We start from the raw sequence: 67021 nt of genomic DNA on the forward strand, positions 1-67021 counted from the left end.
CAATTGCTGAGCTTAGAATGACATGTTGCAAGTGATGGGAAACCTGGCAAGTATTAATGACTGCTACCCTCCATCAGACCACTTCAGGGACCACAGAGAAGGCTGAACTATTATTCTGGCCTAGTCATTAGCTTGCAGTGAATGAGAGCCACAATGATAGGTAAGGTTCTTATCCATTAATTTGTTAAATAAACTCCAACCCCTCCAGCTCTCTGTCTGTGACATGTTGCTACTATGGGGAGCTTACAACCTTGAATTCTTATTTGGTGGACCTGTGGAGGTCCCAAGGAAACACCTCATGCCTTTGGGCAAGAGTGAAGTTTTTCCTGAAGAGAAGGTCTTGGCTGTGCTCTGAGGAAGTCAGTGGAAATTTGTGAGTCTAATATTGAGTCATAATGGCATAAATGAAAAATACTCATGGATAAGGCAAATAGGGAACAAGAACACAAGTGGGAGAGCTGGTACCTGGACTCAGGCTCCATAGCTCATGTAGAGAGTCTCCCTATGCTAGCAAACTTCTTATTTTATTATGTGAGTTAGTATATTTCTTTGCAACCAATGATCAAAAATTATGTTGTAGATTAAATAAAATAAGAAAATGCTGTGGAAATTTTAAAATGCTATTCAAATATTCAATTAATATGAATATTTGGATCTCAGAAAAACATCTGGATCTCAGCAAAATTAACAGCACTACACAAAATCACACAATTTATTTTTCAATATTTCAGATAAATGAAAAATATAAAGGATAATAATAAAATCTGTGTAGTCAGCACCTAGTTTATAAATTTAGATTACCATATAAATTACCTTTCCTTAATTGAAAGTATACTTGCCAAGTATACTGGTGCTTATTATTCCTGTGCATTTTAAAAATATTTTGACTACATTTGTGTCCCTAGACAACAAAAGCTATTATGATGTATGTTTTCAAGTAGTATACTACATGTATTCTTCTATAATTTCCTTTTTTGCACAATATTGTGATTGAAAAATTCATTCATGTTTATCCATGATGCTATAGTTTGTTTTCATGGCTGTGTAGTATTCCACTATATGAATAAACCACAATGGTGGATATTTAAGTTGAGGGTTTGTCCCCTTTGCCTTGTTTTTCTATTTAAAAGAAGAATGAAATGTACATGTCTCCTTATGTACATATTCAGAGTTTCTCTAGGTCCTCTGCCTAAATGCAGAATTACAAGTTATCAGGTGGGGGCCTCACCAAGATTACCAGATATTATGAAATTGTTTTCCAAATGATTGAAGCAGTTCTCACTTCTGTTGCCTCATCTGCAAACAGCACCTGATATTGTCAGACTTCCATTTTTGCTAATCTGATGAATGTGAAAGGAAGTTTTAATTCACAATGCAATTTTATTTTGTATTTCTCTGATATTTTAATAATTTATTGGGCATTTGGATTCCCTGTCATCTCTGCAGCCCAATCTTAATTAAGTCATTTGTCTTTTCTCTTTTGATTTATAGGAGATCTATATATATTTATCTCTTATAATAATACAAGTATATACATTGTAAATATCTTCTCCCCATCTATGATGAATCTTTTTTACTCACTTCAAGGAATTTGTTAGTTAAACAAAAGGTGTTTTACTTCAATGCAGTGAAGCTTATAAATATTATCTTCTACAATTTGTCCTTTTCATGTCTTCACACAAGGTGCAAAACAGTAGAATATCATTTGTATGAAAGGTGGGCAAAGAAGAAGATATAAATGTATTTTGTATGCATACAAAAAACTTGGAAGGAGAAGGCAGACAGCAGAAGCAAGAAGAACTACAATCCTGCAGCCTGTGGAACAGAAACCACATTCACAGAAAGATAGACAAGATGAAAAGGAAGAGGGCTATGTACCGGATGAAGGAACAAGATGAAACCCCAGAAAAACAACTAAATGAAGTGTAGATAGGCAACCTTGCAGAAAAATAATTCAGAATACTGATAGTGAAGATGATCCAGGACCTCGGAAAAAGAATGGAGGAAAAGATCGAGAAGATGCAAGAAATGTTTAACAAAGACCTAGAAGAATTAAAGAAAAAACAAACAGAGATGAACAATACAATAACTGAAATGAAACCTACACTAGAAGGAATCAATCGCAGATTAACTGAGGCAAAAGAATGGATAAGTGACCTGGAATACAGAATGGTGGAATTCACTGCTGCAGACAGAATAAAGAATGAAAAGAAGTGAAGACAGCCTAAGAGACCTCTGGAACAACATTAAATGTACCAACATTCGCATTATAGGGGTCCCAGAGGAGAAGAGAGAGAGAAAGGACAAGAGAAAATATTTGAAGAGTTTATAGTCGAAAACTTCCCTAACATGGGAAAGGAAATAGCCACCCAAGTCCAGGAAGTGCAGCGAGTCCCAAACAGGATAAACCCAAGGAGAAACATGCTGAGACACATAGCAATCAAATTGGCAAAAATTAAAGACAAAGAAAAAATATTGAAAGCAGCAAGGGGAAAATGACAAATAACATACAAGGGAACTTCCATAAGGTTAACAGCTGATTTCTCAGCAGAAACTCTACAAGCCAGAAGGGAGTGGCATGACATACTTAAAGTGATGAAAGGGAAGAACCTACAACCAAGATTACTCTACCCAGCAAGCATCTCATTCAGATTCGATGGAGAAATCAAAAGCTTTACAGAGAAGCAAAAGCTAAGAGAATTCAGCACCACCAAACCAGTTCTACAACAATGCTAAAGGAACTTCTCTAAATGGGAAAAACAAGAGAAGAAAAGGACCTACAAAAACAAACCCAAAACAATTAAGAAAATGGTCATAGGAACATACATATCGATAATTACCTTAAACATGAATGGATTAAATGCTCCAACCAAAAGACACAGGCTTGCTGAATGGATACCAAAACAAGACCCATATATATGCTGTCTACAAGAGACCCACTTCAGACCTAGGGACACATACAGACTGAAAGTGAGGGGATGGAAAATGATATTTCATGCAAATGGAAATCAAAAGAAAACTAGAGTAGCAATACTCATATCAGAAAAAACAACTTTAAAATAAAGAATGTTACAAGAGACAAGGAAGGACATTACATAATGATCAAGGGATCAATCCAAGAAGAAGATATAACAATTATAAATATATAAGCACCCAACATAGGAGCACCTCAATACACAAGGCAACTGCTAACAGCTATAAAAGAGGAAATCGACAGTAACACAATAATAGCGGGGGATTTTAACACCTCACTTACACCAATGAACAGATCATCCAAAATGAAAATAAATAAGGAAACAGAAGCTTTAAATGACACAATAGACCAGATAGATTTAATTGATATTTATAGGACATTCCATCCAGAAACAGCAGAATACACTTTCTTCTCACGTGTGCATGGAACATTCTCCAGGATAGATCACATCTTGGGTCACAAATAAAGCCTCAGTAAACTTAAGAAAACTGAAATCACTTCAAACATCTTTTCTGATCATGACGCTATGAGATTAGAAATCAATTACAGGAAAAAAATGTAAAAAACACTAACTCATGGAGGCTAAACAATAAGTAACTAAATAAACAAGAGATCATGAAGAGATCAAAGAGGAAATCAAAAAATATCTAGAGACAAATTACAAGGAAAACACGATGATCCAAAACCCATGGGATGCAGCAAAAGCAGTTGTAAGAGGGAATTTTATAGCTATGCAAGCCTACCTCAAGAAACAAGAAAAATCTCAAATAAATAATCTAACTTTACACCTAAAGTAACCAGAGAAAGAAGAACAAACAAAACCGAAAGTTAGCAGAAGGAAAGAAATCATAAAGATCAGAGCAGAAATAAATGAAATAGAAACAAAGAAAACAATAGCAAAGATCAATAAAACTAAAATCTGGTCCTTTGAGAAGATAAACAAAACTGATAAACCATTAGCCAGACTCATCAAGAAAAAGAGGGAGAGGACTCAAATCAATAAAATTAGAAGTGAAAAAGGAAAAGTTACAACAGACACCGCAGAAATACAAAGCATCCTAAGAAACTACTACAAGCAACTCTATGCTAATAAAATGGACAGCCTGGAAGAAGTGGACAAATTCTTAGAAAGGTATAACCTTCCAATACTGAACCAGGAAGAAACAGAAAATATGAACAAACCAATCACAAGTAATGGAATTGAAACTGATTAAAAATCTTCCAACAAACAAAAGTCCAGGACCAGATGGCTTCACAGGTGAATTCTATTAAACATTTAGAGAAGAGCTAACACCCATCCTTCTCAAGCTATTCCAAAAATTTGCAGAGGAAAGAACACTCCCAACTCATTCTATGAGGCCACCATCACCCTGATATCAAAACCAGACAAAGATACTACAAAAACAGAAAATTACAGACCAACATCACTGATGAACATAGATGCAAAAATCCTCAACAAAAAACACACACACACACACACACACACACAAAAAATCCTCAACAAAATACTAGCAAACAGAATCCAACAACACATTAAAAGGATCATACACCATGATCAAGTGGGATTTATCCCAGGGACGCAAGGAATCTTCAATATACGCAAATCAATCAATGTGATACACCATATTAACAAATTGAAGAATAAAACCCATAAGATCATCTCAATAGATGCAGAAAAAGCTTTTGACAAAATTCAACACCCATTTATGATAAAAACTCAACACCCATTTATGATAAAAACTCTCCAGAAAGGAATCAGGCTCCCTGACTTCAGACTATACTACAAAGCTACAGTAATCAAGACAATATGGTACTGGCACAAAAACAGAAACATATATCAATGGAACAAGATAGAAAGCCCAGAGGTAAACCCATGCACCTATGGTCAACTAATCTATGACAAAGGAGGCAAGGATATACAATGGAGAAAAGACAGTCTCTTCAATAAGTGGTGCTGGGAAAATTGGACAGCTACATGGAAAAGAATGAAATTAGAACACTCCCTAACACCATACACAAAATTAAACTCAAAATGGATTAGAGACCTAAATGTAAGACCAGACACTACAAAACTCTTAGATGAAAACATAGGAAGAACACTCTTTGACATAAATCACAGCAAGATCTTTTTTGGTCCACCTCCTAGAGTAATGGAAATAAAAACAAAAATAAACAAATGGGACCTAATGAAACCTAAAAGCTTTTGCACAGCAAAGGAAACCACAAACAAGACGAAAAGACAACCCTCAGAACTGGGAGAAAATATTTGCAAATGAATCAACGGACAAAGGATTAATCTCCAAAATATATAAACAGCTCATGCAGCTCGATATTAAAAAAACAAACAACACAATCCACAAATGGGCAGAAGACCTAAATAGACATTTCTCCAAAAAAGACATACAGATGGCCAAGAAGCACATGAAAGGCTGCTCAACATCACTGATTATTACAGAAATGCAAATCAAAACTACACTGAGGTATCACCTCACACCAGTTAGCATGGGCTTCATCCGAAAATCTACAAACAACAAATGCTGGAGAGGGTGTGGAGAAAAGGGAACCCTCTTGCACTGTTGGTGGGAATGTAAACTGATACAGCCATTATGGAGAACAGTATGGAGGTTCCTTAAAAAACTAAAAATAGAATTACCATATGATCCAGCAATCCCACTACTGGGCATATACCCAGAGAAAACCACAATTCAAAAAGACACATGCACCCCAATGTTCATTGCAGCACTATTTATAATAGCCAGGTCATGGAAGCAACCTAAATGCCCATCAACAGACGAATGGATAAAGAAGATGTGGTACATGTATATAATGGAATATTACTCAGCCCTAAAAAGGAACGAAATTGGGTCATTTGTAGAGACGTGCATGGATCTAGAGACTGTCATACAGAGTGAAGTAAGTCAGAAAGAGAAAAACAAATATCATATATTAACGCATATATGTGGAACCTAGAAAAATGGTACAGATGAACCGGTTTTCAGGGCAGAAATTGAGACACAGATGTAGAGAACAAACATATGGGCACCAAGGAGGGAAAGCCGTGGGGAGGGTGACAGGGGGCTGCTGAATTGGGTGATTGGGATTGACATGTATACACTGATGTGTATAAAATTGATGACTAATAGGAACCTGTTGTATAAAAAAAAATGGAAGGGTACACAAGAAAATAATAACTTTTCAGTGGAGGGTAGTGGTACAGGGGTTGTTCAGGGGCAGAACTAGGTGCACAATCTAGTTAGGAACAAATAAATGAATCCAGTTACAATCTAGGTTACACTTTAGGAACAAATACGTGAGGTCAGATATGAGACTTGCTTTTCAACAGAAGTTGAAAACTCTCTACAAAGTTCAAGCAATGTCTTCGAAAATGTAACTTGATTTTAATCCATTGAGTCAGGGCTTATTGAACCTGTGAATGAATTGCCCTTAACACGTTAAAATAATTTAAGACAACATTATCCATCACATGGGTGTTTCACTAGTGTGTGGCCATGTGTGACCAGACAACTCATGGGCCTACCCATTGGTATTTCATTTGGAAAGAGTTCTGACCTTCTATCTGCTATAACATTCATGTTCATTAAAGTTATGGACAGAACGTCTGGCCGCTGTGGTTTGGATAAATAAACTGACACAACCTTAGGCCATTTTGGTTTTTTAAGTTCTATATTGATGTTTTATTGCCCTCTTTTCTTTCTGGAAGAAATAGGCAGTGAAATCATAGGATCTCAAGGAAATGAATCTTGAGGTTTTCAAATTTTATCACCTCTCCCACAAAATGTGTGCCCTGATGACTATCAATAGACAAAGGTATTGAAAACTGAGAGATAATGTCTTTAGAAATCATTTGCTGACCATCACTGGTCATAAGCACTTACTTATGAACATGGTATAAAGCTATAAAGGTACACATGGTCACTAAAGCATATGCAGGTGAAAAAATTTCACTTGTATAAAATCAACCCAAGTATTTACCAAAGCCCCAATGAGGGAGGATGAGCTGTCTTCTTTACCTTGAGGCCTGATGGTAGGATAACTTGTACAATACCATTGAGCAGCTCTGGACCCATGGAGCAAACCAGCCATGCCTAATAATTCCTAGAACACTTTTTGTTCATGTGTGCCGTGTGATAGGCCTCACAAGCTTGGTGCCACCTAGCAGCCATCTGAGAAGCCCTAAAGATGATCTGGGTATCAAAAGAAAAAGAACACAAAACACCATATTAGTGTCCAAGAATTCAGAAAGTGGGCTCTGACTTTGGAGAAGAGCAATATTTGACAGAACTGTCAGGGGAAGATAGTCAGCTGATAAAGGTAAGAACAAAGATACCTATGAATAGAAAATTACCACAGCCCTGACTGTGTTATTAACCAAACTAACCATTTTATAATAACTAAAACAGAAAGTCAGAAAAGAACTTGAGAAATGTTTATTTGTCCAGAAGTGAGAAACCCCTGTTTTTACAATTAATGAAGTACCCAAAAGCATAGCCAGAGTCAGTCTAAAAGTTAATTTTCAGAAGAGTACCCACTCTGGTGAGGCAATGTTTTGCCACCTGAGCAGAATATGCAGAAACAAACAAACGAAAAGACTGTAAACTACTTCACAATGAGCATAGACCACAAAATCAGAGGCAAATTTTCACTTGTCTCACCTATAAGTAGCCCTCTCACCTCAATTTTACAGTTTTTAAAAATACCTATTTATTTATTTTGGCTGCGCCGTGTCTTAGCTGCAGCACGTGGACTTCTTAGTTGCGGCATGCATATGGGATCTAGTTCCCCAACCAGGTATTGAGCTCAGGCCCATGCATTGGGAGCGTGGAGTCTTACTGGCTGGACTACCAGGGAAGCCCCTCAATTTTACACTTTTTAAAAATTCAACGTACTTTTATAAAGAAAAACACACTCTTGTGTCTTGTCTGTTTCTCTTTTACTCTCACACTGTTACACTCACAACACTTCACTTCTGACACCCAAAGTGTGGGTTTCCTACATGTCAAGCAATTCTCCATGACACCAGCTGGGTGTCCTGCAATCAATTCAGTTCTGACACTACCTACCTCGAGTTAGCGTTAGATCCCACAAATTAAGGGCTCAGTCCCATGAGACTACCCCCACTTTAGACGCCAATCACAAGTCTCAGGTTATCACCTGTACTTCTGAGCAATCAGCTATAAACCAGGGTTCCCATGACCCCTTCCTATGGTTCCAAAACTTGCTAATATGTCTCACAAAATTCAGGGAAACACTTACTTATGTTTATCAGTTTATTATATGATAAATGATATTATAAAATACACAGATGAACAGCCAGATGAAGAGATACATAAGGTGAAGTCTAGGAGGGTCCTGAGGATAGGAGTTTCTGTCTCCATGGAGTTGGGGTGGCCCCACTCTCCCAATTGGTGGATGTGTTCACCAACCCAGAAGCTCTCTGAACCCCATACTTTGGGGCAAGTGGTGGGCAAGAGCTGAGGAGTAAGGGTCCCCATATTCTACCTGTTAATGTGGCTGACAGGTGAGAGTTAAGATTGAGGCAAGCTGTCCAAGTGGTGTTGACTGTTCATTTTCTGCTGAGTGGGAGGAGGAAAAGATGTTATTGCGACAATGCAACAGCAAGCCCCACAAGTACCAGCCATAAGGTGATAAGGCGGTGTTCACTTAGTCAAGGCATCCCCAAAGTTAAAATTAATGCTGTCAGTAGTGAGGAAATAGAGCTTTGGGTAGACCAAAATCAGAAGTTTGGTTGCTCAAGCCTGGGCCCATCACGTGAAATGGAAAATAAATGCAAAGCCTCGCTTACTGACACAGAGCCACTCTCAAGAGTCTGGTTAAGTCATTGCCCTCTGCTCCACAGAGAAACACTATCTTTATCTTCCAAGCCTATTACAGGTTGAGCTGTTTATAGAAAACCTCTCTTGGAGGTGACATTAAGCTGACATTTAAGTGACAAGAGTCTGGCAAAAGAAGGTCAAGTGGTCAGCATTTCAGGCAGAGAATACCAAATAAAAGACCCTTCGTTGAAAATGAGCAAGATGTGTTCCAGGAACAGATAGAAGGACTGAATGTGGGGAATGAGAAAAAGAGAAGAATCAAGGGTAACTCCTATGTTTTTTAGCTTGAGCATGTAAGTGGATGGTGATGCTGTTTAATGAAACATGGTCATGAGGAAAGAAGCAGATTTGAGCAGGGAATCACTTCTAGAGTTCTGGGGAGAAATGAGGGCAAGAAATAGAGACTTGAGAGCACTTGGCATATAACTAACATTTATTAGGTGCTTACTGTGTCCCAGGCACTATCTAAGCAGTTCATGAATATTTTCTTAGTTATACTCTCAACATCCATATGGGGTTAGCACTGTATTATTATCTTCATTTTAAAGATGAAGAAACAGAGAAATTTTCCCCATGGTCACTTAGCTAATGGAGGTAAAGTCAGAAGAAAAACTCAGGCAGGCTAACTCCAGAGTCCAAGTGCATTACCACTATGCTATGTTATCTGGAATACAATGGTATTTAAAGCCATGGGACCAGATGACGTCACCCAGGTACAGTGTGTAGATAAAGAGAGAAGGGCATTGAAGTACTACAGCACTTAGTCATGTCCTTTCAGAATTTACAGTTTCCTCTGTCTGGTTCTGTACTTACCCTACAGGAGGCTAATTTACCCATTCGATCTGCCTCACCAAGAATATGCCTGTACAGATGACCAACCCAGCTCCCAAACTAGACTTACCAGCTGTTATAAATTAATAAAGTAGCATTCTTATTTATAATTGTATGTATGGCTGGTTTGATTCCATTATTTCCCCTTGATTAATTGATAAAAATAGAAAGTCTGAACAAGTAGTGAACTTCCAAAATGCTAAAACTCTGTGGGGTCCCACCTGAAGCACCCAGCAGGCTTTTGTGGGCATCTTTTTAGTCACAATATGTGTCATTCCAGGAATTCTGGAAAGTAGGTTTCCATGTGGCTTGTTAAAAATTCAAAGAAAATAAAATTCCAAACTAAAAATTCTTAACTCAGGATTTTCCTCAAACAGTACACACTTTCAGCAACTAGTTATAAGATTTGGCAAGGCAAAGATCCTGCTCTCAGGAAGAGCTATGGCAGCTGAGGACAGGCGAGTACGAGGTGTGGACTCTGTGGTCTAAACATGAGAGATTTCCGCAAAGTTCCTCTTTTCTTTAGTTTTGAGCAATTGGTATATACATATATATCAGCAGGGCACATTAGATTCTCTAATTCTCTCCCTCTCTTTTTAGATTTCCAAAGAGAGCTTTTGTTCTTTTGCTTTTTGGTTTTTAAAAAATTTTTGTTTTTATACAATTTTAAAGGTTACTTTCCATTATTACAAAATATTGGCTATATTTCTACCCCTATATTGCCCTACCCTCCTCCCCACTGGTAAACACTAGTTTGTGTTCTAAATCTGTGAACCCGATTCTCTTATGTTATATTCACTTAGTTTGTTATATTTATTAGGTTCTACATATAAGCAATATCATATAGTATTTATCTTTCTCTGTCTGACTTATTTCACTTAGCATAATGCCCTCCAAGTCCATCCATGTTGCTGCAAATGGCAAAAGTTCATTCTCTCTCTCTTTTTTAATTGAAGTATAGTTGCCTTACAATATTATATTAGTTTCAGGTGTACAACATAGTGATTCACAATATTAAAGGTTATATTTCATTTATAGTTATTATAAAATATTGGCTATATTCCCTGTATTGTACAATATATCCTTGTAGCTTATTTATTTCATACATAGTATTTTGTACCTCTTAATTCTCTACCCCTATTTTGCTCCTCCCTCTTCCTTCTCCCCACTAGTTACCACTAGTCTGTTCTCTATGTCTGTGAGTCTGTTTCTTTTTTGTTATATTTACTACTTGTTTTATTTTTTAGATTCCACTTATGTGATATCATACAGTATTTATCTTTCTCTGTCTGACTTATTTCATTTAGCATGATACCCTCCAAGTCCATCCATGTTGTTGCAAATGGCAAAATTTCATTCTTTTTATGGCTGAGTAGTATTCCATTTTGTGTGTGTGTGTGTGTGTGTGTGTGTGTGTGTGTGTGTGTGTGTATCTCACATCTTCTTTATCCATTCATCTGTTGATGGACACTTAGTTTGCTTCTGTATCTTGGAAATTATAAATAATGCTGCTATGAACATTGGGATGCATATATCTTTTCAAATTAGTGATTTCTTTTTTTTGGATATATTCCCAGGACTGGAATTGCTGGGTCATATAGTAGTTCTATTTTTTTGTTTTTTGAGGAAACTCCATACTGTTTTCTACAGTGGCTGGACCAATTTACATTCCCACCAACAGTGTACAAGTGTTCCCTTTTCTCCACACTCTTGCCAATATTTGTTATTTGTGCTCTTTTTGATGATAGCCATTCTGACCAGTGTGAGGTGTCTCACTGCAGTTTTAATTTGCATTTCTCTGATGATAAATGATGTTGAGCATCATTTCATTGCCTGTTGACCATCTGTATGTCTTTGGAAAAATGCCTATTCAGGTCCTCTGCCTGTTTTTTAATCAAGTTGTTTTTTTGATATTGAGTTATATTAGTTCTTTATATATTTTGGATATTAACCCTCTATTAAACATATCATTTGCAAATGGCTTCTCCCATTTTTTCATTTTGTTGATGGTTTCCTTTGCTGTGGAAAAGCTTTTAAGTTTGATTTTAAGTTGATTAAGTTTCCCATTTGTTTATTTTTGCTTTTGTTTCCCTTGCCTGAGGAGGCAGATCCAAAAAGATATTGCTAAGACCTATGTCAAAAAGCATACTGTCTATGTTTTCTTCTAGGAGTTTTATGGTTTCTGGTCTTATATTTAGGTCTTTAACCCTTCTTGAGTTTATTTTTGTACATGCTGTAAGTGTTCTAATTACATTCTTTTACATGTAGCTGTTCAGTATTACTAACACCACATATTGAAGAGATTGTCTTTTCCCCATTGTATATTCTTGCTTCCTTATCGTAGATTAATTGCCCATAAATGCATGGGTTTATTTCTGGGCTCTCTATTCTGTTTCCTTGATCTATGCGTCTGTTTTTATTACCATACCAGTACCATACTTTTTTGATCACTGTAGCTTTGTAGGCATAGTCTGAAGTCAGGGAGTGTTACCTCCGGCTTTGTTCTTTTTTTTTGGGAATGCTTTGACTATTCAAGGTATTTTGTAGTTCCATATAAAGTTTAGGATTATTTTTTCTAGTTCTGTGAAAAATGTGTTGGGTATTTTGATAGAGATTGCATTAAATCTGTAGATTACTTTGGGTTCTATGGACATTTTAACAGTTTTAATTCTTTCATTGTATGAACATGGGATAACTTTCCATTTATTTGTACTCTCTTCAATTTCCTTCATCAGTGATTTATGATTCTCAGAGTATACGTCTTTTACCTCCTTGGTTAAATTTATTCCTAGGTATTTTATTCTTTCCCTATCTCTTTTTATTTTATTCTTAAAACAAAAGATTTATTTAAAAAATAGTTTTTTATAACTTTTTTTTTTTTTTTTTTTGCGGTATGCGGGCCTCTCAGTGTTGTGGCCTCTCCTGTTGCGGAGCACAGGCTCCGGACGCGCAGGCTCAGCGGCCATGGCTCACGGGCCCAGCCGCTCCGCGGCATGTGGGATCTTCCCAGACCGGGGCACGAACCCGTGTCCCCTGCATCGGCAGGCAGACTCTCAACCGCTGTGCCACCAGGGAAGCCCTTTTTTTTATAACTTTTATTTCGGTTACCATCACTGACCTTAATAAAGTAACTCCCTCATTTCTCCAGGAAACCTATTGACAACATCCTAAAGTCCCATGATTTTGACACTCACTTTTTAGCAATTACTTGGACACAGTTTCCTCACTGAAGAGAAAGAGAGGCTCCTCCTGGTCAAAAAGTTCTTGTGCCCCACGTTTTCAAGCAGAAGTTTTTCCGTGGAGATGAAATGACATTTTTTCAAGGAAACCTTCCCAGTTGGCCCCTCTTGGTTAGGTTCCTATTATAAGGTCCCATTACTCCTTCATTACATTCATCACATTTGATATTATGTGATCAGTATCTATGAACAAAGACCACATCTGTATTATTCATTGCCATATCACCAATACCTAGCACAGTTCCTGGCACATAGAAGATGCTCAACAAATATTTGTTGAATGACTAAAATGAGTGGAAAACACTGGACACAGATAAGGCAGCAACATAATGAACATGATCATTATGATCTCAAAGACTGCATAGTAAACTCAATGACTTTCATGAAGAAACTTGAGAAGATATGTGTAAATTATTGGTATATTGTTACAGTTTATTTTCATTCTATACCCATAGCAATTAATATAAGTATTAAAATACATTAAAGAAGCTTATCTGAAACTCTCTAAACTTGGTAAAACTCTTGAATTTCCTCTGTTTTATTGATCATGTTGGCAAGAAATTTATGGTCAGATAATTTGTATTGTAAGCTGTTCCTTTAATTTCTGTGGCCTCTAGTGATGAAGTCTCCCCAGCTTGGCTCTTTTCTATGTCATTATGAATGTCTCTCTGGGTCAGTTAAGAGGTCCAATGAATTGCTTTGCATAAACTCTACACATAAGGCCATATCACAACATATCATTTAAGAGTCTCATAAATGACAATTTGATGTAGATGGTGCAATTCTACAATATAAGGAACAATGAGTTTCCCAAACTATTTATTATATTCATGAAATTTAGATCTCAACATATCTCCTGGATCCAGTAACTTAGTGTTAAGTAAGGGATGTTTGGGCCCCTCAAGCTGTCATAGGAACACAAAGCTTCTTTTAGGGTCTTGCTACTTAAAGTAAGTTCTGCAGAACAACAGCAGCATCACCTGGCACTATGGACTGAATTGTGTTCTCCCCAAAATTGATATGTTGAAGCCCTGACTCCCAATGTGATGGTTTTGGAGTTGGGGCCCTTGGGAGGTAAATAGTTTCAAATGAGGTCTTGTGAGTAGAGCCCCCATGATGAGATTATTGTCTGTATAGGAAGAGGAAGAGACCAGAACTCACTCGCCCTCCACCAAGCCAGGAAGAGAGCTCGCATCAGAGCCTAACCACATGAGCACTCTGCTCACAGACTTTTAGCCTTAAGAGCTGTGAGAAAATAAATTTCTGTTGTTTAAGCCACCCCGTCTATGGTAATTTTTATGGCAACCTGAGCTAAGACACCTGGGAGCTTGTTAGAACTGCTGAATTTCAGACCCTATCTCAGACCTGCTGAATCAGAATCTGCGTTTTGATTAAATCTTCAAGTGATTTTCATGCTTGCTACATGGCACAATTAAAGTTTGAGAAGCTCTATTTTAGGGACCTCCTTCAAGATAGAATAAAAACCACCTGAACATTTCAATTCCAGGTAGCAGATTCCCTGGTATCAGATTCTTCGATATGCTGCCAACCAGAAGTACCAAACTGCTGATGGGTCCTGGAAAATGAAGTCTTCAGAGTCAGCTTTCCCTGCTTCCTTTTTAACTGGATTTCACCTTTGAGAACAGAGGTAAAGTGTTAGGATGTAGGTAAACAGGCAGAAGACAAGCAGTTCTTCAACAACTGTTTTTCAGCTTTATTAAAGTATAATTGACAAATAAAATGTTGTAGATTTAAAGTGGACAGTGTGGTGATTTGATATACGTCTACTTTGTGAAATGATTACCACAAGCAGGTTAACACATCCACCACCTCACAGTTACCACTTTTTTATGTGTGTAGTGAGAATGCTTAAGATCTTCTCTCTTTACAAGTTTCAAGTTCACAGCACAGTGTTATTAACTATAGTTACCATGCTGTACATGAGACCCCCAGAGCTTATTTGTCTCATAAGGGAAGGGGCATACCCTTCAACAACAGTTATTTACTGCAGTAAAAACTATCCCAGTCAACTCTCCCTAAAGTCATACATTCATATACGAAAAAGAACAAACATTAACAGGAACTTGAAAGAACCCAAAACTGGAACTAAGTTAAACGGCTGTGGACGCATGCAAATTTTCAGCTGTCACTATGTTGATGGGTTCCCGGACCCTCCTCTTCCGTTGGCTTTATCAGATTTTCAAACTTCATGGTGACACACTTTGAGGAATCCAGGGGAAATAGCATATGTTTTCACTTTTTTTTTTTTTTCCTGAATCACAAGAGCCTGTATTATTTCTTTTATTAGTAGGTCTGTGTCTAGAACTAAGGTTATGCTTTGTTTTATTTTGTTTTTAACAGGCTTTATTTTTCCTCCCAGTTTTATTGAGATATAATTGACATACATCCCTGTATAAGTTTAAGGTATACAGCATGACGAATTGAATTACATGCATTGTAAAATGATTACCACAATAAGTTTAGTTAACATCCTTCCTCTCGTGTAGATGCAAAAAAAAAAAGAGAAAAACCATTTTTTTCCTCGTGATGAGAACTTTTAGGATCTACTCTCTTAGTAACTTTCAAGTATACCACACAGCAGTGTTAACTATTGTCATCATGTCGTATATTACATTCCCAGTACTTATTTATCTTTTAACGGAAGTTTGTACCTTTTGACCAGACTTTATTTTTCAGAGCAGCTTTAGGTTGATGGCAAGATTGAGCAGAAGGTACAGAAAGTTCCCATATGGACCCTGCTCCCACACATGCATAGCCTCCCCCACTATCAACATCCCCCACCAGAGTGGTCCATTTGCTACAATTGATGAACCTACGTTGACCACCCAAAGTCAGTAAGTTACATCAGGTTTTACTCTTGGTGTTGTACATTCGATGGGTTTGGACAAATTTATAATGACGTGTATCCACCATCATAGTATCACACAGAGTATTTTCACTACCCAAAAAATCCACTTTCATTTTTAATCACATATTTGCCCCTGGTGAAGCAGCTGCACTGGCGAACTGTGCCCAAAAGCAAGCAGAAGGGACAGGACACAACTAAAGATCTCATACTCCTAACTTTTTTCCACCAAAGTGGTCCCCCCTATGGGATATCAGATCGTCCTGATGTCTCTTTTTTGAGTGGTGACGTCAAATAGTTTACCTATCAAGCTCAATGCACTCACCAACTATTGACTTCAATCTGTCTCTTGCTAATGGTACTGACCACCTCTTGGGTGCCTACAATAGGCAACAAAATAATAAAATTTCCCATGGATCACCATGAACTCCTAGAGGATGGGGACAATGTTTTATCTGCCTGCATGGCACACAGTTAAGTATCCCCCTAAAACATGCTGGGATGAAATGAGAGGTCAATGCCTTGTCCAACTTTCCCAAATCCAAATCACTACCTTCTCCCAATTTTCCATACATACTTCATTTTGGTATTTGTTATTATGAGCTCCTAGGATGACATGTCTGCCCTGTCCTTTGTAACAAGGGAAATGGACACCATTCTCAGCCTACAGAGAAACTGGAGAGCTGGACAGGGATGACTGTTTCCCAACATCTTTCCACTGTGTGGATGGTCCTGTACTATCTCTCTAGCATCTTCCATGACCATTTGTCCACTGATACTGTAATGGTTTTCCAAAGGCTGATTTCCTCCCATCGCAGCCAGCCTTCCCAGCAGCTGGAAGAGTATTTTCCATCACTGGCTTAAACTAACAAATAAAAAGCCAGGGGCTATTTTAAGCAGCCAGTTTTCTGTTTTGTAGAAGCCATTAGACTGACCCAAACAAAAAAAATTAATATGGAATCGCTAAGAACTGGGTCTAAAGATTCTTACGTCTTCTCACCCAGAGCCCTAACTCCTGGTTCCCCCTTGCCTTCATTTCAAAGGCAAAGGCTGGAAAATCACATCTGGGCAGCTATGGGAAGGAGAAGTCCCAGGCAAGACCCTGACTATCCACCAAGTTGAGTCCCTGTCTTCAGTGATAGGTACAGTACTTCCATGAAAAAATATGTCTTTTCGGTTAAGTTACAAATACCCTTTGTTACATGACAAATGGGTGGGATCATCACCTTTACTTTCAGCAAACCCTGAGAGAAAATATGATCCCATGAGATCTGGCCTTCAATCTGTTAATTCCTGGGCCTGGCATTAGAGGAGGAGGGTCATGAGGTTAAATACAGACTCCTCCAGGGTCCACAAGGGTGGACTCAGAAGCCAGGAACATATCCACTATCTTTCCCAACCTGAGCACTTTAGTCCCAGGCTGGGAACATCATAGGCACTGAATAGAGATTTACTAAAAGGTATTTAAGAACAAGAATAATTTCAGAGGCATGGTAGGGTAGAAATTTGGTCACAATAAGTCAAAAGCTGGTTTTGAGGTGAAATGAAAACAGCAACTGAAATTAAAAGTCTATTACAGAAAAGGGCAGAGCTATGAGAATGGGGATGCAGTTCCAAGGGAAGGTTTTTTTTTTTTTTTTTTTTTTTTTGCGGTACGTGGGCCTCTCACTGTTGTGGCCTCTCCCGTTGCGGAGCACAGGCTCCGGACGCGCAGGCTCAGCGGCCATGGCTCACGGGCCCAGCCGCTCCGCGGCATGTGGGATCTTCCCAGACCGGGGCACGAACCCGTGTCCCCTGCATCGGCAGGCGGACTCTCAACCACTGCGCCACCAGGGAAGCCCAAGGGAAGGTTTTTTAAATTCATTTTCACATGAGAAAGACCTGAATGCAAATTTAAAGGGAGCAGTAAGTATATGATCTCTTTTATATGCCCCTATTGTATCATTCGTTTTTTATAATTCATTATTCATTCAATAAATTTTTTAACTGAACAGCAACTATATGTGAGGAACTGGTATAGATGCTAGGAATACTTAGGTGAACAGAATAGATAAACCTCCCCTCAAGGAAGTAGTGTTACCCGGTCCTGATTCTTAAACAAACTGCTTAAATTTCTTGAAGGGAGGCTCTCTGAGCTCCTTGGAATCCAGTCAGGACTAATCTGTGCTCTGCCTGTGAACAGGCCACACAGTCTTGTGTTAGGTTATCTGGTCTGTCACCTCCCTGTGGCCTGGATCTTCCTCCAGGACAAGGGTACAACACTGGTCTTTGCATCCTCAGAGTGTGACGAAGTATGAAGCAGGGTAGAGGAGGACCAAATCTAGTAAGTGGGTTAACTTCACACAGGAAAGTTTACATTTGCTGGTTCGTTTGTTTTTAACCTTAGAAAGAGGTTTATATGCTAAGAATTTTGCCCAAAGTCACAGAGAAGCTTGGGTCTGGGTAGAGCTGAGAGAAGGGCCCTGATCTCTCAATGATAATTCCAAGGCTTGATGACAAGCACAGTGCCAACAGAATATTTCCATTTTAAATAAATGACTACTGCTAGAAAATTCTTTTCTGCAGTATCTGAAAGATTAGATAGATAATGGTAGAAATAAGACGATACTTAGTAACACAAGATACACTTCAGGAATGTTTCTTAATGTGATGAGCTGTCACTATTGAATGAAATCATCAACTGTTCTCTGAAACTCCTATGAATCTACCCAGACAGGAATCTTTCCTTCCTCCTTAACCACCCCAGGGAACAGCTGAGTCTTCACGTTCCCAAGTGTCTCTCTTCCCAGAAGCAGTGTTCAGAATAAGCAACTTCCTTTTTCATTCATCCTGAAAAGAGTGGAGCAGTGATGGGCCCACACTGCCCCCTCCTGGCCCACCCACTCCCTAACAAGGAGCATACATTCACTCTTTCCTGACCCTCTTTGGCTCTTTTTACTCCTGTAAAAAAAAAAGAAGAAAACAACAGAATGCCCCCACAAAAGTCAAATGTCTTTATTTTATATTAAAAAATTTGTACAGTTTTAGTTCCTATGTTTAAGAAAAAAAATCCCTAAAATTGTCATAATGTTTAGATCCACTGCAAACTGTAAAAACAGCTTTTTATATATTAAAAAAAAGAATTTACATTTTACAATTTTCTACATGCATGCACAAGGTCTCAGCTCTGTAACCCAAAAAAAAGGAAAAAAAAAATCTAGATCCAACAGTGGAAAATTCTACATATACAATCTCACTTGGAAGGAACTCAAAAATTCCTCTTCCTTTCACACACAGAAGAACAAATCACAACAATCACACACCAGGACCGAATCCATCAGCAGATGCTGCCCCATGGGGAGGGCAGAGGAAAAAGAAGACAGACTGACAGGCACCACAGAGGGGCAAGGGAGCTCATCCGGGCCCAACAGAGAAGAGAAGCACAAACTCTGGGAAACAAACGTTTCAGATGAGAAAGGATCCCAATGTCTCGTGACAGTTATTGTGTCAGGGTTTGCAACAGGACTGAGGTGGGAATGGGGAAGTGAAAAGGTAAGGGCTGACATGGAGGGGGGTGGGAAGACAAAAGGAGAAGCTAACGGGAAATAAACAAGAATAGAGAGAGCATGAAGAGTAGTTTAAGAGAAAGGGACAAATGGGGACGGCGGCAGAGTGGCGAGGTAGGTGAAGGACTGAGGCACAGCATCCTGGTGTGGAGGGAAGGAGGACCAGCCTTCCAAGGTGGTGAAAAGGAAGGTCTGGGAGGTGTGGTGGGGATGAGCTAGGATGCCATGTAGTCATAGAAAAGAGCACTGGAGAGACCCAGCCACAGCATCCCTGATGGTGGCATATGGGGCACGGGTGGTAATGGGTGGGCAACACCCCCACGGGGGAAGAAAGAGCAAATCCAGCATGTGTTGGGACAGGCAAAGTGGGGGACACTGCTCAGAGGGACTGAGTCAGCTGCACACCCCACAGCAGTTCACAGCATGAAGACAACTTCCCATATAGGAGAAGCAAAAGACAAACACAGCCATACACTTGACAATTCATCCTGACATTTCAAAAAATAATAATAACAATAATCAAAGAACACAAAGATACCACAGTTCTGACGCAAAGGACCAAAACACTACCATTCTCAGTCACAGCCCTTAGTGCTTAGAGAGAGAGTCGGGGGAAAAAAATGTCTTTTTGTTTTAGGAAAAGGGAATGAAAAAAATCACAGTGATTAAAAACATGGCAGGTTCTTAAAATAAACATTCCCCCGCCCCTAACCTAGGGCAGTGACTCTGATCCCAAATACTTGCCCTCTCCCCACCCCAACTCCTCCTCAAACCACACCACATCCCACTCCTGCCCACAAAGGCAGTGACCCCAACCACCATCCAGGCCCCATTTTCCAGGATAGTGAGGTATTTAGAAATGTGAGCGAGAAGGGACTCCTCTGAAACCAGGTCTTTGAAGAGAAGGAAAAAATACCTTCCCAGGACCCCCAGGACAGGATGTATCTCACTCAGGCTTATCCCCAAACCCACAGCCCCAGCCCAAGGCTGACCTCCAGGCGCTGCCTAGGTCAGCCCCATAATCCACCCAAGTGCAGACAAGGTAAGCACTGGCCGAAGAACCCTTCTCTAGTAAGTGGTGTGTGGAAAGATGTGCTTTTTCAGAAAGGACAGCAGGAGAAACGATCCCCAGGCTCCATCATGCCCGGGGCTGCCACGACACAGAGAAGAAGACTCCCTGGTAAGAGATCAACTGGGATCTTATCCCAGGGTGCACTCTGCAAGGCAAGAACCAATGGGTTTTCCAGGGGAAAGACGGGCTTCTAAGGGGGCATTGTGAGTTATTCTGAGGACTGGCCCAGGGGACTGCTCCAGCCCAGCCACCAGAATGCTCCCCAACATGGGTGCTGGCTGGAGGTATGTGAGTACTTCTTAGTTCTATCCCCCTTGGCTAAAACTACATAATTTAAGGGTGTCTGATCTAAAGGCTCAGATTTACAGTGAAAGTATTAGAAGGCCAGCAAATTTTGCTCAAGAATTCAGATTGGGTGCAAAGACTACGGAAGCTAAATGGGGTGAGGGGCTAAGTACCCATCAAGGGCAGCAATCTTGGTCCCTCACCCCAATACAGAGGAGACCAGAGCCCAGAAAACCAGGCAGTGAGGGAACAGGGGGGGACCCTGGCCGGCCAAGGAAAAGAGACCCCTGAGGCAAAGAAGTGGACTTAAGGCAGGGGATAAGGAGGGGCTGCTGGCTCCCCCCAAAAAAGAGATGAGGCAACAGGTCTCTGGAGCTGAGAGAAGAGACAGCAAGATTGGGGATGGCTGGTGAAGGAAAGAAAAACATTTGGCTGAGATCCCCAGGGTGGGTCAGGGTCTGCAAGCCACTAATTCTGTATAGGAGTCTACGTGGCATCCTTCACTGGGAAGGGGGAGACCCATCCCACCACGGTGGGAACACAGGTGAAGGAACTTCAGAGGGTAGGGGTCAGCGATGTTCATGGGGCTCTCTCCCAACCTTCCCCCAGGGGCTGCGCAGGAAAGACCCCTTGGAAGAAAGGTACTGTCTGTCCCCCAGGGCCCAGGAAAAGTGGTCACAGAGGGTTTCCATCTCAGTTTGCCTGTGGTCACACGTGACCACACAAATCAGAAATGGAAGGTAGACATGTCAGGGTAAAGGATGGGATCTTCCCTTGCTCTGAGTATGTGTGGATGGGGGAGAGAGGCTCAAACAGCTGGAAGCAAATAACCCTGGCAGGGAGGCCCCGGACTCTGGGGCTGTGTAGGAGGATGCAGGAGGATCCTTGCCCAAGAACTCCGGCTTGGGGTGAGCGGGCAGGGGGAGCAGATCCACCTGCCGCCAGGAGGCCGCAGGTAGTGCTGCTCAGGAGTTTGGCACCGTGGCTCTCTGGAGTCAGATCGGAGCCCCCCAGAGAAACCCTTTTGGGGGCCGCTGGATAGAACTGCTTATAAGAACCTGGGTTCGAGAGTGGGGCTCAGGTGGGCCCTGTGCCCTTTCAGAAGAGACTGTCACCCGGAGAAAGGAGAGGGAGAGAGGCACTGGTTCCTGCAGGGCCGGGAGTGATACAAAAGTGAGGGGGGTGGGAGAAGGAGAGGGAATTTCCCAGGTACTGTTGACAGAAGGATGGTCTCTCCAGGTTCACATAGGGTAAATAAGGAAGAGGGGAGGAGACAGGTGGGGGGGTGGTTAATTCAAGTAGAAAAAAAAAACTAGAGCAAGAGGACGAAGGTGGCAGGAACATGGCAGGGCCTGAGGGCCACGCCCCCACCACCCTCAGGAGCCCCCCGCGTCTCCCACTCCCCCTGCTGTTGCAGTCACACCGAGGTCTCAGACTGCAGCCTCATGACAAACTTGTGCGACTTGGGGTCCACAAATTCCTCGGAGAGTTTGAAGAATGGGACCTTCTTGGTGCTGACCACCAGGCTGAAGTCCTGGCGTTTCAAGAGGAAAACGATGCCATCCTTGAGCCCGTTGGTCACCGGCTCCTCGCTCACCAGTGTCCACTGTTTGGCCAGCCAGCGTTCCTTGTGGTACTGGATGGTGGGTCCAGCCGCCAGGTACCGCTCCAGGAAGGCCTGAGGAAGGGAGAAGGGACTTCACAGGAAGTTCTCCCTCCCACCCACCCACCCACCCTCCTTTACCCCTCGGGGGTACAGCTTCCAAAGACCACCAAGATGTCCCCAGGCTCACTCTCTGCAAACGATCTCAGAATGTCAGAGCAGGAAAGGGCCTGAGATCATCTGCCTCAGACCCTAGTTTATCAATGAGGGATCGGGAGCACACGGAGGTGATACGGCTCAGTAGGGTCAGGGCTGGGACTCAGCTCTCCTGACCCCTCATCCCTGGCACCTGCTATGACCTGGGCAAGCCCTCCCTCGTCCTTCCTTCTTCTCCCTTCTGCTCGTATGGGTAACGTCCAGCAGGGCTGCACCAGCAGAAAACTAGAGGTGTCACAGTTAAAGTGCAACATGTTTAATCACCTGTTCCCCAAAGATGGCTCAGGGGATGCAAGTCTAGGAAGCTGGCCGTAGAGCTGAAGGGTGGGAATGGCTCAAAAAGAGCACAGTGCAAAGAACATCTTCTGGAGGTGAGGGAGGTAAAGGTGGGAGTTTGGATCTGAAAATTCCGGAACCCCTACAGAGATGAGAAATAGGTCTCAACCATTCCCAAAATGGTCCTGAAACTCCCTGTTCTCCTCACCACCTAAGAACTTTACCCCATGCAGAGATGGAGTGGATGGAGTACGGATGACAGAAGAGACTATACAGAGGTAGAGATGAGAGAGAGAGGGATGGAGGGTACGGAAGGAGGTGAGAGAATAAGGGAGAAGGAAGTGGAAAGGAAGGGGCCAGAACTGGGGAAAGAGGAAGGATGCCGGGGGCAGAATGGGCCTACCTTGGGTGTCATGTCGTGAGTGATGCAGAACTCAAGGTGCTGCAGGATGCTCTCCATGGTGTGGTAAGGCTGCTGCTTGGTGGTGCGAAGGTACTTCTGCATGGCACGGGCCATGGATGCGAAGATGGCCTGGGCTGCCTCCCGTGGGTCCATCACCTCCCTGGGGTTCTTCTGCTCCTCTTCCTGCAGCCGCTTAATGTGAGTGAAGGCCTCCTCCACGGCCACCACAAGCCTGGGGGACATGAGGAGTATGGACCAGACGCCAACCTCTCATCTTCCCCCCAGCTTCAGCCCTCCAGCAGCCTGAGCGAGGTCAGGCTTTTGTGCTCTCCCTGAAGCAATACGCACCCAACTGGAGTCAAGAACCAGGCTTTGGGGCTTCCCTGGTGGCGCAGTGGTTGAGAGTCCGCCTGCCGATGCAGGGGACGCGGGTTCGTGCCCCGGTCTGGGAAGGTCCCACATGCCGCGGAGCGGCTGGGCCCGTGAGTCATGGCCGCTGAGCCTGCGTGTCCGGAGCCTGTGCTCCGCAACGGGAGAGGCCACAGCAGTGAGAGGCCCGTGTACCGCAAAAAAAAAAAAAAAAAGAACCAGGCTTTGGGGGCTGTGTGTGCGCATGTGAACATGCATGTGTGCAGCTGGGTAGATGGGGAGGGTCTTTCCCCCTCTAGGGATAGGAAACTGCTGTAGTGCTCAATGAGCTCAGCCCAGGGACCCAAGGAGGACAATCTAGTGTCAAACCCAGAGAGACAACTATGGATCAAACCCTAGAAAAAGCCTTCTTAAGACCCGCCAAATCACACTTCAGTGGGTGAAAAATTAATAGCTATAACTACATCAAAATGACAGATGTCTATTCAACCAGGACAGCATGGGCAACATTAACTAACACCTGGGGTGGGCAGAGGTAATGCAAAATATATGCTGCAAATCAAGAAGGAAGAGGTAAGAACAGCATAGAAAATGGGCAAAGGAGTGAACAAATAATTCGTAAGAGACCTGAAAGACTGAAAAAGAGATGAAGTAGTCACTGGATAGTAATCAGAGACTTAAAATGTTAATAAGATACTACTTATTCATCAAAATGGAAAAAATTAAGAAGATGACCGTCATCCAAATATTGGTCAGGATGGTGGAAGATTTCTCTGAGTACTCTGCGGTGATGAGATGCAACAAACCAGATATACACACAAGGGTGAATCTCAAAAATATACTGTTAAGGGGGAAGCAGGGAAAAGAAGCCAATTTACATTAAAAGCATAGAGACATACAAAACAATACCAGTATACCAGACATACAAAACAATACCAGTATCCGGAAACCCAGGAACCTGGGGACTTCAAGCAGCTTAGGATGGGATTCTGGGCTAAGTAAACGTGTGGATCTGTGTAAGTCTACCATGTCTCTGTTTATTCTTTTGCTTCCCCCAAGTGTCTCAGTAAAGTTTCTTTTGAAAAGATCCTTTTGACTCAGGATCTGAACCAAGGGAAACAGTTTTCTCCTAGTTACGACCAAGGTAATGGGGAAGGCAAGCGTCCCCTATGGTGGTGGCAGCACAGGAGATCCAAAGACCCTAGTCAGGGCAAAGGTAGAGGAGGAAGGGAACATCTCCGGTTTCCTTCCCACGAGGGCCTTTTCTGAGACAACTGGAGACTTGCTGGAATGTCACAGAAATGGAGCTGCTGACCTTCAGTCCACTACAGCCTCGTGTAAGAACAGGGTCAGGGCTACCTTTCTCCCTGGAAGTCTGGAGATCATGTGGGAGGAAGGGCAGAGTTCCATGACCCTCTGCTCCTCCTCCGTGGAAATCCCAACAGACCAAGGTGGGCCCTGGCAAACAGTAAGCACCAAGAAAGAATCTTCAGGCACAACTAGCATTCACATAACAATGTGAACAGGAAAAAAGGAGAAGTGAGGACAGCGTTTAAGAATTTACCAAGATATGGGCACTAGAACCTCATTTTTTTTTCCCCCGGGAAATAAATGGATATTATTTTATTTTATTTATTTAATTTTTAACGTCTTTATTGGAGTAAAATTGTTTTACAAGGGTGTGTTAGTTTCTGCTTTATAACAAAGTGAATCAGTTATACATATACATATGCTCCCATATCTCTTCCCTCTTGTGTCTCCCTCCCTCCCACCCTCCCTATCCCACCCCTCCAGGCGGTCACAAAGCACCGAGCTGATCTCCCTGTGCTATTCGGCTGCTTCCCACTAGCTATCGGTTTTACATTTGGTAGTGTATATATGTCCGTGCCACTCTCTCACTTTGTCCCAGCTTACCCTTCCCCCTCCCCGTGTCCTCAAGTCCATTCCCTAGTAGGTCTGCGTCTTTATTCCCGTCCTGCCCCTAGGTTCTTCATGACCTTTTTTTTTTTTTTTTTTTTTTGGTTTCCATATATATGTGTTAGCATATGGTATTTTTTTGCAGGTAAAAATGTACCATCTGCTGAGCAAGCCTACAAGATCTACTGGAAGGAGGGCTAGTCTAGCCTCAATCTCTGCCATCGCCAGGGAGGCTCACATCCTTTAACAGTCCCTGCTCCACTGTGTAGGCAGAATTCAAATGCCCCGTCCACTTCCATCAGATGCCCATCCCCTGGTTATCCGATAATCTCGGTACTGGGCTTCCCTGGTGGCGCAGTGGTTGAGAGTCCACCTGCCGATGCAGGGGACACGGGTTTGTGCCCCGGTCCGGGAAGATCCCTCATGCCGCGGAGAGGCTGGGCCCGTGAACCATGGCCGCTGGGGCTGCGCGTCCGGAGCCTGTGCTCCGCAACGGGAGAGGCCACAGCAGTGAGAGGCCCGCGTACCGCAAAAAAAAAAAAAAGAAAGAAAAAACCAATAATCTTGGTACGTTTTGCAGATGCAATGAAAGTGCTGAGTCAGCTGACTTTAAAATAAGGAGATTATCCTGACAGGTCTGGTCTCATCACATGAGCCCTTTAAGAGCAGGGTTTTCTCTGGCTGGTGGCAGAAGTCAGAGACAGACCTGGTCTTGCTGGCCCGGAGGAAAAGGTGAACTGCCTATGGGTCCAGGTGACAAGGAACTGACTCTGCCAACAACCAGTGAGCTTGGAAGGGGACTCAGGCTCAAATGAGAGTCATCTTGATTTCAGCCCATGAGCAGCTCACCCGTGCCTGACCCATGGGACTGTGAGACAATCAGTGTGGGGTGTTTGCAGTACCGGGTTCATGGTGATTTATTAAGGCAGCAACAGAAAGCGAATGCACACACCCCACCCATATCATCAGCAGTTACAGAAGCCGATGGTCTTCCTCTCCCCAGCCTATCCACACCCAAGAGCCCCCAGCAACCCCTCCTCCCCCAGGGACCCACCTGGCCCTCCTCTTGCGCACCCTCCGCTCATGCTCGGCCTCCTCGTAGTAGTACTCGTTGTGGCTGTTGTCCCGCCTCCGGGCCGCTGCTGCAATCACAGCCCGGGACTGGCCCGTGGAGTTGTTGGTGCTGTTTTCTGCACAGGAGCAGGAGAGAGAGGGAATGGCCACTTCAGAGCGTGGCCTCCTTTCTCGCTCCAGGAAGTCTGGAGCCAGCAACCTGACGCATCCAGAGGAAGCTGTGTCCACCCCCCAGCAACACCTCCCGTTCCCAACCCTCCTGGCCGCGTCTGGGAGAGGCCCACAGGAAAGCAACAAGGAAGGCACCAGAGGGCAGGAGTCCCGCACATGTTCCGCCCCAGTGCAGGAGGTTCTGGGGCTCAGAGAGCGAGGGCTTAGGACCAGGGCTGATGAGCAGACGCAGAGGAGCCAGATTAAGGGGACGCACCGTAGCATAAAGGGACAGCAAGTAGAGTCAGCAGCTAAGACCAGCCACCTGGAGTTAAGGGAAATGACAGAACAGAAGGGGCTGGGACACGGGCTGGGGAAAGGAGAAAGCAAGGGAAGAAGGGGGAAAGAGAAACAGGAGGCAGGAACTTGGGAATCCTGCTTGGGAGGAGACCAGGAGGCCGAGGAGCAGGGCCGCTCACCCTCTCCGAGGGAATACACCTTGAAGCCAGACACTTTCTTGGCCAGGACGGACTTGGGCAGGTTGAGGAGGGCAGGGTTGTAGACAGGGAAGTCATGGTAATACTTCTCCAGGATCCACACTGCCACGCGCTGGATGCTGTGGGGGACACGGCAGGAGGGGGAGGGAGAACGGACAGACAAGGGGCGCAGGGGGAGGGACACATCAGGGCAGGTTGGCAGGGCAGGAGAGGACAGAGGGCAGGGACAAGCTGCTTCCAAGGAGCCTGGCTCAGGGCCTGAGGTCTACTTACCAGGCTCCCAAGCCTTCCCCAGGGCTGGGCCTGCCAGTCCTTCCCTGCCGTGCTGAAGCCCAGGGGAGAAAGGGCATTGGGCCAGGGTCCCCAGCCAAGGATCACTTCCTCCCCTCATCATTCTCCCCTCAAGATTCCCTGCAGGACCAGGAGGTGCTATTGATGCTCTGGATGGCCAGGGCAGGCATCCTGCCCACAAGTTTAGGGGGGCTGAAGAACTCTCCTCATTATCTTTTCCTCTGGGGGGGAGTCCCTCCTCTGGCCAGCTCATCTCTGTGACCACTGACTGAGCGCCCTCAAGAGGCTGTGCCTCCGAGAAAGAGCTAGAAACATGATTCCAAAAAGCCCCTGTTCATGCCCCAAACCTTTATCCTCTTTGGTCCATCCCTCTCTAAGATCCCCGATCTCTAACTGTCTGTTATCTATTCACTCCCAACTCCTGACTCCCGCCTTACCTGCTCCAGGACCCTTAGCCTGACAAACGCTGTTGAAAACCTAGGATGTGCAGAGTACGCAACTCTGTCCCACACAGCCCTCCTAACCCGTCCCTTCCAGCCCCACCATCACACCTCCTACCCTACGGTCCTCTCAGCCTCCTCCCCAGGCCCGTCTGCCTGCCCCGACGCGCCCATACCTGAGATGGCCCACGTTGTAGAAGCGGCTGGCCCCGTCGGTGGAGCGCACGACCTTGAGCGTGAACTGAGGCTGGAGCTGGCGCAGCTCCAGGAGGACCACGGCCAGGTAGTGCACGAAGAGCAGGGCATCTACCAGCGACACGGCAAACTGCACCACGCCCTGGTAGCTGCGCTCGCGGGCGTCCAGGATGCGCACGCCGTAGAAGAGCCAGTAGGAGACGACAAGCAGGAAGACGAGTACCATGAGCAGGGCACGCAGCACGAAGACACGGGGCAGAGAGGCCTTGGGCCGGCGGAAGAACAGGGCCCAGCTGCCCAACAGCAGGATGAGCAGCTTGAAGGCCACGGAGATGAAGAGGCCCTCGCAGGCCGTCCCGCACGGCTCCAGCTCCTCCCGCCACAGCAGTGGGGGCAGCAGCAGGAAAGCCAGCGGCGTGAGGAAAGACAGCAGGGCCAGCGTGGCCCCCGCCGCCACGCCCAGGTGCCGGGAGCAGTCCAGCGGGACGCTGTCCTCCATGTCCTTGGCGATGCGCGTGAGGTCATCATGGGAGATGCTGTGCTCCGAGGTGCCCGTTACTACTGTGGTCGTCTCCCCCCAGTTGTCATCCTGCATCAGGAGAGGCCGCAGCAATGTGGGGAGAGGAGGAGGAGGCAGGGACACAGGAGAAAAGGTGAGCGGAGAGAAGACAGAGAGCAAAGCAGGGAGAGGAGAAAAGAAGGTAATCAACAAACATGCAGCCATCAAAGTATTTACTGAGCTCCATGACATGCCCAAGCCTGGCCTCTGCAGAGATGGGGCATCTGAGACCTGGGCCCTGTGGGAGCTTCATGCCATCAGCCAGACAGCAAAAAACTACCCATGTACCCTCAGAGCAGAGGGTACAAGACAGATGTCAGGGAGCCGCTCAGCCAGAGACTGGGATCCGAGGTCAGACTCTCCAGGCAAAGCGGGCAGGCTCGAGCAGGCCACCTGCAAGGCCAGGATAAGCAACAGGTACCTATCCTCCAAGTACGGAGAGCCACTCAAGGTTTCTGGTTAAGGGAGTGACCTGACAAAGGCAGCGTGGTGAAGAGAAGAGGACACCGGGAGGAAGGGTCGGGGAAGGTGAGTGACTAATGAGGGGCATGTGAGACGCAGTGCGGACTCGGGGCCACTCTGGGTCTCTGGTTCGCCTGGCTGGCTCTATTGGGCCGTCTGAATGCCCACCACACAGGGGCTGCCTGTCCCCGGAGGCAAGTGGGTGGACAGGCTGAGGTCCCCTGGTGCCCTTCTGAGCGTGGTCCACTCAAGCTGTTTCTCTGCAGGGGCTGGATGCCATCCCTCAGAGGAGCCCCAAGGCCACCAGTGGTCATCCGTGCCTACACCCTTAACTCGTGGACAGTCTGGGAATATGGAGTCACATTTTGACACCCAGGGGATTCAGGCTACAGGACAGAGACACAGAACGGGGAGTGTAGGAGACTGCCTGGCAGGGTCAGCGACTAGGGGGTGGAAGAATCTCCTCCCCGAGGAAAGGAGAAGAGTCTGACCAGAAGATGAAAAGTGGAGGCGCTGCCTGCTCTCAGCTCAGGGAACCCTAATATGACCCTCAGTCACACTGCCTAGGCACTCCAAGCATCAAGGGCCTGGGGAATCGTCAACAACAGGAGCTGATCAGGTCTCAGGGTCATTTCAAGAATTCAGGAGGCCAGGTCTCTGGGAGAAGATGGGATTGGGAAAGAGAGAGAAAGAACATTTCCCTCAGGTAGTGATCTGCTCCCAAGACCCAGGAATCCCCAGTGTCAGTCACAGAGATGTCCTGTGAAGTCTCCAGCCCCCTAAGATGCTCCCAAGAAGAAAGAAAAGGAGGAATGAGACGTGGACAACCTCACAGTCAACGCAAATCCTGCCTCTGCCTTCTGCCCGCACTGGGTTCTGCCCCCTGACCTCCCTGCCAGGTGCACACAGTGGGCCAGAGAGGCTAGACCAGGAGCAACCTGCTCAGCCCTGTCCCAGAGAACTCTCTTGCAGAACCTCCTCCGTCTCTCCAGGCTCACTTCTTCTCCCTTCCCTTTCTCCATCGACTCCTCCCACCTACCCTAAGACCAGAGGTGCTATTCTAGAGTCCGACACCAGAGAGCGCTGGAGTGCCCATGCCTTTAGGCTCAAGGAGAACTCAAGGCTGCCACAACCCCAGCCCCTCCCACTCCAGATTCCCAACCCCCTAACTGGCGGGCCTGAGCCCAGAGGAGCCAGGCGATTCCCATTACACAGCCCAAGTCACATGGGTCATAAAGACGAAAGAGGCTGCTGCTTCCAAAGGGATCTCTGAATTCTACTGAAATTCTACTGCATTCTACTGAAACAAGGTCCTGGCTTGGGACACTTGGCAGAAGTATGACACAAGATGCCCTCCCTGATCTGGTCTCTGTCGGAAGACACCAGGTTTCCAGGCCCTTCCCCTTTCTCATGGACCTCTAACTTCTCCAAGGATCAGTCTGGAAAACACCTGGCCTAGACCTCATCCCCCTGACGCTCACCCGCTCATCCCCTCTCGTGGACTCATTGTCCAGCAGGGGCTCCCCTGGAGCCTGGATCGTCACCGACTTGTCCCCACGGCTCCCGTCTCGGCTCTTAGAGCGGTGTCGGTCCCGACGGTCCCTGCAGCAGGAGGCCAGGGGAACAGGCACATGAGGTCAAGGGGAGGACCCGGGTTTCTCCGCAGCCACCCCCAGTCCACCACCCCTGTGCATGCTTCCACCCCTCCCCCCCCACCTGCGTCACGCCCCACGCACACCCACCTGTGCTTGCGGGAGCTGCGGGAGTGGCCCGACTTGTAGGAATACCCTGAGTACTGGGACTCGGTGTCCATGGCGTCTGAACGCCGCGCCTTGTAGCGCTCCAGGGCCACAGGCTGGGGCCTTTTGGGGGGCCCCACTGCCACCTCCTTTAGCACCGACTTCTTCAGGCCAAGGGGCACCTTTAGAAAATCAACCGTCACCCTGAGGGACTCTATTTTGCTGGACGGGTGGGCTGGTCTCAGAGAAAATCAAGCGGCCGTCCTGAGGAGAGGAAGCAGCTGATTAGGGGGGAGCCGGAGCTTCCCGTGGGGTCAGAGTGGAGAGGAAGGCCATCCCCAAGAGGCGGCTGCCGGAAGCTCAGGGCAGCCTTGCCACTACCTGAGAATATTGCACCCAGCTTCCTGCTCTGTCCAGTGGGCCCAGTTCCTCCTGCCCTGCCTCCTAGAAAGAGCACCCCCAGACTGTGCCCAGGGCACAGGGGTGGGGGAAGAGGGCCAGCAAAGGCCACCCAGAATGACCCAACACTGGACCCCCTGCCGGGGAGAACCAGGCAATGGTTTCCTATTCTCAGCCAGGAAAGCTAAGACTTGGAGAAGGCACGTTCTGGCCAGGCCAACTGGTTGGCCCAGTGGAGACCATAGCAGGAGGCAGCTAGCTCTGCCCAGAGGCTGCCCCAAGCCTCTCCTTCTCTCCCCTCATCTCCTCCCGCTCATAAGTTCTGAGTGTGCCCACAGGGGACTGCCTGTGGCTGCTTCTCCTGGCATCCGCTCCCCAGCATCTACGGCAAACACACCCACAGTTACTGCCAGGTCAAGTTGGCGGCTCCCCCTGAGGCTGTGTGTGTGTGCGTGTGTGTGCTTGTGTGTGCTCACAAAGCGGGGGTAAGGAATGGAAACTATGGATCACGTGGTGGGGGGCAGGAGGAAAAGCCGGGTAGAAGTCATTCTCTGACAACCTAACATCCTGGACTAGGCAAGGTCGTGAGCTGAGGGGCAGCATCTTTCTTCTATACTTTCACCTTCTAATTCTGCAGGGAGAAGGACCTCTCCTTCTCGCCTCCTCTCTCACGCTCAGCCAAATCCTGCTCATTCCTCAGAGCGCAGCCCCTACCCCCTCACCAAAGCCCCCCCCTCCCCCAGCACCCAGTGTTACATCTTCCCCTCCAACCCCGACCCCACCATCATCGTCCCCGCGCACTGAGCAGTCATTTCCTACCTTCACTCGCTGAGTCACCAGCTCTTGCTTAGGCTCCTTCTAGGAACCATGTACCCTGCTAGGCCCTGGGTACAGTGGTGAAAAGACCCTGAGTTCACAATCTAGCGGGGCAGGTGCACGCTAAACAAGTAAACAGGTGAGTATACACGACTAACTACATCAGTGATGAAAGGAGAATAATGAGGACAGTATGACAGGCAAGTCTGGGGAGTGGGGCTCGTTTAAACTGAGTGGTTCCAGAAAGCAACAGCCAAGCCTGAAAGAGCACAGGAGTTAAGCAGGCAGAGCGGAGGGCAAAGCCTGCAGAGCTCAGAATCCCCCGTGGAAGGCCAAAGGCAGTAGAGTTGGGTGGACCAGTGGAGCCGGAGCTGCGGAAGGGAGAGGGCAGTGGAAGGTGAGGCTGAAGAGGTGGCCGGGGTCCGGCTTATTGCAAACTCCATGGGTCAGGGGAAGAGCTCATGGGAAGCCTGCAAAGGGTTTTAGCTATGCAGGTATGGACTGGAGAGAGGAGAAAGCAGAAGTAGGGAGATGAGTAAAGAAGCAACTACTGGGCTTAACCTCGTGGCGCAGTGGATAGGAGTCTGCCTGCCAATGCAGGGGACACAGGTTCGATCCCTGGTCAGATAAGATCCCACATGCCGCGGAGCAACTAGGCCCGTGCGCCACAGCTCCTGAGCCTGCGCTCTAGAGCCCGCGAGCCACAACTACCGAGCCTGTGCTCTAGAGCCCGCAAGCCACTGCTACTGAGCCCGTGTGCCACAACTGCTGAGGCCCACATGCCTGGAGCCCACGCTCCACAACAAGAGAGGCCACCGCAGTGAGAAGCCTGCACACCGCGATGCGGAGTGGCCCTCGCTCGCCGCAACGAGAGAAAGCCCGCGTGCAGCAACGAAGACCCAACGCAGCCAAAAATAAATAAATAAAATTAAAATTGAAAAACAAAAAAGCGACTACAGTGGTGAGGCTTGGATGGGGCAGAGCAGCAGAGGAGATGGGAAATAGTCACTTTTGCGACATATGTTGGTGGTAGGACCAACAGGACTTAATTGGACTGCGTGAGGGGGAGGGGAACGTCAAGATCTCTGGCCTGAGCAAGAGAGTAGGTGGTCGTGCCATTATTAGGTGGGAAGACTGGGGAGGAAGTTGGTGAGTTCAGTTTCCAGTGTGCTGAGTTCATGGCTGTGAGACAGGCTGTGGAACAGGCAGCTGGTGTCAGAGGAGGTGGACTCAGAAAAGAGTCTGAGCTGGAGGTATGGATGGCGTGCAAGGTTAAGGGAATGGATGAGATTACCCAGGGAGAGGGTTAAATAGGGGGTCCCTGAGAACTCCAATATGTAAACGTGTCCGAGGAAAGGGATCAGGCAAAGGGGCTGAGAAGGCAAGGCCAGAGGAGCCTGGAAGCCAGAAGAGTGGCTGTCATGCAGCCAAGAATTAGAGCGTTTCAAGGTAGGAATAAAATCAGCCGGGTGCTGCCAGAGGTCAGGTACGTTCATTTGCTTTATGTAGTTGTTAACTTTTCTCCAGCTGAACTGAACCATCAGTAACTTGAGAATAAGAACTACGATTGATACATATTTGTATCTACCGCCTTCCCATGGGCAGATAGCAAGTAACTAATACCCACCTGACTCTCAGGGAAACTGCAACGACTGTACGGAGGTGAAATCAATGCTAAATCCATTCATTTATCCTCCTAACAGAGTTACGTGGAGGCACTCCACGGCCTAGTGATGTCTGTCAGTAGCCCCATGTCAAGGCAAGTGTGTGACAGAAACATACTTAGGAAAACAGAGACACAGGACCTTAACCCACCCTAAACCTTTCTAAAAACCTTTGCTACAAACAAGGCCCTGTTCATCTCCCTGTCTGTTAATTACATGTTGGGCTCCACTACCCTGTCTCCCCCAAGAACCCATTCTACTGGTCTAGTCCCTGATACAGTCCAGACACATCACCTGCAGCTCTCTTGCTGTGGTTCAGCTTATTCTTTCTAGTCATCCTCCTAAAAATTGAATTTCACCAGGAGGTTCAAAGAGAGCTGGGTTACAGAGTGAGACAGGTTGAGAAATAAAGACGAAAAGGACTGCCATGGACTCCAGTCCAGACAGAGACACCAGAACCCAGACTCTCCATCTCCCCAGCCTGAATTCTCATGTCTGCCTGAGCCAACAGCAAAAAGAGCCTGGGGTTTGCAGCCAAGTGTCTGAATTCCAAGCCTAACTGTCCCACTGATGAGCTGTGTGACCATGTGCAAGTTACTTAACTTCTCTGTGCTTGGCAGCCTGGTAGGCTCATTGGTAAAATAGGGAAAATGATACACACCTCGTGCGGTTGCTGTACGTATCCTGGGGGTAAAAGAAGTACTTTAATAAACTGCTCAGCAAGTAATAAGTTAAGCAATTAATACACTCTGGCTTCAGGATCATTCCTACTCTAATCCCCAGATGCTTCCTCTGAGACCTGGGAAAGAGGTGGTATAAATAAATCCTGCTGCTTGTACAACTAAAGTCACACACACACACACACGCACACACGCACGCGCGCACGCGCGCACACACACACACACACACACCAGACCAGAACCACCACTTCAAACACACCCAGGAGGGAAGCTGATGCCATTGTACTTCCCCTACAGATAAATTTCAAACCAGACAAGGGTGCCAGTCCCCTCCCAGCCCTTTGTTCTAAGCTGCCCTGGCCTAAAGCTCCCTACCTTCCTCCCAGCTACTCATTAAAGACCCAACATAAACCCAGCTCCCCTGGCCTGCTTCTCCCACCCCTACCAACCCAACTCAAGGTGCCCAGAAAGCACCAAAACATGCTCCTTCCTCCCCTACCAAAGAGAGGGGCCAAAAATGAACCCAATTTCTGAGGCCCTTGCCTGCTGTCCCCTCAAATACCCCAGGGAACTAATCCAAGCACTGGAGAGGCTGTGGGGAAGGATGGGAGGTGAGCAAAGAGAAGGGCAGAAGTTCCCCTTGTTTAATCGGTCTCAGGAATCAGGGGTTTGGAGGGTCTCCCGGGTGGGCAGCGTTCCCAGGGAAGAGAGTGGGGGAGGGGATCGCTGGATGAGATCAACAAGTTGAAATGTGGGAGGCATGACAGGACTGGGAGGGAAGTCCAGACTTGCTGCAGGGCAGGGAGTGCCCTGGTTTGGGGGGTGGGAGGCTGTAAAAGGGAATGTGTTCCATTGCTTTTCACCTTGCCCCCACCCCACCCCAGACACACAAACACACTCACCCGGTCCCCTGCTCAAACCAACCATGGATTATCTGGGGTTGGCCAGAGAGGAGAGTGGGAGGGAAGAGAGCGGCCGTCACAAAAAGGAGACCCTTCTCCCCTCCAAAGGCCTTTCAGAAATAAAATTAATGGAATGTGTCTCAGTATCATCCCAAGAGGACTGGGAGGAGGGCTGGGGGGGGAAATGTGGGGGCTTTTGTCCCGGCTGCCCAGCTTCTCCCACATTGATCACCATGGCAACCAAAGCCCCCTGTTGCCTAGGTGATGGCAGCCAGGTCCTGGAACCCATACCCAGCATCCCAAGCGAGAGAGGTTATAGAGGTGGGGGGGTAGGGACAGAGGGGGAGAGAATGGGGTTTCTCCTCTGGCGGCCCCAGCTTTTGTATGAGCTCTGGGATCGGGTTTCTTCAGGAAACAATCAGAGGCCTCTGGAAAAAATACACTCAAAACCCGGCAACAGGCAAAGGGAGTAAGGCCCTGGGTGGGGTGGGAGGCATCGGAGGGGTTTGTGTTGGCCAAAAGTCAGACCAAGACTAGCCCCTTCCCCACTGCCCCACTCAGAGGAGCAGCCTAGGCAGACAAGGCCTCGGACACAGACGCAGGCAGCCCCACGCGAGGCGCGTGCTGAGGACCAATGACCAGACGGCCGCCGGCGTGGTCACCACCTCCCCCTGCTGCTCTAGCCCGGGGCTATCCCACCACCCAGTCCCAGCTCCTTTCAGGCCTGGGGTGGGGAAAGGAGGCAGAGACAGGACCCAGATCGGGCTGGCGGAAGGAACTGTGGGAGCAGGGCAACCAGGTAGAGAAGAAGGTGGGGAGGGGACAGAACACAAACATGCACTCAGAAAGGGTGCCTGCAGTTCCTCGTCCTTACCGAGGACAGGGCTGGGAGTTCCAGACCCGAGGCGCAGCGGAAGGCGCTTGTGTGGGATTTCAGAATGCACTTCCAGCTGGAGCGGGGAAGAAGATAAGAAAGAGGACAGGAAGCCAAAAGTTTTCATCCTACAGGAGCAGTGCTCCGATAGGGCCAGTTTTTAAACAAATGGCCTTCCTCTCCTCAGGCCAGGATGGGGAAGGGTGGTCCTGCCTGGATGCAAGGAAATGGGCATATCACCTCTTTAGACCCTTCCTGCAGAGGAGTCTGTGGACTCTTGCCCATTAAAGGTCTCTGATTCCTATAATCTTCAAAAATACTTAAACACTGTGCTGTACATCTGAAACTAACACAACAGTGTAAGTCAACTATACTTCAATTTTTTTGAAAAGGTCCCTGATTCCTACACAAGAGCCTAAGTCTTACTGCATGTGCCCTGCACCCTCTTCCCCACTACAAATCATGGGAGGTGTGGACATGTGGGCCCCCAGCCCCATGGCTCCCTAAGCTTCACCTACCACTGCCTCTGTCCAAGGATATCAATGTGAGTTCCACCCAAAGTGCTGGATGCCCACCCTCCTGAGGGGCACCAGAAGTCCCATCTCCCAGCCCAGTATCCAAGGAGCTAGATGTCTGCCCAGAGAGACCAAGCACCTTGCCAAGACATCAGCTAGCGTGAGGGAGAGCAGATTCCAAGTCACAACTAACTGTCCCACTTGGTTTCTCCTCTTTGCCACATCACTCCCTGAGTTTCACGGATGTGCTCAATCCAGGCCGCCCTGTCAGACACTGGTAGAGGCAGGAGGTGTCCGATGTGGGAGGAAAATGCAGCACCCAACAAGCTCCCAGGGAGGAGAGGGAGGTTCCAGAACCTCTGACTGTGCCCACATCGTTCTCCACGCCCCCCCACCACCACAAGAGGAGACAGTGGATTGACCCACCCAACTCTCGGTAGGTCCCAGCACTAAGCTAGAAGAGGCCTTCCAGGTGCACCCCCAAGTTTTACAGATAAAAAGGTAGGGCCCAAAGAAAGAAGGGTGCTAGCTCATGGTACTACATCCGAGGCAGCCCTTTCTGGCCTCCACTGTTAGAAAGACCTCACTAACACTGTGACTCTGAGGAATGCTCCTCTTGGAGTGAGACCAGGTTCCTCCATGACACTCCTCCTGGACCCTGGTTCCTGGAATACCCAAGACTATAAGATGGCCAGGACAGGAGAGAATTCACTGGCTCCTGCCCTACCCCCTCTTCCTCAGTGACAAAGGGACAGAGACTAGACAGGCCTAAGCTTGTTGAGACAGTTGAGACTGAAGAGCCCCTTCCCCTGTAAGGGCTGGTTTCTGCCTCCACCCACCGACCACTCCTGACTGAGGATCTCAGTGTTCCTTCCTCATTCCCATCCAGCCTTGCGCCACGGACGAGTCCTGCATCCCAGGAGGCCCATGCTGGGTTCTCCCTACCACGAAAAGAACTAAGGCACAAAGTGGGCCAGGACCAGCCCCAGGCCCTAGACCAAAAATGGGATTTTGCCCCCCCCATTCCTGTACCCTGAAAAAGGCCCCTGTGTCCTTAAGTGACAGCGCTGTCCAGGAGGCCAGAGAGAACAGCTGGATCTCAGTGGGCTGAGGGCTAGGAAAGAGCCGGAAGCAGATGTCCAAAAGCTGGCACAAAGCCCCGCCCCTGCCCTGTTAACGGGCACTCTCCCAGGACGGCCCCAGACATGAGCTCACCCTCCTTAGAGCCCTGGGGCAGGGGGCAGGATCCCTCTCCTCACTGGGCTGAGTAGCAGGGGCAGAGCCGTGCTTGGGTCATGCAGACAGTCTATGCTTCCAGAGCAGCTGTTCACCACCAGACCCCAGTGCAAGGAGCACAGCCGGGGAAGGCCCATGGATCGGGCTCCCGGCCAGGATACCTGAGCTTGCATTCTAACTGCAAAGGAGCTAGGGAAGCCACAACCAAACCCTTCTCCACCTACTTCCTTAATTTCTCTCGATCTAAAGCAGAGGGGGAGACCGAGGACCCTCCAAATCCACAGACACACTTAAGCACAGACACAGGCACGTGTACACCTCGTATTCCCCCTCTGAAACCTGGAATGGCTCCTGCCTGCCCCGCCCAGCTCCACCCACCCTGGCCAGGCAGGTTCTGTAAAGACCTGCTCTGCTTTCTCTCCAGCACGCCCACCCCCACCCCGGCTCTCAGAAAGTCCCTGCCCCCAACGCACTGCACACAAGTACACGCATGTTGCACACACACCATAGCGCTGCATTCCCTGCCTCCCCCAGACCCATTCCCAGTCGGTCTGGAAAGGAACACTGGGCGGGAGGAAGGAGTGCTCGGTAGAAGGGGCCGGTAATCCCTTTGGCATCTGTCCCAGGTGGAAGCCAGAGGGGAGACAGGATGCTAAGCTGGGGAGAAGGTAGCCGGGGCTTCTAGATGCCTGGATGCTCTGTTAAATTTTCACCAATGAGCAGGCCCCATAATTCCCACCCGCCAGGCTCTGAGCTTCTTCCTCCCTCAGCTAGGGCAAAGGACCGGCCCCTACGTGCCCACCACATAAGCTGCGGAAGAGCCAAGAAGGAAAATAGGCACCTTGAGTTGTCCTCAGGGACAGGAGAAGGTGGACAACGGGAGGCGGGCAAGCCACGTTGACCCAGAGGCCAACTCCTGTGCGCTCCACATGCCCACCCTCACGGAAAACAAAAATGCCTCCGCCTCTTCTTAGCCTACTGTCCTAGGTGGGCCCCACCTGTCCCTGACCCCAAGAGACCTTCAAAGCCTGCTCACCCAGCGCCCGCCTCGGGGGGAGGGGGGGCGAGTAGAAAGCAGCCCCTCGGGATGAGGAGTCAGCCGACCTTAGGTCTGCACGTGGACCGGGACAGCTGTGACGTGCGGACCCTGGCAACAAAGGTCGGTTTGTGTGGGGAAAGCAGTAGGGAGGGCCTAAGGGTGCAAGACGCCGTGTGACTCGGGGTGCGGGTGGCAGGCCTGGCTCTCCCTGGGTCTCCCCGTTCTGAAAACCTTCTCCTCCTGCTTCACTCCAGGGCCTCTGACCTGGTAAATCAGCCGGTTCTTATCTAGGAAAACCGAGCCAGCTGAAAGGCCCAAGCACCAACCAACCCCCACTGTCTTGACAAACCCACCACCTGAGGTTTTCACTCTTTCTGAGGAGCCTCAACATCCCCCACCCCTTAAATCTGCCACCCCAATCTTGGAGTAAAGCAGGGGACAAAAATAAGTGTTTCTGTTCACACTCGGTTGCTTTCCAAGTTACTGCATTCACACCTCGGGCTCAGCACCTGTTCCTGTGTACCTCCACTCACCCTAAAAAGCCAGAGCCCCCTCCCCAGACCCTCACACACAGACACACTCTCTCTGCTAGCCAGAATGGGGGAGCCACGAGCTCTCTGGTGAAACTCTCTGGGGTCTGAGGGATATTGTTAGGGCGTTGCTGGAAAACTCTACAGACAACGAGGGCCAGGCCCTTCCAATCAAAACAAGACTCCATGGGTTATGGTGGCCGGAGCCCCCACGTGTGAAGTGACCCAGCAGACAGGAACAGGCCAGCCCCCCGGGGATGTTCTGCCCAGGTGGCAGGCCTGCCCCAGGCTGTGACAACAAGGTGCTCCTCCTAGGAGACCCCATTCCTCCAGCAGACTGACACCCTCCCTCAAGGGTAGAGTTCTCTACTCCTCAGGCTGACATCTGGACTCATGTCTGCTTTTCAGGAGGTAGGGGAATTATTCAAGTTCGAGATGAAAGGCAATAATGAACAAAACCTGAACTAAATGAAATGAGAGGAGGGAAAGGTGGAAAGAGCACTTTGGGAAACGGAAGAGAAACGACATCAGATAGACCTAGCATAGCCTCTGAGGAGCTATGTAATCTTAGATGAGTTGCTTGCCCTCTCTAAACCTCAGTTTTCTTATCTGTAAAATGGGGATAATTGTGCCAACTTCAGAAGGTCGAGCGTTCAATGAAATAATGTATACAGAATATCACGGAGTCAAGTATGTAACAGATGCTCAATAAAATGTTAGTTTCCACCTCTTTCTACTATAGAGGGTGCACAGCCAATCCCCTTCACTCCCTGTTCCCATAACCTCATTGTGAGAAGTAAGACCCCACCCAGAATAAGATGGAAACAACACTTTGGCTACAGTGCTGGCCCCAGCCCCCAAATGACGGTCCCTCTCTAACTTAGACCACACCCAGGTCTGAGAGAGCAGCCAAAACCCCTCATCACACTCTCTGCCTCTTTCCTCAGGGGCTCCTGGATCCTCCAGCCTCTCTCTTCCCCTCCCTCCTTCCACATTTACAGTGAGGCAGGGCCTGGGCTCTAATCACCTCCTTCTCTCCTGCAGGCGCTAAGCTCAGCTGTGTGTGGAGTGGCAGGAGAAGGGGGCCCCAAGCCTCCCGCCGCCCCACTCCAGCCCCCAACTTCCCACTCTCCCCTCTCACTGCCCCACCCTGATTACCAGGAAATCCTCAGCTCTGCTGTTGGGTTCTCCCAAACCCGTTCCCAGCTGTCATGTCTGTAATTACCAGCCTTGCCAGGGGCATCAGACAAGCACAGCAACACCTAATTTCCAAAGGGCGCCACCACACAAGGCCTCTGCCTCCTACTCTAAACCAAGCAGTGTGGAGAAAGGGATGGAGAGAGTCTTCCTGACCCACCTCATTTCTCTCCACATCACAAGACAAGAGGTGACAGAAGGTTGCCCAAGGGCTTCCCTGGTGGTGCAGTGGTTGAGAGTCCGCCTGCCGATGCAGGGGAGGCGGGTTCGTGCCCCGGTCCGGGAGGATCCCACATGCCGCGGAGCGGTTGGACCGGTGAGCCATGGCCACTGGGCCTGCGCGACCGGAGCCTGTGCTCCGCAACAGGAGAGGCCACAGCAGTGAGAGGCCCGTGTACCGCAAAAAAAAAACAACAACAGGGAAGGCTGCTGGGGAACGAGTGTGAGTAGGATTTACTCCCAGGCCTTTTCCTTCACCTCTGCTACCAAAATCTCCCCATGAACAGGGTTACCCACCTGGAGAGCGTGAGAGAAATTTCAGGTCAATTCAGAGAGAGGGGAAGTCAATGCCCAGTAAAACAGGAAGACGGGTACCCACAGGGATGAGGGCAGATGCATACTGGAGGGAGCTGCCCAGGAAAGAGGAAGAAAGAGCAAGTTTTAAAAAGTCCCATCTGCGACCCAGACTCTGAGAAGAGGCAATAAAATATCCCAGCCTCTCCTCTCCCTAATGCCTCCATCCCCAGCCAACCACAAAGGACTTCATTTTATAGGCAGGGAAACTGAGGCCAAAACCCCAGTTAATACTTCAAGATCCAATAACACCAGCAGCATGTGGCTCACCAGCACCCCGGGTTCCTTCTAGCTCATGCTCAGCCTCTAACTGCAGCGCCCTCCCCAGGCCCCTCCCTGCCTGCCTAACTCATCCTTTAAATCCAGCTAAGGTTGGTCCACACAGTGGAATATGATTCAGCCACGAAAAGGAGTGGAGGTGTGATGCTACAACGTGTATGAACCTTGAAAAAATTATGTTAAGTGAAGGAAGCAAGACAAAAGGTCACACATTGTATAATTCCATTTATATAAAACATTAGAACAGGTAAATCCATAGGGACAGAATGCAGATTGGTGGTTGCCAGGGGCTGGGAGGTAAGGAATGGGGAGGATACATTAACTTGTATCCTTAGTGGGTACAGGTTTCCTTTTGGGGACAATGAAAGTGTTTTTAGATAGAGGTGGTAGCTGCACAACACTGTGGGTGTACAAAGTGCCACTGTTCACTTTAAAATGACTAATTTTAGGGAATTCCCTGGCGGTCCACTGGTTAGGATTCCGCACTTTCACTGCCGAGGGTGCGGGTTCGATCCCTAGTCGGGGAACTAAGATCCCACAAGCCGCACAGCGTGGCCAAATAGATAAATAAATAAATAATAAAATGGCTCTTTTTTTTTTTTTTCCCCCATACCACGCGGCATGTGGGATCTTAGTTCCCCGACCAGGGATCGAACCTGCACCCCTTGCAGAGTCTTAACCACTGAACCACCAGGGAAGTCCCTAAAATGTCTAATTTTATGTGATGTGAATTTCATCTCAGTTAAAAAACATCCAACTGTGCTCGCTTCGGCAGCACATATACTAAAAAATTGGAACGATACAGAGAAGATTAGCATGGCCCCTGTGCAAGGATGACACACAAATTCGTGAAGTGTTCCATTTTTGAGAGGCCCGCGTACCGCAAAAAAAAAAAAATCCAACTAAGGTCACATCTCCTCCAGGAACCCTCCCTGACACCCATGCCAGGACCAAGCACTCTTGCTCTTCTGGTGGCCTCCTGAACACACCTCCATACACTACTCACTGGGTTACAGTGAATTGGCATGTTTATGCACATTTTCCCTATGAAAGCCAGTCTTATTCACCCCTCCATCCCTAGTTGCCTCCACACAGCACCTGGCAACTAGTAGGCAGTGCCCAATATGGTCTGCCAGAAGAAGTGCAGAACCAAGGCCTAGCTCTCCTCCCCAACCCACAACTCACTCCTTTAATAATCATCAGTCAGAACCCAAACCATTCCAGCTAACGTTTACTGAGGGCTTCCCAAGTGCCAGGCACCGTGTGAAGTACTCTCTATATATTACTTCATTTAATGCTCATAAACCTAAGAGGTAGGGCCTATTATTAACTCCATTTTACAGGTGAGGCTTCAAAAGTTATCTACTCTATCTGAGGTCTCAGAACTAGGAAATGGCCAAACTATAATTTAAGAGCAGGCTAAAACCCAGGGAAGGAGGCCACTAGAGGTTCCTGGAGGAAGGCCCAATCTGGGGAGAGAGGATAGTGCCTTTTTTTTTTTTTTTTTTTGGTAAATATTTATTTATTTATTTGGCTGCGCCAGGTCTTAGTTGCGGCAGGCGGGATCTTTGTTGCGGCGTGCAGGATCTTTTAGTTGTGGCATGTGGGTTCTAGCTCCCTGACCAGGGATCGAACCCGGGCCCCCTGCACTAGGAGCACAGAGTCTTAACTGCTGGACCACCAGGGCAGTCTTGAGGATAGTGTCTTAAGACATCTAAGAGGCTGAGGAATAGGTTTTAAGAACCTGCCCAATGTCACAACACTATTAAGCACTAATTCCAGCCAACTCTGCTGGACGCTTCCCTTTGGCCTCACAGTGTGGGGAGCTGCTCAGGGAGGAATACCAAGGAAAACTGAAGACCCTCAAGCTCAGGGGATGATGGGCATCCCAGATCTCTTCACTGTTCCCCACAAAGCTTCTGTTAGTCAAGTTGATCCCCCTCTAACTGAAAGGACCTCTTGGAAACCAAGTAAGCAGATAAAAGTCTGTCCTGCTCTAGGGACAGGGAAGGGGGCCCATCCTCAGATCTCGAAAGAGCAGAGAAGCAGAGGGGGCACACCAGAGAGGCCGGCCCCAGAAGAATTAGGGGGAGAGAGGGCAGAAGCAAGACAATGGGGGAGGAGGGGGCAACGCGGCCACTAGTTCCAGTATGAAGTACTTTCAGAGGCGGCCTTTCCTAATGTCTGACCACAAGTCCTCTCCTCCTTGGAAGAGCCCCCCAACACACACCAGTATAATACATCATGCATGCAGTGAGAGGCCAGGAGCAAACAAGGTACCCTGGAAGGTACCCCAGAGCACACCATCCTAGATGCAAGAACCTCACTCGCCCTGGGAACCTTACCCATCAGATAGGTGTCAGGTTTGGGGCAATCATGCATTTTTTTTAATCCAGTCTTTTCCTTCTCTGCCCCACCCCTAGTCCCAACATTTTCTGCTCTTCATCTGGGGGCTTAAGAAAGGTGGGGAGCCCTGAGGGCTAAAGAGGGAACATTCCAATTGCACATGCCCATTAGGAACTCCCATTAGGGAATTACCCAGAGACCCTAATGGGCCTGTGCATTCACAGCCTCAGCTCCTAAAACTGGGTGCCTCGATCTAATCTCTGGCAGCAAAAGGAAAATGACTGAGAGTGAGATGGGCAAACAAGGCATGCATCCCAAAGATGGCCAGCCCCTTCTCTTCATCCCAAAAGAGAAAGAATGAAAGAGAGAGAGAGAGGGAAAGAGACAGAGAACGTAGATGCTGCTTCTCTGGGGACAGATACATCCACTTCCCACCGCACCATCATGACGGTGAGTACAGCCCTGGATGAGTGCCTGCCCCTTCCCCACCACAGGGACAACTGTCCTCCTGGCAAGCTCAGCCCCTATTCCTCACCCTGAGACCTGGTCCCAGACCACAGCTCCATCCCAATCATGCTTCTCACCAGCAAAAAGAAAGTGTGATAAACCACACAGACACACCTGCAGACACTCCTGAAGAAACACCCTCCACTGCCCTCCCCAGAGCTCCCATGCTATCTTCTCAACCCCTTCCCTTCCCTTGGGAAGGGAACCCAAGATGTTACGCACCGGCTCTCCTTCCTCCGGCCTCCATCCCATACCAAAATCCCAGACTCCTCGGGAACTATAGGATCCTAGAGGCAGGGCAGTTTGTGGACTCTGAAACAGCAAACTCCAAGATGGCTTTACAAGAAAACTGTGGCCTGAGGGGCCTGAACTTGGGCTGGGAAGCCAAGAATGTAGCCTCTCCAAGCACTAGAACCCTATCTATAAGGTGGAATAAGAGGATGTCCCTCTTTTTCTTCTCCCTGACTCCTCCAATCCCCCAGATTCCTCTAGGACTACAACCTGAACCCCTGTTCCCTATTCCCCACAACACACACCCTTGTCCAAAACAGGCACCTCATAAAATGGCCCACTCACTCCCACCCATAGGTCTCAGATACTTAAGGCACTACCCTCAAAACCAGGGCAGGGCCATCCAAGAAGCCTCAGGATCCTCCAGGCAGCCCTCCTTTGGGGCTCTCTGCCAGGAAAATCTGCCTGCAGAGGCAAGTGGCAGTACCCCCAATACACACTCAGAAATACACACACCACCTGTGTGTGGTGTGGCAGGCACACGCTGGTACTTATCTATCAGCACAGGTTTTACACACAAGAGAACACATTCATTCGCATCCCTTTCCAGTACACAGATGCACACACACCTATCCAGGTATGCCCCATTCTGCCCCACACCCATCTTCCTCAGTACCTGTCTATCTCTTTCCCATAAACCCCCACCCAGTTCACACACATAGATACACACCCCTTCCCCACAGTATACCCATAAATACATATCCAAACACACCACAGATACATGGTCGTCTCCTCCCTGGGTGCACACACACTCAGGCACAGAAAAACACCTTCATCACCAAACCCACCTGCAGGAACACGCAGCACGTCAAGGTGCACACACACACAAAAACAAAGAATCATGCACATTGATGCTCCACTAAGCCTTTAAAACTCACCAATGCAGAGCCCACAGCCCCTGAAATGGGTAAATATGAGTGGAGACAGGGATGCCGGCGCCTGTCCTCTGGGCCCCGATAGATAACACAGTGCCCGGGTCTCTGGCCTCCATCCCCATCCTCGACCTGCACGAACACCCCCTATACTCTCCTCGGGCGGGTCTCCCCAGACTCCACATCACACCCTCAGTGCATACCTGCCCCCGGCCCTCCCCACACTTCTGAGGTGTGTATGCACCCCTAAACACCCTCGCCTTCCAACACCTCCAGATTTCGATCCTTCCACTGCCTCTCCCCCCACCTCCAACACACACTCCCAGCCTTTGACTTCAACCGGCTCCCCCGGTAACATTAAGGCCCCCGCCGGGCGCCGGGCCCCGGGCCCAGGAAAGTCCCCGGCTCTCCAGGCCCGGGCTCCGCCCCCTCCCCACGCGCCCCTTCCTCTCCCCAAAGTTGGGGGGCACTCTGCTGTGCAGTGGGGGAACGGACCGGAAGGGGGTTACCCCGCGCCCCCCTTCCCCCATACGCCACCCCACTCGCTGGGGGACTGGGCACCCCCTGGCCCCTTGCATGACTGTCCCCTTTTCTGTTTCCTTTTTTTTTTTTTTTGCAAACTTTGCCCGCGCCCCTTCGGCCCGGCACTCACCAGCCGCTGCGAACTGCCGGGTGGGCTCCGCCGGCGCCCCACTCGGTCCGGCGCCTTTGTATCCGCAGCGTTCCGGGTCGCTACGAACTCCGCGCTCCCGGACGGGCAGCGCGGACGATGGGGGGGTGTAGAGGGGGGCTCCTGAGTCTGGTCGCCCCCTCTCCGTCCCAGATCGCAGTCTCTTCCCCCTCAGGGCCCCAGGGGCAGGGGGCCGGGGGGAATGCGGGGCGCTTAGGCTCCCATGGCGGGACCAAGGATCAAGGAATCAGGGATCAGGAATCAGATCGGGAACCGGCGGAGGAGGGGGAGGGGGCGGAGGGGGAGGGGACGAGAGCCGAGGGGGTGCAGGGGGCGGGGGAGCGCGCGCTCCCGGGTGCCGCCTCCCGGCTGTTCCCGCAGGCACCGCCCCTCCCGCCGCCGCGTCCATTGTCTGCGGCCCCGCTCTTCCAAGAGTCGGCGCCCCCCCCCAGCCCTTCGCCTCCAGATTCCTGGCGGCCCTCCTGGATCCCGGGAATTGCCGGCGGGACTGTGACCCCGGCCCCGAAAGGTGGTCTGGGGGATGCCTCGATTCCTGTCCTGGGCCCACCCCGCAGCCACTCCTGGGGCTGTTTTTCTCCACCCGCCTGTCGGAGACAGAGCCCCCCGACCCCGAGGGGTGGCCGTGTTCAATTCTTTAGGGCCCAGACCCGGCTACACGAAATCCAGTGCAGTCTGGGACGTGGAGAGATTGAGTTTTTCCTCCCTCTAGGGCTGCGAGAAGAGAAAGTCATCCCTGATTTTAATTAGTGGCGAGAAATGCTCCCTTCTTCCCATGCATACGGGGATTTCCCTGACACAGTCGCCACCATATCCCCCGGCTTCCAAAAATAATTTAATTACTTGGTGTTCTAGCTGCGAGCGGCGACCGCTCAGTGAGTCTGGGACGCTCTCTTCATTAACACTTTTTTCCTCCCCTCTGGTTTGAGCGTTGGGATTAATTACAAAGGAAACCCTGCCCTGGGGGAGTGGGGGAAGGGAGACGACGAGGGCGCCGGGAAGTTTGGATGGCAGGGGAGAGAGGCCCTTCTCCCAGGAAACCTCCAAGTGTAAAAATGCGTTGGCCTATCGGGTCCCTAACCCCAAGCAGGCAGAGCTCTTGGCCCCAGGGTTTCACGTACACTGGAGTTGATGGCGCTACACAGGGATTGTAGGGTATCACAAGTATCCGACATAATCGGGCATTTCTGCTTTAGAGTATGCCAAGAAACCAGTTGAGTTTCATGAAGTGGGGCAATAGCTTTGAACCCACCAAGATTGACCCCCCACTATAAAAGTCTAGGCTTGTGAAAAGTACATGTACTCCTTGGAGTGAGTGAAAGCAAAAGTATTATTATAATGTCATTAGTATTGTGTGCAACCCGCACTTACCTAGAATAATAATACTTCAAAAGCACCTTTGCACACTTCACCTCTGGCAGGGCAAGGCTCCCTCAACATCTCAGCGTCTTAGGGCTTCCAGTCCTGATACCTTCTCACCCAACCCTGTGATTAAAAAGTCTCAGGGTAGGAGACTCCCAGCCTCTCTGTTCCTGACTTGTTGGGGATTTTTCTCCTCTCTGATGAAAATATGTTTTCTGAGACATAGTCTCAGACTTTTTGGTCATCCATTCTAACCTGACCAAAGATGAGAACAGAGTCATCTTCACCTGCACTGTGACCATTCCAATATGTCATTCTTTAGGTCTTAATAGAGCCTTAAGACAGACTTCCCTTCTTCACCCAAACCCTTGCCTTTCCTCATACGGTACTCTCTTCCCACATCATGGGTCAGCAAGTGACTCAGCACCAAGGCTGCATGAAATATGCAGAATCATCATTTCAGGTACCCAAGTCTCTGCATGCATTCAGGTGTTCATTTGCTTGGTGCCTATCATGTGCCGGGCGCTGGGCTGCAATGGAGGTCCTGCCGGTGTGGGGGACGTTGGCAGGAGAGCTGGGGAAGGGTAAAGGGTGGTAGAGAGGGCTTAGGGTGCTCCCAGCCCCGCCCAGAGCACACCCCCGGTGCTGGGCAGCAAGTGTGTAATTTGACACAGTGTGGGGAATGTCCTAGCTGCCACAGCCCCAGCTGACTATCCAGCAGGTTTACTGTGAACTGTGTTCACATGATGGTAGCCTGTTTCACAGACCTCAAAAGGGCCCAAAGAATAGGAAACACTGCTTCTGATGCCAGAATTACAGATAGCTCTGTAACCTCTCCCCACCTAAAGCTTGAAACCTAAGTCAGGATGTCAACAAATGAAGCGTCAGGATTAGCAGAAATCAGGCATCAAACTGCAGTAAGCTCTGACCCTCTTTTCTCTCTCTGAGGGTGAGATTGGGGGCTTTCTGTTATATCTCTATAACAAAAACACTGGATTTCAGAGGAGAGGTCCAACATTAAATCTAATTGGTGTGGTGTGTCCCATGCAGCTATTCTCTGAACTGTCCTCCACCCTCACCCCTAGGATGGAAACCCATCTGGACTTCACACATCCTTAATTCACAGAATGAAGACATGGATACACAAAGAAGAGGCCCATGTGCCCTGGGGCCCAAGGGAACTAGCCTAATTCTTTAGGAGGGAGGAGAATGCTGAGGTGACATCCAACCAGGATTTTCCCAAAGACGCCAACCTACAGTGACAGAGGGAGGACAGGAGCCTGAAGGACAGCAGAGTGGAACAGGTTGAACTTCAAAGGCACAGCTCTTGGCTTGGAGCACATGGGCAAGTTTCTTAATTTCTTCAAGCCTCGATTCCTGCATATAATATGGAACTAATAAGGTAACAGAAGGAACCCCCTCTGCATACCCATAGTGCCCCAGTCAATTCCCAATCAAACTTCCCCTCTCTGTTATATGACTTGGGGATTCCTAGTGCTTTGGGGAATCCTGATCAAGGAGGGGGGCTCCCAGCCAAAAGCCGGGGTCCTCAGTAAAATCTCTTTCAAATCCTCACCAGCTCATGGGCCCGGGGCAGCAGTGATGGAACAGGCCGACCACAGGCCTCTCAGGAGCCCTGGGAGGTTGAGTCTCCCGGGGAGATGCAAAGGGCTCAAGACATGGCAGTGGACACTCTCCAAGGGAAGGTCCCAGCTCTGAAGAATTGCCTGCTTCCCGTGCACAAGAAGCTGTTCCTTGAAGTAAGTCCCATACCAGAGTGGCAAAGGTTAGGTCTTCTAGTCTGGTGAAAAGTAGGGCCCTTTTCCAGCTCCACTGCTGAGAAAGAGGAATCCTTAGTATCTTGCTCAGACATAGAAACTTCACAGCCTACGGGATGGCCATGAAAGGTTTCCAATGTGAGTGATTAGCAATTTCACCCACCTCCCAGGTACAGGGACCCCAGTAATGAACCCCCCATGTGGGACAAGAACCACCATCTTCTTGTAACCCTGTTGATAAAACTGGGGACAGTTCAACCTCTCAGGATAACTTGAGCTCTCTCCCCAGCACCCGCTTTCCTAGAAAGGCTGTCTCAATGCTTACAAAAGTATTCCCAGACCCAGTTTGTACTGTGAAATAACCGGATTTTTTTTCACTTTTAGTGAAAAAGGAAACAAAATAGAAAAAACAAACAAACAAAAAACGCTTAGCTGGTTAAGAACTGTAGGATGGGGCTTCCCTGGTGGCACAGTGGTTAAGAACCCGCCTGCCAATGCAGGGGATATGGATTCAAGCCCTGGTCCGGGAAGATCCCACATGCTGCGGAGCAACTAAGCCCTTGTGCCACAACTACTGAGCCTGTGCTCTAGGGCCTGTGAGCCACAACTACTGAGCCTGACTGCCACAACTACTGAAGCCCGCGTGCCTAGAGCCCACGCTCTGCAACAAGAGAAGCCACCGCAATGAAAAGCCTGTGCACTGCAACAAAGAGCAGCCCCTGCTCAACGCAACTAAAGAAAGCTTGCGTGCAGCAACAAAGACCCAATGCAGCCATAAATAAATAAATAAATAGATAAATAAATAATTTTTAAAAAATAAAAAGCTTAGGGCTTCCCTGGTGGCGCAGTGGTTGAGAATCTGCCTGCTAATGCAGGGGACACGGATTCGAGCCCTGGTCTGGGAAGATCCCACATGCCACGGAGCAACTAGGCCCGTGAGCCACAACTACTGAGCCTGCGCGTCTGGAGCCCGTGCTCTGCAACATGAGAGGCCACGATAGTGAGAAGCCCGCGCACCGCGACGAAGAGTGGCCCCCGCTTGCCACAACTAGAGAAAGCCCTCGTACAGAAATGAAGACCCAACACAGCCAAAAATTAAAAAAAAAAAATAAATGAATAAAAATAAAATAAAAAACTTAAAAAAATTTAAAGAAAAGAACTATAGGATGTAATAGGTTTGTTTTGAGGTGTCTCTCTCAGATAAGCTGCTGATCTCTTTGAGAACAAGGACCAAGCCTCACTCATTTCTATATGAATGGCACATAAAAGTCACTAAGGTAGGATTAGTCCCCTTCCCTTCTAACTTCCTTCACTTTCTCTATTCCTAACCTATCCCCAAACTTTACTACTCCCTATTCATCCGATCTTTATCAAGCGTGAACTTCCTCAGATCCCATGCTATTATCACCAATCTAAAAAGTCACCTACAATTAAACCAGTGGTTCTCAACCTTGACTGCAGATTTTAATCACCTGGGAAGCTCTGAAAACATACCAACACCCAGGACCCATGCCAGACTAATTAAACCAGAAACGTCCGAGTTGTGGCCCAGCTATCAGCATTTATTTTTTAAGTTACTTCAGTGATTCTAATGTGAGAACCACTAAATCAAACTCTTCTTTGATAGGCTTCCTCCTTTCTTGACACAAGGAATGCCCCCACCTCCCTTGCCTAGGACTAATCCCCCCAGGTTTCATTAGATCCTATCCTTTCCCAGCTCCATTCGTTATCTCCAGTCTCTACTGTATCTAACTTCAAACTCTTGTAGCAAAATAAAATAGCTCCCTCCACTCTGCACCCTCCTCTTGCTTCAGCCCTCTCTTCTTTTCTTATCATCCAGTCTTCTCAAAAGAGTAGGTTCCTCACCACTATCCTTCATTCCTCAGCTCCTTGCAACCCAGCCATCCTCTCAATATCTTTCCTCTTCCTGACTTTGAATATCGATATTTCCCAGAATTCAGCATTTGGCCCCTTTACTTCTCACCCTACATCCTCCCCCAAAGTAATGTCATTCTCTCCCTTGCCTTCAGTCAGTGCTTACTTATTAATGCTCCTAAATCCAGATCTCTCTTCTGAACATCAGACTCAAATTTCCAGCTTCCTATTGGACATTTTATTGCCTATTCTTTTGGGTACTTTAAATATAATAGGTTTAAAGGGAACATATTATCTTCCCTCCCCCATCCCAAATCCCTTGGCTTATTCAGACCTTTCTCACTTCCAAACTTGTATCATGCCCTTCTAATCTATCTTTCTATCTGTTGCCAGTGTGATTTTTCTGAAAGAGAAATCAGACTGTCCCTCCATTGCCTAAAACAATGACTCCCCACTGTCTACAAGATGAAATCGAAACTTCTTGGCACTCTATGTAAGGACTTTGAGTCTCCCCCTCCAGCCTTATCTCCTGTTGCTCCCTGGGCATTCAAAGCCCAAACATGCAATGCGCATACGTTCTAACTAGACCCATCTACTGGTTGTTCTGCCAGCTTAGGGCTTTTTTACTGCCTCTTCCTTTCTGAGGTGTTTTCTTTGCCTGAAATCCCATCCCTGTCCTCTCTGCCTAGAAAATTCTGTACATCCTTCAAGACTCCACTGCGGTCTCCCCTCTGATTCCTCCCCAACTTTCCCAAGCAGAGTTAGACGCCCCTTTCCCCAGAGAGCCTCCTTGGTGCTCCCAGAGTTCTGCATTTTATGGCATTGTATGGTAATTTCTTATTTACATATCTGTCAGCCCAGCTGGTTCTGTGAGCTTCTGAAGTGGAAGAAACACAGTGCTTTAGGTATCTTTCTACCCTCAGAACTTGGCTCAGTGAGTGGGACACAACAGTAAATGTTTGTCTACTGAAACCTAACAGAGAAGAGACTGAGAGGAGATAAACTGGAATATTTGATGTCAAAGGAATCTTTCTGTATTTTACAGATAAGGAAACAAGGGTGGAGCAGGTAAAGCCACTGCCCCCAAATCATACAGCTGATTAGTTGGCAACACCAAAATTGGAACCTAAGTCTCCCGATTTCTTGTTCAGTAGTCTGTCAACTATATCATATTAACTGAGCATTAATTGTTTCACATGAAATAAAGATACAGGGCAGATGGATCTTAGCTTTTTGTGGACTGGTGCTCTCTGAGACTTTGATGAAAACTACAGGCTCTCTCCAGAAAAATGCACATAGAATTTCCCATCCATTTTCAGGGGATTTAGGGAGTTAGTTGTTGAGTGAGGGATGATTGGAAGCAAGAAGGATCTAGAAATGGAGAGACCAGTGAGAAGGCTAATGCAGTAGTTGAGGAGAAAGACAGAGCAAGCAGGCTCTAAGAGTAGGTGGATAGAAAAGAAAGTTCAAATTTCAGAGGTGCCCTGCAGGTTGGATGGATAGAGTTGAGGAACAAGAAAGCATTTAAGATGACTCTTAAAAAAAAAAAAAAAAGACTCAGGCTTCTGATGTAGATATTAAGGAGGATAGTGATGCCACACATCAAATTAGAGCTACTGAGGGAGAGTAGGTTTGAAGGGCAGATAATGTGTTTGATTTGACAGGTGTCTTAGATGTCTGCAGGCCATCAGGGTGAGGATGTCCATAGGAAACTGGCAACAGCACAAGTACCTTCCACATCTCCTGCCACTCTTCCTCAGACCATCTGGATGATCTATTTTTCTCTGAATCAAATACATACTTTCCTGCCTCCATCCCCTTTGTCTATCCCATTCCCTCTAAATGCTGTACCTTTCATTCACCATCACACTTACCCAAATTATTTCAAGGTCCAATTCAGGTGACAATTTCTCTGTTAAGTTATTCCTGACACCACCAATTTGACCAATTTAATCTCTCCCTTCTCTAAAATCCCAATTTTTTCTCTGAACCTCTCTTACCATATTTTATATTTTGAATTTCAGTTATTTGTGTTATTGAGAAAAAGACATTAAAAGAGAGAAAAATAAACCAAGGATAGACAGTAAAAATAAATGACAAATAGCAAGATGAAAAATGTAAACCCAGCTATATCAATAATCACATTAAATGTAAATGGTATAAACACACCAATTAAAAAGCAGCATTGATCAGATTGAATTATAAAAGTACTATCTCACTATACACTGCCTACAAGAAACCCATTTAAATATGCGAAAAGGATGGGAAAATATATGCCATGCTAACACTAATCAAAATAAAGTTGGAATGGCTATATTAATACTAGATAAAGTAGATTCCAAGGCAAAGGTATTACTAGGAATAAAGAAGGTCATTTCATAATAATAAAGAGGTCAATTCATCAGGAAGACATAACAATTCTAAACATTTATGTACCTAATAACAGAGATTCAAAGTACATGAAGCAAAAACTGAGCTCTATCAAATCCACAATTATAATCAAAAATGTCAATACCCGGGCTTCCCTGATGGCGCAGTGGTTGAGAATCTGCCTGCTAATGCAGGGGACACGGGTTTGAGCCCTGGTCTGGGAAGACCCCACATGCCGTGGAGCAACTAGGCCCGTGCGCCACAACTACTGAGCCTGCACGTCTGGAGCCTGTGCTCCGCAACAAGAGAGGCCACGACAGTGAGAGGCCTGTGCACCGTGATGAAGAGTGGCCCCCACTTGCGACAAGTAGAGAAGGCCCTTTCACAGAAACGAAGACTCAACACAGCAAAAATAAATAAATAAATGAATAAAATTTAAAAAAATAAATGTCAATACCCATCTCTCAACTGATAGGACAAGTAGACAGAAAATCTGTAAAGATATAAAGAACTTGACCATCACTATCAACTCACTTGACCTAATTGACATTTACAGAACATTCCACTCAACAGCAACTTAATACACATTCTTTTCAAGTGCACATGGAACATTTTCTAAGATAGAACATATTGGGCCATAAAAATAATCTTGATAAATTTAAAAAGAATCAGATCATACAAAATATATTCCCTGGCCACAGTGGTATTAAATTATATATCAATAATAGAAAGATATACAGAAAATCCCCAAATATTTAGAACGTAAATAATACAATTCTAAGTAATTCATGGATAAAAGAAGAAATCAAAGGGGAAATTAAAATTTTTGAACTGAATGAAGATAGGAACACAACATAATCAAATCTGTGGGACGTATCTAAAGCAGTATGGAAAGGGAAATTTACAGCTCTACCAGCCTATTAGTAGAAAAGAAAAAAGCCTCGAGTGAAAGATATAAGCTTCCACTTTACAAAATTAGGGGAAGAGTGAAAATTAAACCCCAAGTAAGTAAAAGAAAGGAAATAATAAAGATCAAGTAGAAATCGATGAAATAGAAAACTGAAAATTAATAGAGAAAAATCAATGAGATCAACAGCTAGTTCTCTGAGAAGGTAGGTAAAATAGATAAATCTGGCCAGACTGATCAGAAAAACAAGAAAAAAAAATACAAATGACTAATATCAGTAATGAGAGAGGTGACATCACTACAGATTCTAAAGATATTAAAAGGATAATAGAAAAATATTATAAACAGCTTTATGCCAATAAATTTGACAATTTAGATGAATGTAAAAATCCCATGAAAGTACCAAAATGTCAAACTCACTCAAGAAGAAATAGATAATCTGAATCACCCTATAACTATTAAAGAAATTGAATTGAAGTATAAAAGATTCCCACAAAGAAAACACAAGGTGTAAATGGCTTTACTGGTTATTTCTACTAAATACTTTAAAAAGAAACAACACCAATTTTATACAAACTCTTCCAGAAAATTGAAGCACAGGGAATACTTCCCAAGTCATTATATAAAGCCAGTGTTGCTCTGACACCGGAATAAGACAAAGAAATTACAAGAAAACTACATATCAATATCCAGTATGAATAGTTGCAAAAAATCCTTAACAAAATTTTAGCAAATCAAATCCAACACTGTATAAAAAGGATAATACATCATGACCAAAAATGCAAGATGGACTTAACATATGAAACATTGAAAACATTTTAAAAGATTAAAAAAAGAAAAAACAAAAAGAAGGAAAACACATGGTCATCTCAATATCTATCAAAAAACATTTGACAAAAATTCAATATCAAATTCTGATTAAAAAAAAAACTTTCAATAAATTTGGAACAGAAGGGAACTTCTTCAACCTGATAAAGGGCATCTACAAAAAACTATGGATAACATCATATTTAAAGATTGATTCTCCTAAGATGAGGAAAAAGGCAAGGATGTATGTTCTTACCACTTTTACTTAACATTATTCTGGAGGTTCAAGCAAGTGCAATAAGGAAAAAAAAATGGTATGCAGATTAGAAAAGAAGAAGTAAAATTGTCTTTATTTAGAAAGGACATAATCATCTTTATAGAAAATTCAATGGAATTTTTTTTTAAGTTACTAGAACTAATAACTGAGTTTAGCAAGTTTTCAAGATACGAGATCAATACGCAAAAATCAATTATATTTCTACATATATTTATATTTCTACATATATTTATATTTCTACATATATATTTCTAGCTGTATTAGTTTCCTAGAGCTGCCCATAACAAAGTATCACAAACTGGGATGGTTTAAAACAGCAGAAATGTATTCTCTCACAGTTCTGGAGGCTAGGGATCTGATATCAAGGTGTTGACAGGGCCATGTTCCCTCTGAAGGATCTAGGAGAGTATCCTTCCTTGCCTTTTTTAGCTTCTGTTGTTTTCTGGCAAGCCATGGGTTCCTTGGCTTGTAAATGCATCCCTTCAATCTCTACCTCTGCTGTCACACAGCCATCTGTTCCCTGTGGATTTTTACATCATCTTCCCTCTCTGCATGTCTGTGTCCAAATTTCCCTCTTCTTATAAAGACATCAATCATATTGGATTAAGGCCCCACCCTACTTAAGTATGACCTCATCTTAACTCTAATTACATCTGCTAAGACTCTATTTCCAAATCAGTTGACATTCATAGGTACTGGAGGTTAGAATTTTAACATATCTCTTGCAGTGGCGGGGGGGACACAATTTAACCCATAACATTAGCAATGAGCACTCAAAAAATTAAATTAAAAAATACCATTTACAGCATCAGAAATATAAAATATTTAAGGTAAGTGTGACAAACTATGTGCACTAAGGGACTTCCCTGGCAGTCCAGTGGTTAGGACTCTGTGCTTCCAATGCAGGGGGCGTGGGTTCGATCCCTGGTGCGGGGAACTAAGATCCCACATGCTGGGTGGAGCGGCCAGAAAAAAATATATATGTGCACTGAAAACTACAAAACATTGCTCAGATGAGTTAAAGATGACCTAAATAAATGGGAAGGTATACATTGTTCATGGATTGGAAGACTCAATATTGATAAGATTTCAATTCTACCAAAAGTGATCTAAAGATTCAATGCAATCCCAAACAAAATCACAGCAATCTTTTCTTTTTTATCTGATTCTAAACATTAGATGGAAATGTAAAATACCTAGAACAGCCAAAGCAACTTTGAAAAAAGAGAATAAAATTGAAAGATGTATTTATATAAATTCAAGATTTATTATAAAGCTACAGTAATCAAGACAATGTAACATATGCATAAAAAAAAGATAAGTAGATCAATGGAACAGAATAGGGAGTTCATAAATAGATCCACATACATATGGTCAACTGATTGTTGACAAATGTGCAAAGGCAGTACAGTAGAGAAGAGATAGTCTTTTTAATATAGAACAGTTGGATATCTACATGCCCAGGAAAAGAATGTCAATCCACACCTTGCATCATACACAAAAATTAATTCAAAATTGATCACAAAACTAAATGTAAAACATAAAACTTCCAGAAGAAAACATAAGAGAAAGTCTTTGTGACCTTTGGTTAGAAAAAAATCTCTTAGATGTGACATTAAAAGCATGGTCCATAAAAGACATAAAATGATAAATTGGACTTTACCAAAATTAAGAACTTGTGCTTTCAAAAGACACTTCTAAGAGGTGAAAAGACAAGTCACAGACTGGGGGGAAGTATTTTCAAATCACGTACTTGATAAAGAACTTGTATCCAGATTATATAAAGAACTCTCAAAACTAAAAAAAAAAAAAGAAAGTAATATATAAAAATATTGCAAAGGAAAAAATAAAATTGCTCTTTTAATTTAAAAAAAGATGGATTGTTCAATAAATGGTATTGGTATAATTAGGTAACCATTGGGAGAAAGCAAAGTTGGATTCCTACCTCATTTCTTATATCTAATGAAATGCAGATAGATCAAAGGGCCAAAGATAAACAGCAACAACACCAAAACAATAATAATAATATAACTACTAGAAGAAAGCAGTGGAGTTTCTTTTTTTGTCTTCTGATCTTGGAGCAGGGAAGGCCAAGCCCCAAAATACAGAATCCAGAGAAGAAAAATACTATAAATTTGACTAAATAAAAATGTCTGCATGGCAAAAGAGTTAGTATCCATAATCCTATAGATTTTACAATCCTATAATCCTAGAGATACTGCAATCAATTAGAAAATTCCCAACAATCAAACAAAACAATAAAAGAATACTTATGACTTTACATCTACCTGAACAGCAAAATTTACAAGTTGGATAATATCAGGTGCTAGTGAGGTGGTAGGAAATAGAGATCATCACAAGCTGCCGTGTGCAAAGATGAGTTGATATGTTTTGTAGCACAATTTAGAAGTATCTCATAAAATTGAATATGTGTATAGTCTCTAATCCAGTTCCATTCCTAGGCATGTATGACAAAAATGACCCTGCAGGGACTTCCCTGGTGGTGCGATGGTTGAGAATCTGCCTGCCAATGCAGGTGACCTGGGTTCGAGCACCGGTCCGGGAGGATCCCACATGCTGTGGAGCAACTAGGCCTGTGCGCCACAACTGCTGAGCCTGCGCTCTAGAGCCTGTGAGCCACAACTACTGAGCCCGCATGCCACAACTACTGTAGCCCGCGCCCCTGGAGCCCCTGCTCCACAACGGGGTGGGGGGCCACTGCAGCGAGAAGCCCGTGCACCGCAACAAAAAGGGTCCCCCTCTCGCCGCAACTGGAGAAAGTCAGTGCTCAGAAACAAAGACCAAACGCAGCCAAAAATAAATAAATAAATTTATAAAAAATAATAATAATAAATGTTAAAAAAAAAATGACCCTGCAAAGGATAAATGAATTGACTTATTCAAGGATATCCATTGCAGAAAAAAACTGGGGGAGAAAAATCTTATATAATAAATACATGGTATTGATAGAATGCACATATGGTATCTGCAGTTAAAAAAAGAACTAGTCAAAAAAAAAAAAAGAACTAGTTCACCATATATTGTGTTTTAAATTCCATCCATAAGAAAAGCAGAATAGAATTTTAAAGCACAATGCTCAGTAGGAAGAAAAAAGAAAAGGAAAAGAAACAGACTGAGATGTACATCACAATATTGTCCTGAAATATAAAAACATGTAAAATAATGTAATGTACAGATCACGGATACATATGAGTCAATAAAGGGATGAAAGGGAGATTCAAACACATGCACTAAATAAATGAGTAGATTCCTATGGGAGGAGTGGCAAGGAAAATAGGGTCAAGGATGGGAAGAGGAAGCAACAAAAAGGGAGGCATGGACGAATTATTTACCGTGCAACAAACTGAGGAATTAACTTGATTATAGCAGTTGAACAAAAGAAGAACAAAAACATTTTTGTTTTCCTTAAACTCAATTGTATTTTTTAAAAGAAAAAATATTGCATAAAATTTTTTTAAATAAACAGGTTTTTTCACTCGAGAACCAGAGAAGCTCATGAGGAGACCACCTGAGACTAGATTAAAGGAGTGCAGGTCCTGTGTGCACCCTGATCCTTATCAGCAACCCCACTCTTGAACTATTGCCATAAAACTCCTCACCAAATCCCCCCAGGTTGGGGCACACAGTTTTTCAGGGCACGAGCCTGCTGTGTCCCCCTTTGCCTGGCAAAGCAATAAAGCTGTTCTTTTCTACTTCACCCAAAAATTTAAAAAAATAAATAAACAGTTTTTTTCAATAGGCCAATGATATGAACAGGCAATTCACAGAATAAATACAAATAAGCATATGAAATTATTATAAGCATATGAAATTATAAGCATATGAAATTATCTAATAAACATATGAAATTATTATCATCAACCTCAAATAGGGAAAATTCAAATTAAAGAAAAATTTGATATTTCTTTTGCCCGTAAAGTTGGAAAAAATAAAAAAGAATGATAATATCCATTGCTATGAAGGGTGTGAAGAAATGTAGACTCTCATGTATGGTTGGAAATAGTGGAGGTCGATAAAGACTTTTTGGAGGGCACTTTGGAAGAATCTATCAAAATTTTAAATGTTCATTCTCTTGAATCCAGCGGTTCCATTTCTAAGAATCTACCCTCCGAAAATGCTCACATTTGAGTGAGTAAATATATACATAAGTGCACAGATGTATGCATAGAATGATATACACTGCAGCATTATTAATAACAAAAGATTGGAATTAACCTAAATGTCCATCAGCAGGAGGATGTTATATGAATTATCATACATATGTCCTATGCAGAGGTTTAAAAAGTGAAGTTAGTCTGTATGTACAGATAAAGAAGATTTTTATAGTGTGTTGTTTAAAAAAAAGTAACAGTACATATTAAGTTAAAGTCTAATAATAAATGTACAATATAATTTTAAATGCATGCACCTATGTATTTATATACATTTGTAATGTAAAGTTTGGAAAGATGGTTCAGACCAAATGGTTAATACAGATTTCTTTGGGGGAAGGTTATGTAATTCATACCTACACAGTTGGTACATCTACTTTTAACTCTATGTACGTATGTTAGTATTATTTGAATTTGTTACAATAGGCATATATTACTTAGGTAATTTTTTTTAACTTGCCTTTTTAATTTTTTTTAATTTATTTTTGGCCGCATTGGGTCTTCGTTGCTGTGCGCAGGCTTTCTCTAGTTGCAGCGAGTGGGAGCTACTCTTTGTTGAGGTGCACGGGCTTCTCATTGTGGTGGCTTCTCTTGTTGCGGAGCACAGGCTCTAGGCACTCAGACTTCAGTACTTGTGGCTCGCAGGCTCTAGAGCGCAGGCTCAGTAGTTGTGGCGCACGGGCTTAGTTGCTCTGCGGCAAGTAGGATCTTCCCAGACCAGGGACAGAACCCATGTCCCCTGCATTGGCAGGTGGATTCTTAACCACTGCGCCACCAGGGAAGTCCAGTAATTTTTTAAATGCTTTTTAAAAATGAGTAATCCTATGGCTTCCGGTGGAGTGAAAAGATAAGACACAGCTTCCAGAGGAAAATAACATATGAGAACCCCGTCTGAAATGTCAAATGGACTGGAATAGATGAATACGTATTCTCAAGGTGAATGGTAACAGGTAGATGTTGGGACAATACAGAAAACTGAAGTGGAAGATAATAAAAGCCATAATTTGTCTTAATATAACCACCATTTATTGAGCTTTGTTATGCACTGGCATGGGGCTAAGGGCTTAATATGTTATCTCTAATAAGGAAACAGATGTTTGGAGATTTCAAGTAACCCACCCAAGGCACACCAAAACCCATGTGATAGTAGGTAAATGATTTCAGTACCATTCAATGTGGGGAAGGCAATCATAGAGATGTGCATAGAAAGCTAAGGGGGAGCAGGAAGGCTATAGGAGGGTTTCCTGGAAGACGGGACATCTCTGTTGTCTTGAAGGATGAGTAGGACCTACATAGGTGAAGTAGAAGCAAAGGAACAGAAGTTAGGAACAATGTGGAACGTACCAGAGAGCTCGTTATAATGTTAGAGGACAAAGTGTGAAGGACGGAATAGCCGTCGGGGTGGAAAGACTTGCAGGAGCTGCACCATGAAGGGAATTTCGCGCCATGTTGAAGAATTTGGATTTTATTCAAGAAATAATGGGGAGCCATTAAAAGGATTTGAGTCTAGCACTGTCGTGATTAGATTTGCACTGGGGGTAGGTCACTCTGATGGCAGTCTGGAGGGTGGATTTAAGGAGAGGGGGCCAAGAGGCAGGGAGACAGCTCGGCAACTGCGCTAGTCCAGGCAAAGGAAAGCAGGGGTGGTACTGGTGGAAATAAAGAAACGGTTCCAAGTCTCGTTTAGAAGGCAAAATGGATGGATGTTGATGACGGATTGGAGGTGGGAGCCAGGGCAATTGAATGCTGATGGTGCCATTTCGTCATCTGAGGAGCAACAAGGGAGAAGTCGGGATGAGGGGAGGAGAGAATAAAGAGGCCAGTTTGGGGATGTGGAGTTGGAGATTTCTGCGACACGTCCTAGCAAAGAGGTCCAACTCTTTAGTCACAAACCCAGAGAGCCAACTTCCTTCTGGACACTCCATGGGAAGACTCCTCAACAGCTCTTGTTCAGTGTGTCCTTAGTATGTCACCACTGCTGCCACCATCCCCACCACAATCCCTCACAGTTTCTTCTCCTATCTGGTCTATTTTGGAAGGCAGCGCCGCTGTTCATCCAGGCTTCCCAGACAGAAACCTGGGAGTTCTCTTCTAGCCTCCCACATTTAATAAATCGCCAAGTTCTGTTGAATCCACATTTAAACAGCTTTTCCTAAATCTGTCCTCTCCTCTCCATTCCCTCTGCCACTGCTTAAACAGACTCTCTTTTTCTCTCAGCTGACCTTGCAATAGCCTTCTAAAACTGTTCCCTGCACAGATCTTACCCTTGCTCATCTGTCTTCAGAACCGTCCTTAAAGTGACATTTCTAGAATGTAAACCTGACGGCATTTATCCACCCTACTCAACAATATTTATTGGTTTCCCATCATTATGTGGTGAAGGACAAGCTCCCTAGGATAACACATAAGGCCTCTCCTGCCTGGCCCCTGCTTACCTCTCCCGCCGTCCTCCATCACTCTCCTGTCCCACCAGCCCCTTGTATTTTATGTCCTAACAATACCAAACTGGTTATGGTGTGCACTTGCTCACAAAGCCTCCTCAGGCCTCCATGCCTTCGTACCTACAGTGCGTTCTACCTGGAATATCGCTGTCTCAGGTAGAGTTCCCTGGGAAAGAGATTCTTACACTCTGAGGTGTATGCCGGAGGATGCTTTCAGGAGACAATATCTGTGAGGTGTGAGAGAGGCTGTATTAAGCAGAAAGCTAAACTGAAATGCAATGGGATCGCAGTAGAGGCCTCTGGCAATCCCATGGGGGATCTCAAGCTGGGACAGCCCTTCATGGTTGTCCCTGGAATGGGGCTGTGTAGCCCCATGCACCAAGCAGCCCTTGCATGTACACTGCCTAGGGAGGGAGTACAGCCTTAAGCAAGGCAGCTTTCCTCCTCCAAAGGCAATTCCTGGAGAGAGACTCCTCGGCTGTGAGTCAACACTCCTGCATCTGGGGAGGTGAACGCCCTGTCCAGTGAAGGAGGAAATTTGCAAAGGGGGATCCTGACATCACACCGCAGAATTTTCTGCAAGCACCTTCACAGACCTGGCAAATCCCTTTCAGTCTTTGAAGCCCAGCTCAGGGTTTACCTGCTCCCTCCTTCCCCAGCACTCCCTCTGAGTTCATACTGACTTCTGATCCTTGCATATGCTTTTCACCCTCAGGAAACGGATGTGTTTCCATGTCTGTCTCCCCAGTAGATACTGAGGAGAGCCTGGGCCCGTATTTCAGAACCTAGAACAGTGTCAGGCACACGTTGGCTAGTTAATAAATGTATGGTGCACTGAATAAAATGGGAACGACTGGTGAAGGAGACAGCTGCAAGGTTGTAAAAGGAGAAGGCTGGAGTTTAAATGCCAGTAAGGACAGCAGAGAGGTGGATGGCAAAGGGGTGCTGATCTCAGGGCTGTCCCTCGCCTCTCACTTCACTCGGGAAGCAGGTTAAACCCAAGAGTCCCAGGTTAAAGCGGAACAGGGCTCTGCTCTTGGAATGATCAAAGCAGGGCAGAAGCCAGCAAAAGTCTGTCACTTGTAAATAACCATGTGGCTGATGGAGCTGGAAGGCAGAGGTAAAACCTAGAAGGAAGGATGTCATGGTCTATATGGGAAGAGAATCTTAAGAAAGAGTAGATATATGTATAACTGATTCACTTTGCTGTATACCTGAAACAAACACAACATTGTAAAAATCAACTATACTCCAATAAAAAGTAAAAAACAAAAAACCTAGAGGGAAGGAGAGGAAGTTAAACAGCTTCAGGTCTCTGTGCCATACCTGAAAGTTGTCACTCAGATTCCAACATGAAAAAGGGCACAAAAACAAGCACACTGATGTAGGCGCATACAGAGACCACAGAAGCAGGCAAGCACCCTCAGAGTAGAACACACACACACACACACACACACACACACACACACACACACACACACACCCTGAATGGAATGGACACAGGAAAAAATCAATCCGAAAATTATAAACCATTAATACATGTAAATGAAACACTATTTATCCCTAGACAGCAATCAACCCTCATCCACCTTCCGGAAACCTCTGACAAGAAGAGAACTTTGGATTGCTGGTCCCACCACATCTCCTTCACCCTTTGTCCCCAGTCTAGCACCATCTTCTCATTTCCCATTTCTTAGCAGCTCCCAGCCAGAGAGGGGGAAGAGTGAGAACATCTCTAATCGCGGACAGCAGGGGGCAGTGCTCCATAAGCAATAATCAGACCTGGCTTAGAGAAACTTGCTTAAGGGAGGGAACGGGGGAAGAGGAGGAGCAATAGGTCCGCCCAGCACAGCGTTCTGATCGTATTCCCCCACCCAGGTCTCCCTCTTTTTCTGTTTCTTCAGCACCCACCGCGCTTTTCCTCAGCTGCCGTGTCTCCATCCTCAGTTTAGCAAATTTCGGGGTTTGGCTCTACCCAACTCTCCAGAGAAGCCTGAGCTAAGGGACCCACAGCCTCTTGTCCCCTCCCACTCTATCTTGGTTTCCAAGGTGACCAGGACTCCTAAGTTTTTGGTTGGACTCCTGACTGACGCTCAGAAGCCCACATGAGGGGCTTGATTCTAAGGCCACCTCTTGAAGGATGCATGCATCCTCACTGGCACCAGTGGCACAACTGGTGTGGTGGAACAAGGGCTGGATATCAGGCCCCTTCACTGCCCTGGCCTGGCACATTGTACAGTGCACAGACTGTGCAACAGTACAGGTTGGCCCTGGTACTTGCTGCCCCTGAGGTACCCTAAGTGAGAACTAATCATGCTAAGCACTGCCACAATGATCTCGTTTAACCTTCATAACACGCCTTTGAGGCAGGTCTTATTATCTTCCCCTTTTTGCAGATGAGGAAGTTGAGGCCCAGGGAGGCATGTGCTTTGCTCATTATGGCACAAAGCGCAAAAGGTAAGTATGGAGCTGGGACACATGTCCTCCGGCTTCCAGGTATGAGCTTTCTCTCTCCTCTAGCACAATGTTGCTGCTTCTGCTGCGGCCACCACACTGCCTCCCTTCTCCCCAACTCCCTCTCTGCTCTCTTCCTTCTTCTCTCTGGCGAACTAGCATTTGAGGACTAACCTTCCTGTTAGCTTCTTTCTTCTGTCCCCAATCCTTACCCAGCTGGATTTCAAGAGCTTAGGAAAGGACATAAGAAAGCAAGAAAGAGTCAGAAAGATGAAGGAAGGGGGTGGACTAAGGGGCCTTCCAGAAAGAGGAAGAAGAGAAGGCAAAGAAGTCGGGCACTGCATTGGGAAGGAAGGAAGGTGGGTGAAATGAGGGAGAGGAGCCCTATGCCCAGACTGGAAAGGGGCACAGGCAGGGCCTCCATTGTGTGGGCACAAAGGGGCCATATGCCTGGCAGCCTACACAGTGTGTGTGTGTGTGTGTGTGTGTGTGTGTGTGTGTGTGTGTGTGTGTGTGGAAGGAGAGGAGAGGGAGGAGTGGCTAAGAAGTCCCCCCCATTCCCTCAAACCCCTGGGGCCCTGCTCTCTGCTCTGTCACTGGGGGTGGGATTTTCTGAGAAAAAGGTCAGAGGGGAGCAATTATGACAGACAGCATGGGAGGGTCAAGGCCAGCGGTAACTGGGGATGGAAGAGGGCATGGAAGGCTCGAAGGGGCATGATGGGGAGGGGCTAGAAGAGGGAGGGGTGAGGTGCCAGAGCCCCACTCGCCAGGTGCTCCCCAACCGCCCCTCCCCCACCCCACTGGCCCACTTGCTGGGGTTTGGTGGTTGTGAAATGAGGGCCCCCAGATGCATCCTCTTCTAACCTTCCGTTCCTCCCTCCTCCCTGAGTGCTAGACCCGGAGCGCTCTCTTTTACCCTCATCCAGGGATTTCTATCTCCCTGACAGTCTCCTCTCCCAGGGCCTGGTCCCCTGCTCCCTTCCCCCTCCACTCCCCACCTCCTTCTCCCATCCTGTGGAGCAGAACGGCAGCCGAGGCCAATTGATTATCTGAAGAAATTCGGAGCTAGCAGTAGAACAGCTGCAGCCGCCCCCTCTCACCATCCCCAGGCCCTAAGGGATCCCTGAGGGGAGGGGCCCAGTAACCCCTTCTGCTTTCCAGCGGGGCAAAGTGATGAGAGGGAGGCAGGGCGCTCAGCAGACTGAGGCTGCTGTGCGGTGGAAGGCGCAAAGCACTTGGGGCCAGGTAACCCCAGTCCGCCATCATGGGTGAGCCCCATCACCTTTGTGGACAGCATTTCACCTGCCTTTCAAACAAAAGTGTTGGATTCAGCAATTTCTGTGCTCCCTTCCCACCCTGGCCCCTTGTAGTCCTCAGATTCTCCGTGGTCTCTGTTCAGCCCTCCCTCTTGCCAGGTTCTGGGCAGAGTACATGTCATCTAAATCAGATGGGGAAGGGAAGATGTCAACCTCTTCCCGTATGGGAGTTCTTCCCTAAGTCTAACTCAAACTCCTCTTGCTGCTGATGTCATTCTTTGCCCATCAGAGATGAAAACAGCACCCTTCAGAGACTGAAGGACATCTCAGCATCTTCCTCCCTGTGTTGGCATTCAGCCTTCTCAGAAGGCCTTCAGCCTTCTAAAGTTTGGATAGGATCTTCAAGTTCACCTAGCCAGGATTTCATCCGGCAGGAATGGCTCCCTGGCAGCTCTGCCTACAGTGTTTTCTTCAGCCTATTTGGACTCCTCCTCCTTGAGGCAGGCGCTTCCACTGCTGGACAGCTCCAGATGTTGCAACACTTTTTGGAGTTAAAAATCTGTTTCCTATCACTTCCACCTACTGGTCTTTGTTCTGCCTCCTGGGACCACATCGAATGTCTGTTTTTGTTTTTTCTTTCAATATTTGAAGATGGGTATCATATTGTCCCTAAATCTATTCTGGTAAAGACACATATCCTCAGTGTTTCAACTATTCCTTCTGTGAAGTTGTTTCCAGACCTTTTGTCTTCTTGGCCGCACAACTCTGAATACTCTCTAGTTTATCAAAGTTCCTGTTAAAATAGGGAGTCCATAGAGTGTCACCTGTCAGGCTGGCTCATTTCAGAGAAGCAGAGGGGCATTGGCAGTATAGGACAAAAAGAACCTGGGTTTGAACCTTCTCTCTGCCCTTAACTAAATGTGTGACCTCGGGCAAGGTCCTTCTCCTCTCTGGGCTCTAGTTTCCTCATCTATAAATTGATTTTAGAGTCCCTTCCAGGATTCCTTTGATATTCCTTCAGCACTACTTTTTATCCCTTTCCCTATTCTTCTCTTA

General features: G+C 46.5%; 1 protein-coding gene and 1 non-coding gene across 6 annotated transcripts; one reads left to right on the forward strand and one right to left on the reverse strand.

Moving 5' to 3' along the window:
- Positions 1 to 18743: 18743 nt before the first annotated feature.
- Positions 18744 to 46534, reverse strand: VANGL2 (VANGL planar cell polarity protein 2). 5 transcript variants are annotated; one of them, XM_060297534.1, is made up of 9 exons: positions 46231 to 46534; positions 41227 to 41339; positions 30862 to 31122; positions 30601 to 30721; positions 28080 to 28687; positions 27155 to 27291; positions 26506 to 26641; positions 23166 to 23397; positions 18744 to 22345 (listed from the first exon to the last, which is right to left on the reverse strand). In XM_060297534.1, exons 3-9 carry the CDS (start codon positions 30930 to 30932, stop codon positions 22085 to 22087), a joined length of 1566 nt encoding a protein of 521 aa, XP_060153517.1. In that variant the 5' UTR covers positions 30933 to 31122; positions 41227 to 41339; positions 46231 to 46534; the 3' UTR covers positions 18744 to 22084. The 5 variants fall into 5 exon arrangements, with proteins under 5 accessions (XP_060153517.1, XP_030697873.1, XP_060153521.1 ...); XM_030842013.2 differs by lacking the exon at positions 41227 to 41339; XM_060297538.1 differs by lacking the exons at positions 41227 to 41339; positions 46231 to 46534 and adding an exon at positions 45585 to 45701.
- On the forward strand, positions 42322 to 42430 carry LOC115844849 (U6 spliceosomal RNA). Its single transcript, XR_004036238.2, has one exon. It is a non-coding gene; the product is annotated as a U6 spliceosomal RNA (small nuclear RNA).
- Positions 46535 to 67021: the final 20487 nt, after the last annotated feature.

This window comes from Globicephala melas, chromosome 1 (assembly GCF_963455315.2).
Source record: "Globicephala melas chromosome 1, mGloMel1.2, whole genome shotgun sequence".
In the NCBI taxonomy this organism is placed as follows: domain Eukaryota; kingdom Metazoa; phylum Chordata; class Mammalia; order Artiodactyla; family Delphinidae; genus Globicephala; species Globicephala melas.

What these genes read in the sequence shown, in the direction of transcription:
- VANGL2 (XM_030842013.2), bottom strand. Translation starts at nt 30,932, where the DNA reads ATGGACACCGAGTCCCAGTACTCAGGGTATTCCTACAAGTCGGGCCAC. An exon ending in CCACGAGAGGGGATGAGCGG is followed by an intron (nt 28,688 to 30,600) that starts GTGAGCGTCAGG and finishes CTCCTGATGCAG; the next exon opens with GATGACAACTGGGGGGAGAC. An exon ending in TACAACGTGGGCCATCTCAG is followed by an intron (nt 27,292 to 28,079) that starts GTATGGGCGCGT and finishes TGTCCCCCACAG; the next exon opens with CATCCAGCGCGTGGCAGTGT.